The 72,089-nt window shown below is 40.9% G+C and overlaps 2 protein-coding genes across 2 annotated transcripts; one reads left to right on the top strand and one right to left on the bottom strand.

Annotated features, from left to right (window-relative positions):
• Window positions 1-21,941: 21,941 nt before the first annotated feature.
• LOC133440409 (zinc finger protein OZF-like) lies at window positions 21,942-23,573 on the bottom strand. The gene has a single exon (XM_061717668.1). The coding sequence runs from the start codon at window positions 23,571-23,573 to the stop codon at window positions 22,188-22,190; it is 1,386 nt and encodes a 461-aa protein (XP_061573652.1). The 3' UTR covers window positions 21,942-22,187.
• Window positions 23,574-40,065: 16,492 nt separating this feature from the next.
• LOC133440712 (zinc finger protein OZF-like) lies at window positions 40,066-50,070 on the top strand. Its single transcript, XM_061718032.1, has 4 exons — window positions 40,066-40,125; window positions 43,155-43,217; window positions 43,407-43,464; window positions 48,785-50,070. The coding sequence occupies exons 1-4, from the start codon at window positions 40,066-40,068 to the stop codon at window positions 49,900-49,902; spliced, it is 1,299 nt and encodes a 432-aa protein (XP_061574016.1). The 3' UTR covers window positions 49,903-50,070.
• The last annotated feature ends 22,019 nt before the right edge of the window (window positions 50,071-72,089 follow it).

Here is a 72,089-nt window from a genome sequence, read left to right as displayed (position 1 = left end):
GATATATTCCATATTATTCTGGTATTGCTTTACTATGGAGATAACGGAGCATATTTTAATAGTGTTGCACTTGGTCAGTGATTTGGCTGTTTTGGTCGTCCAATGTGACGTTACTGCAGGGCTCTACAGAGCGAGAATTTCACTTGCCCCTAAAAATGGAAATGTGCAAACTGGAAGAAATAATTTACGAGCACAGTGTGCGAGTTAAGATTAAAACCTACAGTAATGTTTTTTGCACCCCGCTGCTATTCATTCAGAAAATAGTATTTCATACTCAGATTAGGGCTGTTCGATTTTGCCCAAAAATAAAATCTCGATTTTTTTTCTCTCAAAATCCGATTACAATTATTTTGTGAATTGACAAAAGGCAAAGAAATGATTTCAAATATGCTGTTTTTTTATTGAACATTTGCCCCATTGGGCTTTACGTGTAAACTTTGCTCTTATTAAACCAAAAATGAATGAATAAAGTGCAAAACTCTGTAAAATAAGTTGAAAAAAAGTTTTAAAAAATATAATAAAATAGAAAGTTTTATCTCTGAAAAAAAAAAATCAGCAAATCAGCACTTGCAAACATACAGTAAGTTATATTTCCAATTAAATAAAACAAGACATTTTCTAATTAAACTAAACTGGGTCTTTGCATGCTAAATAATAATCAACCCATGAAGGAGGTAGAGGTGTGTAATGTCAGTCATTACATTTGCTTTACAAAGTTTTTTGCAAGGAACACGAGCCGGTCTACCGCATCTGGCTTGAGGGATGCCCGGTGGCATGTTACAACGCCCCCTCCTACACAGAGGTGGACAGAGTACTCGACCCCAGTACTTGAGTAAAAGTACAAATACTACTGGTCAAAATTTACTCCGTTACAAGTAAAAGTAGCTCAGTCAAGATATTACTCGAGTAAGAGTAGAAAAGTACTTGCTTTTAAAAGGTACTTAGGTATCCAAAAGTAAATGCTTTTAAATTTACTTTAAGTAAAAGTAAGAGTAAGAGTACATTTCTTATTTTCCACATCAGTAAATTACTATATTTTTTCTAAATTAATTTAAGGATCTTTTAACTCTTGTTTCTGAGAATTCGATGTTGAGTTGTTGAAAGCAGAGAGGTAGTTCTGCTTCGGCAGACACAATAAACATTTGAAAATAAATGTCTGTGGTTTGTCTGTTCCCCTCGTTTTTTACTCGGTCGAACTCAAACATTGAGTTAAGATACGGCCAAGGATTTTGTGAAAGTCCCTGCTCCGAGTCCGGCTCATTATCAGACTCAGACGACTCAGCGGATTGTCTTTGTTCTCCTGACGCAGGCGTAGCCGTTGTTGCGGCTCTGTCTTGACTTGTTGCGGCTCTGTCTTGACAAACGCAGGCTACTTTGGCGGTATCGTTTTGAGGAGGCTTGACGTATTTCCGCTTTACGTACATCCCAGTGGAGAGCGTGCACTGTGATAGGTCTCCTCCTTTGACAAAAACAGCTTGTGTCCAATTGGATTTTAGGGAAGAAGAAAAAAAAGCAGACCTGAAAGTAACGAGTACTTTTCAGCCTTCCTAGAAATGTACTCGAGTAAAAGTAAAAATATTTGTCTTGGAAATGTATTCAAAGAAATCTAATACTCAAGTAAAGTACAAATCCTCTGGATATGTACTTAAGTACAGTACTCAAGTAAATTTACTCCGTTACTGTCCACCACTGCTCCTACACTAAAGAGCCTCTCCGATGGGGCACTTGTCGCAGGTATTGAGAGGTATTTCCATCAATCATTAATATGTGTGCAGACAAGGTAAAAAAATAAAATAAAAAAAAAAAAAAATAAAAATTTAAAAATCGATTTTACGATTTTCACATTTTAACATTGTTCTAATTACATAATCGCGATTACGATTTAAAATCGATTAATCGAACAGCCCTAACTCAGATAATGTACAATGTTTATTAAAAGTATCAATATATACCTGTTCCAAATCTTCAATTGTGGAGGAAGACTTTGTAACACCAGAATCTTCTGGAGGCATTTCCTCAGTAGAAACCTGCAAAATGGAAAAATATAGATATTTTCATAAATGTCTTGATGGCACGATGTTCCCTGTGTAACATTATGCAAAAGGTTTCACGGCTGTGTTTCTGAGTGTTTTGAGGGAAAGAAATCCACTCAAAATGTTTCTTAACTAGTCAACAAGGTAAATTATTACAGTCTATCAACTTTGAAACCTAGAATCTTCCAAAAATAATGTTCGTGTGTGGTTATGTGGCGTTTAAGATCTGATGATTTAGGAAAGGATTTTCCGCAGGTGTTGCACAGGTACAGCCTTTCACCAGTGTGGATCTTCATGTGATCCATTAAATTACTACTTTTACTGAACTCTTTCCTGCAAGTGCTGCAAGAAAATACCTTCTTCCCCGTGTGGGTCCTGGTCAGCTTTGATTTACAGTTGCTGTCTGACGGGACAGCAGCATCTTCGTGGTCACCGTGTCGTCTCATTGGCTCCGGATGTGCAGTTTTACTGGAGTCTGAGCGTAAACTTTCAGTCCCTTCCTCATCTTTGTTTTGAGCTTCAGGAGAAGTGTGCAACAGCAGCTGGACACAGTTTGGTCCTGGTTCACCATTTTCAACTTTCACATCAGCGACATTGACCAATGAGACATCCATCTCTACGTCCTCGTGCTTCATCTCCTGACCGCTGGAGTCTTCCTCCAGTTCTGTAGTCTGTGGATGCCCTGGTTCCTCCTGGTCCGGGCTGCAGCTCCTCTCCAGGTTATCCAGGTGCTGGTCACTGAAAACCCCGTCCTCCTCCACCTTACAAACATTTTCTTGAGGGAGTTCTGGAATTACAAAAAGGGACAAAAAGATAGGATTTTAACAAGTAAAAAGTGCTTCCCAGTGTTGATTGTTTGGTTGTATTTGTGAGGTTTAAAGTTTGTCCTGAACCTTCGGTCTTCCCCTTCATCTATGTAGTATATTTGAACACAAGTGCATTAGTCTGTGTGACCATTAGGCGGCCATATTTTCACCAAATCTCTAGAAACTGGAATAATCAAATCAAATCAAATCAAACTTTATTTGTATAGCACTTCTCATACACATAATGCAACACAAAGTGCTTAACATAAAACAAATAAACATAACACTTATTAATGCCCCCCCCCCCCCTCCCCCATCCCCGCAGACACAAGCACACTACAATTCACCTAGGTTATACACACAGACACACACACAGACACACGGTGCAGACATGGCTAGGCACAGAGGATCCAGGTGACGAAACGGTAACAGGGAGCCGTCCAGGCCAGGAGGTCTCATAGCCCGCAGCTACAAGGGGGGGGGGGCCCACAGAGACCATCCCGGCCCGGACAGATAAGAGGAGTCCACACCACAGCGGTGAAGCCGTGGTGCAGAGCTCCACAACCATCCAGGCCAGAACGACCCCCAGGACGACTCCCTGCAGGCCAGAGTCACTCCCAGCATGGAGGCTCCCCATGAGGAAACACTGGAGATAAAAGCTACAAGAAAGCAGGATAAAATACACTGAGTTTAAAAAAGTGTAACATAACGTAAAATCCTAAAAGTATGTCTAAAAAGCAAGACAATAAAAACTAAAAGAATAAGACAGTAGAATGTATAAAATAGACCATAAATAACGACTAAAATATTTAGATAAAACATGAAATTAAACAGAAATAAAATATGATAAAAAAGGATAAACTAAATATAAAACAGAGCAGTAATACCCAATGACCTCAAAGTTACCAAAGTAGTCCCTGTTTACAAATCTGGAGACCATAGTGTATTTAGAAACTACCAGCCCATTTCTGTTCTCCCATGTTTCTCAAAGATCCTGGAGAAATGGGTCTATAACAGAATGATGAAACATTTGCAGGACTGTAATATACTTTATAAACACCAATATGGATTTAGGAAAAATCCTTCTACAGAAATGGCTTTACTTCAATTGGTTGAGAAAATTCACACTGCAATCAATAATAATAAATACGCTTTGGGAATCTTTCTTGATTTATCCAAAGCTTTTTTTTTTATATATTCTTCTTCAAAAATTATTACACTATGAATTTGCTCTAAAAAAATCTACACGGAGCCAGTGTGATCTGCATCTACTAAATAAAGGATTAAGTGTAAAGTGTGAAATAACAGTCTGGTCCAGAGTGTGAATGGAGCATGAAAGGCAGCACCAAGTAAACAGAACAACAAGTTAGTTCGGGATGTTTCCGAATCCCACATCAGCAGCTGCTTGAGCTGGGGAGTTTCCCATTTAGTTGGTTTGCTTCATCACCACGGCTTTTAACTGGAAACAAAGGGATCTTGTAGGAGTCATACTCATGTGTTCATTCATTCAACTTTCCAGGGTTACGTACCGACTCTGTGGAGTCTGATTTCAGGTTTCCAGGCGAGGTCCAACAGTCTGCGCTGACGGTCGAGCTCTTCTTCATACTCCAAGATGCTTTTTTCAAACACTGACAATATTTCTACAGCAGCTGCTGTTAGTCGCTGACCGATAAACTCTCTCAGATGATTCACCTTAGACATTGTTGAAGAGGAAAAAGAAAGGAAACAACAGAACCGTCCTCTCCTTCTTCTTCTCTAGGTTTAATGGCGGATCACAACCAACGTTATTAGGTTCTACCGCCACCTGCTGTACCGGAGTGTGTAACATCAGGATCATTATTACACCAGGTTACAGTCTAACTTAAAGGGGGGAAAAAAGGAAATACCTAAATAAAATAAGATAACCACATTTAAATCTTATTATCTATCCCTGCATCTTTAAGAAAGACAAGGATTTCCTTATAACAATCCCTCATCACCTCACTCCTCCCTAATAACCTACTAAACTCCATTCCCGTCCCAGCTTGTACATCCTGTCTCTTAAAGCGTTCCTTTCTACCTCATACTTGCCACATTTAAGAATCACATGCTCTACATTCTCTGTGACATCACACTCATCACATTTATCACACACGGACTTTGACATTAAATACAGAGTTGATTTTAAACTAGTATGACCTAATCTTAATCTAGAAATGATGACTTCCTCTCTCCTACACTTTCCTTTGAAAACCTTCACGTTAATTGACTTCTGTATGTTATAAAAATGTCTCCCTTTTACACCGTTGTCCCACACCTTCTGCCATGAATCCCTCACTGCCTTTCTAATTCATGATTTTGCTTCACCTTTACCAAAAGGAATTTCCATAATTACCTCACTACTCAATTTCAATGCTCTTTTAGCAATATTGTCTGCTTTCTCATTGCCATCAACACCCATGTGGGCAGGAACCCAACAAAACTGCACAGTAATTCCAGTTCTGCATAACCTCCACAATACCATTAATATTTCCAACACTAGATCTTCTCTTATTGTTTTATTTGAAGTCAAACTCTGAAGGGCTGCAGTGGAGTCTGAACAAATGACATAGTTCCTTCTCGCAGTCACAGTAAGTATTTCATTTACCAACGAAAGTAATTAGAACAAAATGCATACAACATTCTTTTCATCACTGGTTTACTACGACTTCTGTCATTTAGCAGACGCTTTTATCCAAAGTGATTTACATCTGAGAAAACAACACAAGCAAGAAGGTTTAGAAAGAGTTTTATTTTTTCCGACACAATGAGAGCTGACACAATTTATATGATAAGCTTCTGATTGTTAATATCAATATATAAAAGAAAAATATTTTTTAATTCATGTGTTCTTTATTATTTGTCATAAAACATTTATGTTGTTAAGAAACTTTTATTGCAATGGGCTTTAAAATAATACACATGGTAAGTATTTGAGACATTAAAACATTTAAATATCAAACTATCAAACTGATTTTGGTGTGAAATATATAGATATACAAGACACATTTAAAGCTGCAGTTTCCAACATTTAACCACTAGAGGGAATAAAGATCCCAAACTAACCCCCAAACTCAGAATGACGGTTCATTCCTGCATGAATCACCCACAGGTTTTCTGCAGGGGTTTGAAGCCTCTTTTTCCTCGTATTGTGGCAGGTTGGAATTATATAAAGCAAGAAGTTTAATGCGTAATTAGGGGCGTGGCCTTTTGATTGGCATTAATTTGTCCAACCTGTAAATAAATACTTTTTCCAAGATCTTAGAAAATGTTGGGAGTAAAGAATCAGGCCTGTAATTAGTGAATTGGTGTCTGTCTCCAGTTCTGTACAGTGGGATGACTTTTGCAGTTTTCATTTATTTTTTGGAAATGTCCCAGTTCTGAGTGACTGATTACAGCTGTATGTCAGTTAACAATCCATCAATAACCTTTTTGACTATTGTCATATCACCACAGTCAGTTGACACCTTGTTTTTACATTTACTTACAATATCTATGATTTCTCTCTCCTCCACAGCTGTGAGAAACATTGAATCTGGATTTCTACTTATTAATGTTTCCTTCCATCCATCAGCTGATCCAGGATCACACATTTTTCTGCCAGCTTTGGTCCAACACTCACAAAATACCTGTTAAAATGATTAACCACCTCATTCATATCATTAATGACTTCATCGTTATTGGTTAAATATTGTGGATAATTAGTCTGTCTTGAACTTTTACGTTATTTTTAGTCCTTATTCATGAAGGAATTCATGTCCCTCTCCATGAAGGCAAGTGGTCTCGGCTCTGAAACAGCAAAGTCCTCCCTCCATTATCATATTATTATTTTTATTAATATTGTAATTATTATTACAAAAGTGCATCTCCACTTGTTGAGTTTGCACTTTGAAAGAGATGGAAAATGGACTGGTACCAAAAACCAGGCTTGTTGCACAAGGTTTTGAGGAAGTGCAAGTTTCTGCTACAGAAGGAATCTCCAACCTGTGCTTCAGTCTCTGAGGCTCCTTGTGGCAGGAAGTTATCAAAAACAATGGACACTGCATTTGATGGACATACAATCTGCCTTCTTTCATGGACTAGAAATGTGGAGAGACATTTTCATTAAACCTTCTCCAGAGACCAACAGAGCAGATCATCTTTTTTTAACCCACATCAACTCCATGGTTCCTGACACAGTGGATTCCTATCAGTTTTCCTACCGTGCCAACAGATCAGTGGATGAAGCGATGGCTTCGGCTTCACATCACCTTCCAACACCTGGACAGGATGAACACCTATGCACGGCTTCTGTCCCTGGATGTGTAATTTGATGAAACCAAGAGTGAAATAACAAACTGGATAAATATGACGTGATTGAGGAAGTTGAGGATAAAGGACAAAAGTGCATCTCCACTTTTCAACTTCATTTGATTACATTTCTCTTTCAACATTGTTTTCTGAGCTAAATGCTGGTTGTACTGATCACGCTGTACCAATAATCTGCGTCACTAACAACTTTCCTCTTATTGATGCACTAAAGTTTTTTTTTAGTTGTGTTTTTATTATTATTACGATAGATTGTTCACTCTTGGGTTTATGTTGAGCTTTTATAACTCACCACCAGGGGGCACTGCTGCTCTTTCTTCATATGGAGAGTGTAATATTCCACAATTATAAACAATAAAATGATTCATCCATCTAAAATGAAAACTTAATTACATTTTCATGATTGTTTCTGACTAAATATGAGTTGAGGTAAAAAGACATTTACTTCTAAACGGATGTCTGATATAAAAGGGTTAAATCCAAAGTCTGTCCTCTTCCTGGAATCTGATCCCGATGATCCTCCCTCTTCTTCCTGCAGATCTGCAGCTTCAACACGGATCTCAACATCAGCTTTATAATAAATCATGCTTCTGTGGGTCAGACAGGAGTGGACAGCTGCCCCCGGAGGACGACAACATGAGCTTCATTTGTCACGAGTCACCAGACTTCTCCTCCGGGTGATTTTTCATGTGACTCAGCAAATAAATTCTGCGGCTAAAACCTTTGTTGCACGTCTTGCACAAATATTGCTTCTTGCCCGTGTGCGTGGTTATGTGCTGTTTAAGAGCTGATAATTGAATAAAAGTTTTGCTGCAGGTGTTGCACAGGTACGGCCTTTCACCGGTGTGGATCCTCGAGTGAACCACCAGGGTAGAACGTTCTCTGTAACTTTTTCCACATGTTTTGCAAATGTAGGGCTTCTCGCCCGTGTGCGTGTATATGTGGCTTTTAAGATGTGTTGATTTAGTAAAGGTTTTGCTGCAAGTGTTGCACAGGTACGGCCTTTCGCCGGTGTGGGTCCTCAAGTGAACCACCAGGTGGCAACGTAGCCTGTAACTTTTTCCACATGTTTTGCAGATGTAGGGCTTCTCGCCCGTGTGCGTGGTTATGTGGCGTTTAAGATCTGATAATTTAGTAAAGGTTTTGTTGCAGGTGTTGCACATGTTCAGCTTATTGCCAGTGTGGGTCCTTGAGTGAGCCACCAAGCTGGAACGTTCTGTGTAACTGTTTCCACATGTTTTGCAAATGTAAGGCTTCTCGCCCGTGTGCGTGGTTATGTGCCGTTTAAGATTTGATAATGTAGTAAAGGTTTTGTCACAGGTGTTGCACAGGTACGGCCTTTCGCCAGTGTGGATCTTCATGTGATCCATTAAAATACTACTTTTACTGAACTCTTTCCTGCAAGTGCTGCAAGAAAACGCCTTCTTCCCCGTGTGGGTCCTGGTCAGCTTTGATTTACAGTTGCTGTCTGACGGGACAGCAGCATCTTCGTGGTCACCGTGTTGTCTCATTGGCTCCGGATCTGCAGTTTTACTGGAGTCTGATCGTAAACTTTCAGTCCCTTCCTCATCTTTGTTTTGAGCTTCAGGAGAAGTGTGCAACAGCAGCTGGCCACAGTTTGGTCCTGGTTCACCATTTTCAACTTTCACATCTGCGACATTGACCAATGAGACATCCACCTCTACGTCCTCGTGCTTCATCTCCTGACCGCTGGAGTCTTCCTCCAGTTCTGTAGTCTGTGGATGCCCTGGTTCCTCCTGGTCCGGGCTGCAGCTCCTCTCCAGGTTATCCAGGTGCTGGTCACTGAAAACCCCGTCCTCCTCCACCTTACAAACATTTTCTTGTGGGAGTTCTGGAATTACAAAAAGGGACAAAAAGATAGGATTTTAAAAAGTCAAAAGTGCTTCCCAGTGTCACAGGTACAAGGGGGTTGCAAAAGTATTCACCCCCCTTGGCTTTTTATCTATTTTGTTACATTTCAACCTGTAATTGAAATATTTTTTGAATCTGAATTGTATGTGATGGATCTGCACAAAATAGTCTAGGTTGGTGAAGTAAAATGAGAGAAATATCTATAAAACAATATATTTAAAAAAATAAAACACTTAACATTAGCATGGAAGAGGAAATGGGTTAACAAGTGTGAGAAACAAATAAAATAGGGAAAAATGGTATATTATACTTACTTAAGATATGTTTAGATATTTATGTGGATATTTATGTAGTATATATTATATGTTGAGAGGGATAGTTATAATTATGTAATATATGTTATATATTTATTAGGTATGTAGCATATATATATTTATAGGGATATTTATGTAGTTATATAGTGTATATTTATATAGATTTATAAAATATTTGTATTTTCTATATATTGATATAATATTCATGTAATATTTATATTTTCTATATACTTGTATGGATAATGATGTGGTAATAGGCATGTTTTACATAGTATTTATAAAGACTATATTTATATGGATATTGTGTAGATATAATAATAGCAATAATGTAAATTCATAGAGTTATAAAGGGGTAGGAACTAGGAAAAAGTGTAAACTTCTTCCTACTCCTTTTTTCCAACATATGTGAATATGAAGATTTAACTGTTTACTTTTTATATACATGTTCGAAATAAAAAATAATTCATTCATTAATTCATTCATTAACTCATTCATTCATTCATAAAGTGTGAAATATGAGTCTGGTCCAGAGTCTGAATGGAGCATGAAAGGCAGCACCAAGTAAACAGAACAACAAGTTAGTTCGGGATGTTTCCGAATCCCACATCAGCAGCTGCTTGAGCTGGGGAGTTTCCCATTTAGTTGGTTTGCTTCATCACCACGGCTTTTAACTGGAAACAAAGGGATCTTGTAGGAGTCATACTCATGTGTTCATTCATTCAACTTTCCAGGGTTACGTACCGACTCTGTGGAGTCTGATTTCAGGTTTCCAGGCGAGGTCCAACAGTCTGCGCTGACGGTCGAGCTCTTCTTCATACTCCAAGATGCTTTTTTCAAACACTGACAATATTTCTACAGCAGCTGCTGTTAGTCGCTGACCGATAAACTCTCTCAGATGATTCACCTTAGACATTGTTGAAGAGGAAAAAGAAAGGAAACAACAGAACCGTCCTCCTCAAAGGAATCACTGCTCTTCTTCTTCTTCTTCTTCTTCTTCTTCAATGGTGTTTATTGGCGGTTGGCAAACCAACTTGAAGGTGCATTACCGCCACCTACAGGACTGGAGTGTGGAACAGTAGACTAGCAGAAAAATAAAAATAATAAAAAATAAATAAGAAAATAAAAATGAAAATAAAAATAAAAATAAAAATAAAAATAAAAATAAAAATAAAAATAAAAATAAAAATAAAAATAAAAATAAAAATAAAAATAAAAATAAAAATAAAAATAAAATAAAATAAATAAATAAAATAAAACAAAAACTAAATAAGGAGATCAAATCCTCTCCAGTAGCCCTGTATCTTTCAGATATGCCATCAAATGCTTGAGCATAACTCCTGACTCTGCTCCCAGCAAGTTCCCCACATTTAAAGCCATCCTGGCTTCCTCTGCTGCTGCTGCTAATGTCCTTCTTTCACCTCATATCCTCCACAATCCAACAACACATGCTGAACACATTCAGCCTGCCCACATTGGTCACATCTGCCATCAGGGTGTTTTCCTATTTTGTGCAGTGTATTGTTCAGTCCTGTGTGTCCTATCCTGAGTCGTGTAATGACTGCCTCTTCCCTCCTGTTCCTGCCCCTCCTTCTTCCCAACCCAACTGTTTTCTGTATATTGTAAAGGTTTCTTCCCGTGTCTTGGATGTCCCAGTATTCTTGCCACACTTTCCCCACATGTTTCTTGATTATTGATTTACCCTCTGCCCTACATAATGGAATTTCTGTATCTACATTGTGTGATTTGAGTGTTTGTTTGGCCAGAATATCCACTCCTTCATTCCCTTCTATCCCTACATGGGCAGGAACCCAAATGAAGCAAACTGTCAACCCCCTCTTGTGCATTCTGTGAAGTAGATTATGTATTTTATATATGATATCTTGCCTACATGACTTCATGGTTTTAATACTTGTAAGAGCTGCCCAACTGTCTGATGCTATTGCTGTATTGTTATGGTTGTTTTCTTCTATCCATTCCAAGCCTAAAATGATAGCTGCAAGTTCAACTGTATATACTGATAAATGGTCTGTGGTTCTTTTCTTGATATGTGTTTTGTGTGGAATGAAAACTGCAGCTCCTGTTCTTCCAGTATCAGGGTCCTTTGACCCATCAGTGAAAATTAATATTTAGTCTGAAAAGTGTTGTTCCAGATAACTTTCAGCTACCCTTCCCTCGGAAATCTGCCTGTTCCTTTTCTTCAATTGTTGCTGTATGTCAAAGTTTACTGACGGTTCTATGAATACCCAGGGATGAGTACATGAATATGGGACTGTCGGACTGAGTGTATATGACCTAAACCTGCTTGTACTGCTTTTATGTTTCCTACCCCCAAAACTCATAATCAGAGGTGTCAAAAGTATTGCTCATTCATTCATTACTCAGGTAGAAGTATAAATACTAGAGTTTAAAAAGTATAAAAGTGCCGGTTTCAAAACTACTTAAAGTATAAAAGTAAAAGTAATGTAAGGGGGAAAAAAGCCATTAAGGACAAAAGCCATTGAAAATGAATGCATCTTAGTATAATGTAAATATATTAAAGAACCATATATGTGTACTATTGAGCATTAACATGTGTTTCAGAGAGCAGCAGATATGATGACTAGTTGCCTATAAGTATTGTAATGGTGCAAAAAGTCAAACTTCAGAGGAATGTTATTATTTATCCTAACCTTTATTGGAATGTACATCCAAGTTTAGTTGCAGGAATCTGAGGGAACGGATGTAAGAACAAAACTGGACAAGAACATCTGAAACAACCACAACCAAATTCACTCTATCCGGATGGAGCAATTTAACTGGATAGTTTTTATTAAAGGCCGAAATGAAATAGAGTAACAAGGCTGTTTTTAAAATGTAAGGAGTAAAAGTAAAAAGTCGTCTGAAAAATAATTACTCCAGTGAAGTATAGATGACCCAAATTTCTACTTAAGTAAGGTAACAAAGTATTTGTACTTTGTTACTTGACACCTCTGCTCATAATATTTGATTTATTATGTTCCCAACAGTCCTCCAGGATGGCTTTAGCAGGATGGGAATCACTCATGGATGTATTATAGAAACTGGATCGGAGACTGAAAATGGCCGCCCATTCATTTCAATGCATTCTGCTCAGTCAGCGCCATGGATGTATTATATAACTGGATACCGGATCGAAAATGGCCGCCCATTCATTTCAATGGAGTTTGCTCACCCAGCGCATCCGCCGAAAAAATTTCTGACTTCCTGGTTTACTTCCTGGTACACGGGCCCATAGAGCATGCGCAGTTGAGTCACCTCCCATGATGCTCTTGGGCCTCCCATCATGCCCCGGGGCAATGAGAACGAGCGCTGCGCGCTCTGGACAAGCGCTGCGCGCTCATGAGTCCTTCAGACCGGTAATGATAGATGTACACAATGAAATTAGGGATTTATAGGGCAAATCAACCGATGCTGTTCTCAAAGTCATGGTTATAGACTATACATGGTTCATTTGTGTGTTTTTTTTAATTAAAGATAAAACGAGTCATTTTTATTTAAGATGAGACACCCCAGGTTAATAGGCTAAAATAGGATAAAAATGTAAATAGCAGGTATCACCATGAAACTTCCCAAGTTTATTACTTACATTAAGACAAATATTTTTTGTATTACAAGTTTTGTCAAGTATTATGTTTAAATGTGGTTAATTTACTGCGTTACACACGCCGTAGGCTCCGCGGCTCCGCGCACCCTACGGCGTAGGAGCCGCGGAGCCGCGGACTGCCCACTGCCCACTGCCCTGCGGGCACTGCCCGGCTTCGCAGTGCCCGCGGAGCTGCGGAGGTGCAGCTTCCCCGGGAGCACTGTCATAAAATAAGCTGAGGATTAAGGGTTAAGATTATGTTAAACACATGACATCTAAAACTCCACGGCACCGTCGCAACAACTACGACACATCTCTCTCCCTGCACGTTTGCTCAAACCTGATGGAGGTCAGTTTTATTGTGAGGTGGGGATCTCACGCCACAAGCTCATTTTGTTAATATTGACCCTCATTTAGTCCCGTGCAGGGCGCTGCCTCCAAATGAAAGAGCAACAGAAGAATACATATTTGAAGTGCGTTAGGTGTGTGTGTGCAGGAGGATCTCAGTGGAAACACCCACACCTGCGCCTCCGCGGAGCCGCAGATGATCTACAGGATCATTAGAATGCTTATGAATGTGGTCGAAAACGCAGATCTTCGGTTATGTGTGGATGCAAATTTTTTTATAAACGGAGGGGGGGAAATATTCGTTTTTAAAAATACCCGGCTACGTGTGGACAGGGTCTTAGACTTGTGTTATTCCTGCCTGATATCTTATTTTCACAAACCACCGTTGGCTACAACGGAAATGTTTAAGTACAAGAATGACAAACCATTATTATTCTTGCTATTAAACATTTCTGTTTGGTGCAAATTGGCAATGCAATGTGTTTCTGAGTGATTATTCCGCCGAACGGCTTAGTTTCAGCCATCCTCGTTCCCGAGACACACGACCGCGCTTTGCGAGTGCACGGCACAGCCGTGACGTCACGCCCAGAAAGAGACTTTTCTTTGACTTTTCTGGCCGTTATAAAACATTTTTGACGGATATAAAGTCCATGACTTAAAAATATAGAATACAAAGATTAGTAATTGGTGGTGATTACAGCTGGAGGTGTCCTGTGAACAGTTTTAGAGGCTTCTCTTTTACTATTGCGGTCTATGGGAAAAAAGCTTTCTGGGCCCCATGGGATTTTTTGTTGCAGTACCGCGGCTGGCCACTGGAAAAAATCGGCGTGCCTGCTGAGCGCGAGACTGGGGGCCTGGTCAGCGCATAAGCCGAAAAAATCTCTGACTTCCGGGTTTACTTCCGCATACAGCGGCCCATAGAGCATGCGCAGTTGAGTCACCTCCCATGATGCTCTGGGGCCTCCCATCATGCCCCGGGGCAATGACGCGAGTATTAATATAATATGTATTAATATAATATCTTAATTAATGTATATTATTACATGTATAGCATTACATATATTATTAATGTATTAATATAATATAATTACATAATATATATTAATATAAAACATCCGTGGAACGCACGGACACAGCTGTGACGTCAGCCGTGACGTCACGCCCAGAAAGAGACTTTTCTTTTACTTTTCTGGCCGTTATAAAACATTTTTGACGGATATAAAGTCCATGACTTAAAAATATAGAATACAAAGATTAGTAATTGCCGGGGATTACAGCTGGAGGTGTCCTGTGAACAGTTTTAGAGGCTTCTCTTTTACTATTGCGGTCTATGGGAAAAAAGCTTTCTGGGCCGCATGGGATTTTTGGTTGCAGTACCGCGGTTGGCCACTGGAAAAAATCGGCGCGCCTTCTGAGTGCCAGACCCGGGGGCTGGAACATGGATGTATTATATAACTGGATACCGGATCGAAAATGGCCGCCCATTCATTTCAATGGAGTTTGCTCACCCAGCGCATCCGCCGAAAAAATTTCTGACTTCCTGGTTTACTTCCTGGTACACGGGCCCATAGAGCATGCGCAGTTGAGTCACCTCCCATGATGCTCTGGGGCCTCCCATCATGCCCCGGGGCAATGTGAACGAGCGCTGCGCGCTCTGGACAAGCGCTGCGCGCTCATGAGTCCTTCAGACCGGTAATGATAGATGTACACAATGAAATTAGGGATTTATAGGGCAAATCAACCGATGCTGTTCTCAAAGTCATGGTTATAGACTATACATGGTTCATTTGTGTGTTTTTTTTAATTAAAGATAAAACGAGTCATTTTTATTTAAGATGAGACACCCCAGGTTAATAGGCTAAAATAGGGTAAAAATGTAAATAGCAGGTATCACCATGAAACTTCCCAAGTTTATTACTTACATGACATCTAAAACTCCACGGCACCGTCGCAACAACTACGACACATCTCTCTCCCTGCACGTTTGCTCAAACCTGATGGAGGTCAGTTTTATTGTGAGGTGGGGATCTCACGCCACAAGCTCATTTTGTTAATATTGATCCTCATTTAGTCCCGTGCAGGGCGCTGCCTCCAAATGAAAGAGCAACAGAAGAATACATATTTGAAGTGCGTTAGGTGTGTGTGTGCAGGAGGATCTCAGTGGAAACACCCACACCTGCGCCTCCGCGGAGCCGCAGATGATCTACAGCCGTGATTCCCAACCCCCGGTCCCCGGACCGGTACCGGTCCGTAGAGCCGTTACTACCGGGCCGTGGAATGGCTTGTGTTCCGATCATAATTAGGGCTGCAACGACGTTGTCGACAAAAAGCGATAATCAAAATTGTCGGCAATTGTCACCAGACGGTTTTTTCCCAATGGAGTGAGGCATCTTTCTTCACTTCACCTCATACAATCTCTGCCCAGAGCCGCGTGTCAGCGCAGCTTTTTTTTTTTTTTTTTTCTTTTTTGCGTCTCCCCGCACCAGACGACTGCGCTCACTGATCAATACTGCAGATGCTGATCAATGATGAGCAGGGGTCCGTTTCACAAAGCAGGTTTAGTGAAAACTCTGAGTCTGTTAACCCTGAAATGAGGGAAACTGAGTTTTCTCGTTTCACAAAGGGAGGTAACTCAAACCAGAGAAAGAGAGGAAACTCTAGCCTGTTTCACAAAGAGAGGTAACTTAAGCTCTCGGTCAGTTACTGCAGTAACAGACTCTCTGAACCTAACCTGGACCAGGTTTATATCAATGAACCTCGAGTTTCTCTGCGTCTCCGCCTCTTTCAGAGCCGCACACACATTTGATTTCCTCATTCATTCAGTCAGCAGGCGAGTTTTGGCGAAGTTCTGCCGTCTGTCATTAAAAACAGAGTCAGTATTTTAGAAGTCCATTGTCACGAACACGGCATGTCCTTTTGATGAAGACACAATTGATGAAGGTGCAGAATTAATGCGCAGAGAATTAAATATTCGTCGGGATATGGTTATCAGACCACGTAATACATGTATATTATACATAGTCTCATTACAGGCAAAGCAATATGTGTTAATCCTTTATTTGTTATAATTTTGATGATTGAATTGTTTAATGATTTCATAATATATTCAAATTTTTTGAGATTTTTTATTTGGGGTTTCATAAACTGTGAGCCATAATCACCAAAATGATAACAAAGGCTTGAAATATCTCACTTTGCATGTAGTGGGAAATAATATTTGTTTCACCTTAAGTTGAATTTACTACGAATGAAGTTTTGCAATATATTCAAATTTTCCGACCTCCACCTGTATATTATTACATGAATAAATAAGAGCATAATACAGGGGTCTCCAACTCCGGTCCTGGAAAGACCTATCCAGCATGTTTTAGGTGTCTCCCTGCATGAATGACAGCAGCAAAGTTGAATAAAATATCTATTTTTCATTGAAGTACCCATCTTTCTCGTGTTTATTATCATTTGCCACATAATTAAAGCAACCTCATACTAAATTTAAGAAAACAATTTTTGCATTTTTTTGTCATATAATTTCATCCAAAACTTGTCGAAATGTGTTTCTTTGAATGGCAGCCCTGTCATGGCTTGGCGGACAATAAGTTCTGGTACCCGACCGGACTGAACAGTGCCATGCACAGGTGCTGTATGCAGGTTAGGTACAGTCTGCTGCAGAGATGAGCGGACCTCAGCAAACCTCCATGAGCCGTTTCTTTACTAGTTGTTCGAGTAAAAGAAATAGTGATGAACAAGTGGAAAATCCTACCAAAAAGAAAAGCAAAAGCTTTAATCGCAAGTACGACATTATGTATATAAAATACGGATTTGTTGCAACGGGCGATTTGGAGGCGCCAAACACACTTTGTATTTTATGTGGAGAAACGCTCGCCAACGAAGCAATGAACCCATCCAAGCTTCAAAGACACTTAAATACAAAACATCCTTCTCTCAAAGACAAACCAGTGGAAGGAAAAAACGTGAGTTAGATTTGCAGAAGCAAGTTTTAAAGGCCACAACATCAGCTAACGTCGCTGATGATAGCCTGCATTTTAAAATGCATTGTTTTTTTCTAAAATGTTTATTAAAATTGACATAAATTGTCAACCGGTCCCTGAGCTTTTTGTTTATACTTCTGCTGGTCCTTGGCACAAAAAAGGTTGGGAACCCCTGATCTACAGGATCATTAGAATGCTTATGAATGTGGTCGAAAACGCAGATCTTCGGTTATGTGTGGATGCAAATGTTTTTATAAACGGAGGGGGGGAAATATTCGTTTTTAAAAATACCCGGCTACGTGTGGACAGGGTCTTAGACTTGTGTTATTCCTGCCTGATATCTTATTTTCACAAACCATACACCGTTGGCTACAACGGAAATGTTTAAGTACAAGAATGACAAACCATTATTATTCTTGCTATTAAACATTTCTGTTTGGTGCAAATTGGCAATGCAATGTGTTTCTGAGTGATTATTCCGCCGAACGGCTTAGTTTCAGCCATCCTCGTTCCCGAGACACACACGACCGCGCTTTGCGAGTCCACGGCACAGCCGTGACGTCACGCCCAGAAAGAGACTTTTCTTTGACTTTTCTGGCCGTTATAAAACATTTTTGACGGATATAAAGTCCATGACTTAAAAATATAGAATACAAAGATTAGTAATTGGTGGTGATTACAGCTGGAGGTGTCCTGTGAACAGTTTTAGAGGCTTCTCTTTTACTATTGCGGTCTATGGGAAAAAAGCTTTCTGGGCCCCATGGGATTTTTTGTTGCAGTACCGCGGCTGGCCACTGGAAAAAATCGGCGTGCCTGCTGAGCGCGAGACTGGGGGCCTGGGCTGGAATCACCAGCCCCCGGGTCTGGCACTGTTCACAGGACACCTCCAGCTGTAATCCCCGGCAATTACTAATCTTTGTATTCTATATTTTTAAGTCATGGACTTTATATCCGTCAAAAATGTTTTATAACGGCCAGAAAAGTAAAAGAAAAGTCTCTTTCTGGGCGTGACGTCACGGCTGACGTCACAGCCGTGTCCGTGCATTCCACGGATGTTTTATATTAATATATATTATATAATTATATTGTATATATATTGTGAGCATGGTTTGTGTGTTTATATGTGGCCCTGTGATGGACTGGTGACCTGTCCAGGGTGTAACCCCTGCCTCTCACCTAAATTGAGCTGGGATAGGCTCCAGCAGACCCCCGTGACCCCGCAAGGGATAAAGCGGGTAAGATAATGAATGAATGAATAATTATATTATATTAATACATTAATAATATATGTAATGCTATAGATGTAATAATATACATTAATTAATATATTATATTAATACATATTATATTAATATTCGCGTCATTGCCCCGGGGCATGATGGGAGGCCCCAGAGCATCATGGGAGGTGACTCAACTGCGCATGCTCTATGGGCCGCTGTATGCGGAAGTAAACCCGGAAGTCAGAGATTTTTCCGGCGGATGCGCTGGCTGAGCAGAATGCATTGAAATGAATGGGCGGCCATTTTTGACGTCCGATCCAGTTATTATTATAGATCCATGGGAATCACTGCTCACGTGTTCCGTTCGCTCAAAACTTCCGACCTTCCGCCGGGTGTTACAATCTGGAGTTCCGGTAGAAATCACGGTTCTACGGATAGTTCCTTCTCGCAGTTACAGTAAGGATTTAATCTACCAACGAAAATAATTAGAACAAAATGCATACAACATTCTTTTCATCACTGGTTTACTACGACTTCAGTCATTTAGCAGACGCTTTTATCCTTACTAAACGACCTGTTAACACTCAGGCTCTCTACAAGAAGGGCCAAAGCCGACTCCACCTGCTGCGCAGACTGAGGTCCTGGAGTGAGGGACGGCCTCCTGAGGACCTTCTATGACTCTGTGGTGGCGTCGGCCATCTTTTATGGTGTGTCTGCTGGAGCAGCAGCATCACTGCAGCAGAGAGGAAGAGACTGGACAAGGTGGTGAGGAAAGCCGGCTCTGTCCTGGGCTGCAGTCTGGACCCGGTGGAGGTGGTGGGGGAGACGAGGATGGTGCTAAGCTGTCCTCCATCATGGACAATGTCTCCCACCCCCTTCATGAGACTGTCAGAACCCTGGAGAGCTCCATCAGAACCCTGGAGAGCTCCATCAGAACCCTGGAGAACTCCATCATAACCATGGAGAGCTCCATCAGAACCCTGGAGAGCTCCATCAGAACCCTGGAGAGCTCCATCAGAACCATGAAGAGCTCCATCAGAACCTTGGAGAGCTCCATCAGAACCCCGGAGAGCTCCATCAGAACCCTGGAGGTTCCATCAGAACCCTGGAGATATCCATCAGAACCATAGAGAGCTCCATCAGAACCCTGGAAAGCTCCATCAGAACCCCGGAGAGATCCATCAGAACCCTGGAGAGCTCCATCAGAATCCTGGAGAGCTCCATCAGAACCCTGGAGGTTCCATCAGAACCCTGGAGATATCCATCAGAACCATAGAGAACTCCATCAGAACCCCGGAGAGATCCATCAGAACCCTGGAGAGCTCCATCAGAATCCTGGAGAGCTCCATCAGAACCCTGGAGAGCTCCATCAGAACCCTGGAGAGCTCCATCAGAACCCTGGAGAGCCCCATCAGAACCCTGGAGAGCTCCTACATCAGGGGTGGGCAATTCCGGTCCTGGAGGGCCGGTGTCCTGCAGGTTTTAGATGTTTCCCTGCTTCATTGCACCGTGATACAAGTGACTGTGTCATTAACAGAATTGTGCAGCCCTGGATGACAAGCTGATGACAATGATTAATTAGAATCAGGTGTGTTAAAGCAGGGAAACATCTAAAACATGCAGGACACCAGCCCTCGAGGACCGTAATTGCCCACCCCTGTCCTACATTGTTTTCTGAGCTAAATGCTGGTTGTACTGATCACGCTGTACCAATAATCCGCGTCACTGCCAACTTTCCTCTTGTTGCTGAACTACACTGCAAAAACTCAAAATCTTAACAAGAATATTTGTCTTATTTCTAGTTAAAATGTCTCATTTTTAGTCAGAAAATCTCATTACACTTAAAACAAGAGTCATTACCAGAAAAATAACTTATTTGACAATTTTCACCTGTTTCAAGTACATTTTCACTTGAAATAAGTAGAAAAATCTGCCAGTGGGACAAGATTTATCTTCCCATTACAAGCAAAAAAATCTTGTTCCACTGGCAGTTTTTTTGTACTTATTTTATACTTATTTTAAGTGAAAATCTACTTGAAATAGGTGAAATTTGTTGTTTTTTCCAATGATGAGTCTTGTTTTAAGTGTAATGAGATTTTTTTTTTTTTACCAAACATGAGACATTTTAACTGGAAATAAAACAAATATTCTTGTTAAGATTTTGAGTTTTTGCAGTGTAAAGTCTTTTTTGTTTTTATTATTACGATAGATTGTTCACTCTTGGGTTTATGTTGAGCTTTTATAACTCACCACCAGGGGGCACTGCTGCTCTTTCCACATATGGAGATATTTATAATATTTCCACATATTCCAGAATTATAAACAATAAAATGATTCATCCATCTAAAACGAAAACTTAATTACATTTTCATGATTATTTCTGACTAAATATGAGTTGAGGTAAAAAGACATTTACTCCTAAACGGATGTCTGATATAAAAGGGTTAAATCCAAAGTGTGTCCTCTTCCTGGAATCTGATCCCGATGATCCTCCCTCTTCTTCCTGCTCTCCAACCTGCAGATCTGCAGCTTCAACACGGATCTCAACATCAGCTTTATAATAAATCATGTATCAGACGAGTTGTAAATCTAGTACAACTTGATTTTATACATGTGATTCAATAATATTGTTAATTTCATATTATGTAAATTATATGAAAAACATACATAAATATCTTGTAACTTTAGCTTATATACTTACAATAACACAGCATGGATCATTTGAATTGCATTGTTTTTACTTAGTTTGTCCCATGAATTATCATGATAATCTGATGTACGCGCAGCTCAGATTTAAAATGCTTAAACCTTTTTACAGTTTTCAGCGAACTATAATATCACAATATATCGTAAAATTTGGATACCGCAATATCGTATTGTATCGTGACTCAAGTATCGTGATGTGTATCCCACATCACACTCATTTCCTCATTCATTTGCAAAATAAATGTTCTTGTTTTCTAAATCAATAAAAAACATTTTAAAAAGGGAAATAAAAGCAAACCGTATCTGACTGCACTGACTTCTGAAATCTTCAAGGTTTTTTTTTTAATGCTGCAGACATCAAAGTTTATAAAATGGTGACAGGTGGTTGGCTGTTCTGATTCTGACGTGTTGATGGTTGCGTTTTTCTTTTGTCCCCGTTTCTCTGAAGTTTCTTCATGTTTTCAGAGGAACGTTGTAAAAACTGAACACATAAATATATCAAACTTGGACTAACCTCAGATCGGAGTAGATGGAGAGAGTTTAACAACAGATTAACTTTACAAAGATGGTAGTGAAGAAGAAACAGACAGGAAGAAGGACGTGTGAGAGGCTTTGTAGATGAACGAAATAAACCATCACGTTTAAAGAAACTTCAGCACATACTAACAGCTCTTTATTTGCACCGTGGAGACGACAAGTTACCAACAGCAACAAATAATACGATTTTAAGAAGGAACAGGGATTCAAACAAACTCAATGCAGAACTTTAAAAAAAGTACACAACCACATCGTTCCCTCTGCGTCAAGTTGACGGAGAAACATAAATCCGGGTTGAACCTGCAACCCTTGTGGGGAGGGGATTAGTCTCATCAGCCACAGGAGGTGGTGGTTGGACTTCTGCGGGTTCTTCTTCTGTGGGCCAGACAGGAGTGGACAGCTGCCCCCGGAGGACGACAACATGAGCTTCATTTGTCACGAGTCACCAGACTTCTCCTCCGGGTGATTTTTCATGTGACTCAGCAAATCAATTCTGCGGCCAAAACCTTTGTTGCACGTCTTGCACAAATATAGCTTCTCGCCCGTGTGGGTCCTCGAGTGAAACACCAAGCTGTAATGTTGCTTGTAACTCTTTCCACATGTTTTGCAGATGTAGGGCTTCTCGCCCGTGTGCGTGGTTATGTGGCGTTTAAGATCCGATAAATTAGTGAAGGTTTTGCTGCAGGTGCTGCACACGTGCGGCCTTTCGCCGGTGTGGGTCCTCGAGTGAACCACCAGGTTGCAACGTTGCTTGTAACTGTTTCCACATGTTTTGCAGATGTAGGGCTTCTCGCCCGTGTGCGTGGTTATGTGGCTTTTAAGATTTGATGATCTAGTAAAGGTTTTTCCGCAGATGTTGCACAGGTACGGCCTTTCGCCGGTGTGGATCCTCGAGTGAACCACCAGGTGGCAACGTTCTGTGTAACTTTTACCACATGTTTTGCACATGTAGGGCTTCTCGCCCGTGTGCGTGGTTATGTGGCTTTTAAGAGCTGATAACTGAGTAAAGGTTTTTCCGCAGGTGTTGCACAGGTACGGCTTCTCGCCCGTGTGGATCCTCGAGTGAACCAGCAGGTGGGAACGTAGCCTGTAACTTTTTCCACATGTTTTGCAGATGTAGGGCTTCTCGCCGGTGTGCGTGGTTATGTGGCGTTTAAGATCCGATGAAATAGTAAAGGTTTTGCTGCAGGTGCTGCACACGTGCGGCCTTTCGCCGGTGTGGGTCCTTGAGTGAACCACCAGGTGGCAACGTTGCTTGTAACTCTTTCCACATGTTTTGCAGATGTAGGGCTTCTCGTCCATGTGGGTCTTCGAGTGAATCACCAGATGGGAATGTAGCCTGTAACTTTTTCCACATGTTTTGCAGATGTAGGGCTTCTCGCCCGTGTGCGTGGTTATATGCCGTTTAAGATATGATAAATAAGTAAAGGTTTTGTCGCAGGTGTTGCACAGGTACAGCCTTTCGCCAGTGTGGATCTTCATGTGATCCATTAAATTACTACTATTACTGAACTCTTTCCTGCAAGTGCTGCAAGAAAATACCTTCTTCCCCGTGTGGGTCCTGATCAGCTTTGATTTACAGTTGCTGTCTGACGGGACAGCAGCATCTTCGTGGTCACCGTGTCGTCTCATTGGCTCCGGATCTGCAGTTTTACTGGAGTCTGAGCGTAAACTTTCAGTCCCTTCCTCATCTTTGTTTTGAGCTTCAGGAGAAGTGTGCAACAGCAGCTGGCCACAGTTTGGTCCTGGTTCCCCATTTTCAACTTTCACATCAGCAACATTGACCAATGAGACATCCACCTCTACGTCCTCGTGCTTCATCTCCTGACCACTGGAGTCTTCCTCCAGTTCTGTAGTCTGTGGATGCCCTGGTTCCTCCTGGTCCGGGCTGCAGCTCCTCTCCAGGTTATCCAGGTGCTGGTCACTGGAAACCCCGTCCTCCTCCACCTTACAAACATTTTCTTGTGGGAGTTCTGGAATTACAAAAAGACAGGATTTTAACAAGTCAAAAGTGTTTCCCACTGTTGATTGTTTGGTTGTATTTGTGAGGTTTAAAGTTTGTCCTGAACCTTCTGTCTTCCCCTTCAGCTATGTAGTATATTTGAAAACAAGTGCATTACTCTGTGTGACCATTAAGTGGCACTGTGACTGTAGGAAATCTAGCAGAAAATTGGAGAGTCTGGATCCAGAGATCTGAACTGTTTCTTGTCGCCAGCGGAATCGACGAAAAGTCTAATTCAGTGAAAAGAGCCACGTTCCTACATGTGGCCGGGGACGAAGCAATTAAAGGTATATAAAACTTTTGACTTTGATGAAGACGTAGATGACTATGATACATTGAAAGAACATTTCTGCCAACATTGTGAGCCAAGGAAAAATGTGCCGTATTTGAGGCACCTGTTCTTTATTCAAGTGCAAGGAATATCAGAGACTGTTGATGCATATGTGACTGATTTAAAAAAGAAAGTGAAAGACTTCGAGTTTGAGCACCTCACAACACTTATTGATGTAAATGTTCGCACATCCAAGTGGAGAACAAGGTGGATTGAGGAAAACCTACAGTATGACCCTCGCAGAACTGGTCAGTGCCAATAAGGCAGAATGAAACATCTTTATGTAATCTGAATTAGATGACATATATGACACACACTGCAATCAATCTCACTCTAATAAAGTAAGGTAGCTGTCTTCAATTTGATAAAGACACCATAGTTCAACTGAAACAATAGTAGGTACAGTAGCCTATGCTGTACCAGGATAATTTTCCATAGGTGTTAATAGAGTGGTTAATCGTACCACAGAACACAGAACACAGCACATACACCTACTACCTTTCACCAGACAGTGCTAATTCATTTAATATCTCACCTCTGCATTTATAGCCAAGCCACTTGAGGGAGGACACAGGTCCCACACACTGGAGACACTTGTCCAAGGGGGAGACAGTTGCACACACCAGGCTATGTTTCTGACACTGTTGGAATGTTTTTATTGTAACATTTATTGTTACCAGACAGTTTGAGCAGCAAGACATTTCAGAATCATATGTATTTATCTTAAAAGTATTAAAAAAACAAACTAATGTCCATCAAATGTCTACATTACATTCAACTTACCCTCTCACTGTTGACAACTGTCTCCATTTCAGTTGGACTGCAGAACTGATTCTCCGTGTCCATCTAAGATAGAGAACAAGAGCAGACGTGTTCAAAATTAACACCGTGGTCTGCCTGTGTTCATTTGTTCATTTCCATTAAGTGACAGGATGAAAATAAGTGTGGAAATACAGCTTTAGAAGGTCAAAAATGTCTTGCACAGGCTCCAGACTAACTTGTCCACTGGTGCGACAACTGGGAAAGTTGGTTGCACCAGCACATGATTTGGTTGCACCTTTTTTATGGAATATTGTATCAGTCAGAAAGGAGTGCTTGAAAACAGGGTTTTGTATCTGTAACCATAGTTTTGTAAAGCTGTGCATTTATGTTTGTACCTGTAACTATAGTTTTGTAAAGCTGTGCATTTAAGTACAAGCATTTATCTGTAAGCTTAGTTTCGTAGACTTCTACATGTGTGCAAACTGCGTTTTACAAGTCTGTGCATTCAGACACTTGCAAGTAGGGCTGTTCGATTAATCGATTTTAAATCGTAATCGCGATTATGTAATTAGAACGATGTTAAAACGTGAAAATCGTAAAATCGATTTTTCACTTTTTTTTTTTTTTTTTTTTTTCTTTTAACCTTGTCTGCACACATAATAATGATTGATACCATATTAATGATTGATGGAAATACCTCTCAATACCTGCGACAAGTACCCCATCTGAGAGGCTCTTTAGTGTAGGAGGGGGCGTTGTAACATGCCACCGGGCATCCCTCAAGCCAGATGCGGTAGACCGGCTCGTGTTTCTTGCAAAAAACTTGCAAATGTGAATAGCAAATGTAATGACTGACATTACACACCTCTACCTCCTTCATGGGTTGATTATTATTTAGCATGCAAAGACCCAGTTTAGTTTAATTAGAAAATGTCTTGTTTTATTTAATTGGAAATATAACTTACTGTATGTTTGCAAGTGCTGATTTGCTGATTTTTTATTTCAGAGATAAAACTTTATATTTTATTATATTTTTTAAAACTTTTTTTCAACTTATTTTACAGAGTTTTGCACTTTATTCATTCATTTTTGTTTTAATAAGAGCAAAGTTTGCACTTAAAACCCAATGGGGCAAATGTTCAATAAAAAAACAGCATATTTGAAATCATTTCTTTGCCTTTTGTCAATTCACAAAATAATCGTAATCGTAATCGAAAATTGGATTTTGAGAGAAAAAAAAAAATCGAGATTTTATTTTTGGGCAAAATCGAACAGCCCTACTTGCAAGCTCACTTTCATACAGCTAAATATTTAATAGCTACTACTATGTACAAGTTTACAAAACTACGGTTACAGATACAAACAGATATGATTTACAGAAACAAAACCCTGTTTTCAAGTACACCTTTTTGAATGAGAGATATATATATATATATATATATATTCCATATTATGTTGGTATTGCTTTACTATGGAGATAACGGAGCATATTTTAATAGTGTTGCACTTGGTCAGTGATTTGGCTGTTTTGGTCGTCCAATGTGACGTTACTGCAGGGCTCTACAGAGCGAGTATTTCACTTGCCCCGAAAAATGGAAATGTGCCAACTGGAAGAAATAATTACGAGCACAGTGTGTGAGTTAAGATTAAAACCTACTGTAATCTTTTTTGCACCCCGCTGCTATTCATTCAGAAAATAGTATTTCATAGTCAGATAATGTACAATGTTTATTAAAGGTATCAATATATACCTGTTCCAAATCTTCAATTGTGGAGGAAGACTTTGTAACACCAGAATCTTCTGGAGGCATTTCCTCAGTAGAAACCTGCAAAACGGAAAAATATAGATATTTTCATAAATGTCTTGATGGCAGGTTGTTCTCTGTGTAACATTATGTAAAAGGTTTCATGGCTGTGTTTCTGAGTGTTTGAGGGAAAGAAATCCACTCAAAATGTTTCTTAATTAGTCAACAAGGAAAATTATTACAGAAACCTAGAATCTTCCAACAATAATGTTTGTGTGCGTGGTTATGTGCTGTTTAAGATCTGATGATTCAGTAAAGGTTTTTCCGCAGGTTTTGCACAGGTACGGCCTTTCGCTAGTGTGGATCTTCATGTGATCCATTAAATTACAACTTTTACTGAACTCTTTCCTGCAAGTGCTGCAAGAAAATACCTTCTTCCCCGTGTGGGTCCTGGTCAGCTTTGGTTTACAGTTGCTGTCTGACGGGACAGCAGCATCTTCGTGGTCACCGTGTCGTCTCATTGGCTCCGGATCTGCAGTTTTACTGGAGTCTGAGCGTAAACTTTCAGTCCCTTCCTCATCTTTGTTTTGAGCTTCAGGAGAAGTGTGCAACAGCAGCTGGCCACAGTTTGGTCCTGGTTCACCATTTTCAACTTTCACATCAGCGACATTGACCAATGAGACATCCACCTCTACGTCCTCGTGCTTCATCTCCTGACCGCTGGAGTCTTCCTCCAGTTCTGTAGTCTGTGGATGCCCTGGTTCCTCCTGGTCCGGGCTGCAGCTCCTCTCCAGGTTATCCAGGTGCTGGTCACTGAAAACCCCGTCCTCCTCCACCTTACAAACATTTTCTTGTGGGAGTTCTGGAATTACAAAAAGGGACAAAAAGATAGGATTTTAACAAGTCAAAAGTGCTTCCCAGTGTTGATTGTTTGGTTGTATTTGTGAGGTTTAAAGTTTGTCCTGAACCTTTGGTCTTCCCCTTCATCTATGTAGTATATTTGAAAACAAGTGCATTACTCTGTGTGACCATTAGGCGGCCATATTTTCACCAAATCTCTAGAAACTGGAATAATACCCAATGACCTCAAAATTACCAAAGTAGTCCCTGTTTACAAATCTGGAGACCATAGTGTATTTAGAAACTACCGGCCCATTTCTGTTCTCCCATGTTTCTCAAAGATCCTGGAGAAATGGGTCTATAACAGAATGATGAAACATTTGCAGGACTGTAATATACTGTAAAAACACCAATATGGATTTAGGAAAAATCATTCTACAGAAATGGCTTTACTTCAATTGGTTGATAAAATTCACACTGCAATCAATAATAATGAATACACTTTGGGAATCTTTCTTGATTTATCCAAAGCTTTTGACACAGTTAATTTTGATATTCTTCTTCCATTGTGGATTTGCTCTAAAAAAAAGAGGAAAATCTACACGGAGGCAGTGTGATCTGCATCTTTTCTACAGAATAAAGGATTAAGTGTAAAGTGTGAAATATGAGTCTGGTCCAGAGTCTGAATGGAGCATGAAAGGCAGCACCAAGTAAACAGAACAACAAGTTAGTTCGGGATGTTTCCGAATCCCACATCAGCAGCTGCTTGAGCTGGGGAGTTTCCCATTGAGTTGGTTTGCTTCATCACCACGGCTTTTAACTGGAAACAAAGGGATCTTGTAGGAGTCATACTCATGTGTTCATTCATTCAACTTTCCAGGGTTACGTACCGACTCTGTGGAGTCTGATTTCAGGTTTCCAGGCGAGGTCCAACAGTCTGCGCTGACGGTCGAGCTCTTCTTCATACTCCAAGATGCTTTTTTCAAACACTGACAATATTTCTACAGCAGCTGCTGTTAGTCGCTGACCGATAAACTCTCTCAGATGATTCACCTTAGACATTGTTGAAGAGGAAAAAGAAAGGAAACAACAGAACCGTCCTCTCCTTCTTCTTCTCTAGGTTTAATGGCGGATCACAACCAACGTTATTAGGTTCTACCGCCACCTGCTGTACCGGAGTGTGTAACATCAGGATCATTATTACACCAGCTTACAGTCTAATTTAAAAGGGGGAAAAAAGGAAATACCTAAATAAAATAAGATAATCACATTTAAATCTTATTATCTATCCCTGCATCTTTAAGAAAGACAAGGATTTCCTTATAACAATCCCTCATCACCTCACTCCTCCCTAATAACCTACTAAACTCCATTCCCGTCCCAGCTCGTACATCCTGTCTCTTAAAGCGTTCCTTTCTACCTCATACTTGCCACATTTAAGAATCACATGCTCTACATTCTCTGTGACATCACACTCATCACATTTATCACACACGGACTTTGACATTAAATACAGAGTTGATTTTAAACTAGTATGACCTAATCTTAATCTAGAAATGATGACTTCCTCTCTCCTACACTTTCCTTTGAAAACCTTCACGTTAATTGACTTGTGTATGTTATAAAAATGTCTCCCTTTTACACCGTTGTCCCACACCTTCTGCCATGAATCCCTCACTGCCTTTCTAATTCATGATTTTGCTTCACCTTTACCAAAAGGAATTTCCATAATTACCTCACTACTCAATTTCAATGCTCTTTTAGCAATATTGTCTGCTTTCTCATTGCCATCAACACCCATGTGGGCAGGAACCCAACAAAACTGCACAGTAATTCCAGTTCTGCATAACCTCCACAATACCATTAATATTTCCAACACTAGATCTTCTCTTATTGTTTTATTTGAAGTCAAACTCTGAAGGGCTGCAGTGGAGTCTGAACAAATGACATAGTTCCTTCTCGCAGTTACAGTAAGTATTTCATTTACCAACGAAAGTATTTAGAACAAAATGCATACAACATTCTTTTCATCACTGGTTTACTACGACGTCTGTCATTTAGCAGACGCTTTTATCCAAAGTGATTTACATCTGAGAAAACAACACAAGCAAGAAGGTTTAGAAAGAGTTTTATTTTTTCAGACACAACGAGAGCTGACGCAATTTATATGATAAGCTTCTGATTGTTAATATCAATAAATAAAAGAAACATATTTTTTTAATTCATGTGTAGCAACTTTATTATTTGTCATGAAACATTTATGTTGTTAAACTTTTATTGCAATGGGCTTCAAAATAATACACATGGTAAGTCTTTGAGACATTAAAACATTTAAATATCCAACTTAGTTTAGTTCAGCGCTTCCAGTCGGTGGATTTATTATTGACGTGCACATGCAGGACTCATGAGTCACCGCTTGGCATTAAAATAAAAAAGTAAGTTAAGTCAGAGGGAAGGTAAACTTCGGATGGTTCGACCAGAGGGAACACAGGGAAGGAAATGAGGATCAATTAACATGATTTTGGTGTGAAATATATAGATATACAAGACACATTTAAAGCTGCAGTTTCCAACATTTAACCACTAGAGGGAATAAAGATCCCAAACTAACCCCCAACTCAGAATGACGGTTCATTCATGCATGAATCACCCACAGGTTTTCTGCAGGGGTTTGAAGCCTCTTTTTCCTCGTATTGTGGCAGGTTGGAATTATATAAAGCAAGAAGTTTAATGCGTAATTAGGGGCGTGGCCTTTTGATTGGCATAAATTTGTACAACCTGTAAATAAATACTTTTTCTACGATCTTAGAAAATGTTGGGAGTAAAGAATCAGGCCTGTAATTAGTGAATTGGTGTCTGTCTCCAGTTCTGTACAGTGGGATGACTTTTACAGTTTTCTTTTTTTTTTGGAAATGTTCCAGTTCTGAGCGACTGATTACAGCTGTATGTCAGTTAACAATCCACCAATAACCTTTTTGACTATTGTCATATCACCACAGTCAGTTGACACCTTGTTTTTACATTTACTTACAATATCTATGATTTCTCTCTCCTCCACAGCTGTGAGAAACATTGAATCTGGATTTCTACTTATTAATGTTTCCTTCCATCCATCAGCTGATCCAGGATCACACATTTTTCTGCCAGCGTTGGTCCAACACTCACAAAATACCTGTTAAAATGATTAACCGCCTCATTCATATCATTAATGACTTCATCGTTATTGGTTAAACATTGTGGATAATTAATCTGTCTTGAACTTTTCCTACTGGCATCGTTCAATATATTCCAAATACCTTTAACGTTATTTTTAGTCCTTATTCATGAAGGAATTCATGTCCCTCTCCATGAAGGCAAGTGGTCTCGGCTCTGAAACAGCAAAGTCCTCCCTCCATTATCATATTATTATTTTTATTATTGTAGTAATTATTATGACAAAAGTGCATCTCCACTCGTTGAGTTTGCACTTTTTTAATTCAAGATCTTTTTATTAAAATTTTCACAAAGTAAAAAAGGTGAAATGCTGCATGTCAATTACAAACATTTTGATTAGGCATGGGCATGTTAATCATAGCATACACCAGTGTACAGAATATAAAAAACAATTAAACAGTATGAAAAAATATAAAATAGTAACAAAAACAAACTACAGACCAAACCAATCCCTCCCCTGTCACTGCCAGATTACTAATCACAATATGAGGTCACTCTATCATCAAAATCCTGCACTAGGAATATAAAAGAAATATGAAGTATAGTTCACAGGGTCTGGAATGCTTCTAGAAAAGGTCCCCACACTTTCTGGAACTTATTTGATTGCTGAAGCGAGTATCTAATTTTCTCCAGTTTTAAGCAGGACATGATGTCTTCCAGCCATTGCGCACGAGTAGGAGGGAAGGGATCCTTCCACCTGAACAGAATTGCCCGACGAGCCAAAAGGGAGGCAAAAGACAAAGTGTGCCCCTGTGCAGTGGTTAACTTCCTTCCTCCCTCCATGACCCCAAACAGGGCAGTCAGTGGGTTTGGTTCTAATCTGATTTTAAGCACCAGAGAGAGAGTATGAAATACTTCCATCCAGTACTTGTTTAGACATGGGCAGGACCAGTACATGTGGATGAGAGAGGCTTCTGCTACTTTACATCTTACACAGTATGGACTAATATCTGGGTACATGGAGGATAACTTTGCTTTGGAAATATGAGCCCTGTGTACCACTTTAAACTGAATTAAGCAGTGACGTGCGCACAGGGAGGTTGTATTAACCAGTTTGAGTATGGACTCCCAGGTATCCTCTGATAAGGGAAGCCCTAAGTCCTGCTCCCATGCTGCTTTGAGTTTATCTGTAGGGGCACTCTTAAGATCCAGCAACATGCCATAGAAAGACGAAATGAGCCCCTTTTTGAATGGGTCTGTGGCAAGAACTTTGTCAACTGTGGTCAAGCCTATCGATGCACCAGGGCTGGGTGTCTGGGAAAGAACAAAATGTCTAGCCTGAAGATACCTAAAGAAATGTGATTTTGGAAGGCTGAATTTACTACTTAACTGCTCAAAAGATGCCACGGTGCCGTCTATGAACATATCTCTAAAACGAATCATACCCCTCCTGTGCCATTCCTGGAAGGTGGGGTCCTCAAGGGATGGTTTGAAAGAGTGATTTGATGCAATGGGGCTAAGAAGAGAGAAGCTGTGAAAACCAAAAAACTTCCTAAATTGGGCCCAAATTCTAAGAGAATGTTTAACCACTGGGTTTTTGATTGATTTAAGTGAAGGAAGTGGAAGTGAGGAGCCGAGTAGGGCAGGAATTGACAGGTCATCAGTTGGATGTAACTCCATCGCCACCCAGTCAGGGCGGTCAGCGCCGTCGCAGTAGAAGGACCAGGATGCAAGGCAGCGCAGGTTAGCAGCCCAATAATAATAACGAAAGTTTGGGAGGGCCAGACCACCTGCAGACTTAATTTTTTGAAGGTGAGTTTTGTTCAAACGTGGCCGTTTACCCCGCCATAGGTATGTAGATATAACTGAGTCAAGGGACTGAAAAAAAGAACCAGGAATAAAGAGTGGTAAGGTCTGGAAAAGGTACAAAAATTTAGGTAAAATGGTCATTTTAACTGAATTGATGCGACCCACAAGAGACATTGACAGGGGTGACCATTGTGTAAGGGTTTGTTTGGTCTCATTTAACAATGAGATAAGATTCTCTTGGAGCAGGTCTTTGTGTTTCCTTGTCACAGATATGCCTAAATAGGAGAATTTGTCATTTGCGATTTTAAAGGGAAAATTGGAAAGGTCTAAAGCATGCGATTCGAGATTGGTAGGGAAAAGCTCACTTTTGCTGAGATTCAGTTTATAGCCTGAGAGTTTCCCAAACTGACTGAGAAGTGACAGCGCAGGGGGTAATGAGGCCAGAGGGTGAGAGATGAAAAGCAAGAGGTCATCGGCATAAAGCGAGACCTTATGTTCCCTGCCACCTCTCCAGATACCGGACACATCCTCACAAGATCGGAGCGCTGTGGCAAGCGGTTCGATAGCCATGTCAAAAAGCATGGGACTAAGGGGGCACCCCTGACGGGTTCCACGATGCAGATTAAATGGTTTTGACCGTTGAGAGTTAGTACGAATTGAGGCTGTTGGGTGTAAATAGAGAAGTTTAATCCACAGAGCAAAGTTCGGACCAAAACCAAACCTGTCCAGCACAGCAAAGAGATAATCCCATTGGACGCGATCAAATGCCTTCTCCGCATCCAGAGAGACAACGCATTCAGGGATAGCCTCAGAGGCAGAGTAGATAATATTGAACAGTCGCCTTGTGTTGAAGTAAGACTGCCTACCTTTAATGAAGCCAGTTTGGTCTTCAGATATAATTGTGGGGAGGGCATTCTCCAGCCTATGGGCTAGGACTTTAGCTAGGATTTTAGCATCTGTGTTTAAGAGGGAGATGGGCCTGTAGGAGGCGCATTCAGTAGGATCCTTCCCTTTTTTAGCTATGAGGGTGATGCAGGCCTCCGAAAAAGAAGGAGGGAGGGAACCGTGGCTGAAGGATTCTGAAAGAACTGTAGATAGCAGTGGGGAAAGCAGAGTAGAAAATTTCTTTAGAAATTCCGCCGGGAAGCCATCAGGGCCAGGACATTTACCCGACTGCAGTGAAGAAATGGCTCGAGTAATTTCCATCAGGGATATCGGTTCTTCTAATGTCTTCCTTAGATCTGGTGAAAGACTGGGAATACTAAGACTATTTAAAAAGTCTGCAATCTCATCTCGATCAGTCTGAGATTCCGAGGTGTATAGCTGGGTATAAAAGTCCCTGAATGCTTCATTTATGAGTAAGTGGTCTGTAGTTACATGGCCATTTGGTAATCGAATCTTAGAAATATTTTGTTTAGCCTTAGAGCCTTTAAGTTGGTTGGCTAATAATTTGTCAGATTTGTCTCCATAAACATAAAACCTGGTTTTACTTTTCAGAAGTGACTGTTCAATTGGGTGAGTGGTAAGCAGGTCAAATTTAGTTTTAAGTTCTAGCCGCTTTTTGTAAAGATCTGGGGATTTAGTCCGAGAATATTCTTCATCGACCTCTTTGATTTGGCGGGCAAGGTCTGATCGCTCCCTATAAGATTTTTGCCTCACCCTAGCAGTGTAGGATATAATCTGTCCCCGGAGATAAGCCTTGAGGGAGTCCCAGACAGTTAGACTAGACATTCCTGGAGTCATATTCGTGGATAGGAAAAAGGCTATTTCCGTTTCCATAGATTTAACAAAATTTGTGTCCGACAGCAGAGTTGAATTGAATCGCCACTGTCTGTCTCTCTGAGGTAGGTCAGGAAGGGACATGGTTAGAACCACAGGAGCGTGGTCGGAAATGACAATGCTCTGATAAGCACAGGAATGAACCAGGGGAATCAGTTGATTATCAATAAAAAAATAATCAATCCTCGAGTATGTGTGGTGCACTTGTGAGAAAAAGGAGTATTCTCTGTCACATGGATGTAAAGAACGCCACACATCACAAACACCGTAGTCAGAAAGGAACGCCTGAATAAGACGGGCTGACTTACTTGCTGTGCCGGGGTTGGTAGAGGATCGGTCTAGGACTGGGTCGAGCCAGCAATTAAAATCACCACCCAGTATGAGAGAATATGTATTAAGGTCAGGGAGCAGTGAAAACAGTCGTTCAAAAAAGACTGCATCATCTGAATTAGGGGCATAAACGTTCACAAGTACGACCAATGTATTGAATAATTTCCCAGAAACGATCACGTAGCGACCAAACTTGTCAGAAATCACATTGTGCTGCTCAAATGAAACATCCTGACTGATCAGAACTGAAACTCCTCGGGCCTTAGCTTGAAAGGAGGAGTGAAATCTCTGCCCTGACCACCTCGGGAACAGGCGGCTATTATCAGAACTACGAATATGAGTTTCTTGTAGAAAGGCTATTTCTGTTTTAAGGTGTTTTAGATGTGAGAAGATCCTCTTCCTTTTAACAGGGTGATTCAGACCCTTAACATTCCAGCTCACCAACTTCAAGTATCTACTCATAATATCTAAGAAGAAAAATTAGGTGTGCACAATGACCTAAGCAAAAAAAAAGAGAACGGAAAGGAGGTTGAATGTGACCCACATTGAGTAATGAGTTGAAAAGAGTTAATGCAAAGTTTCTGGCAGTGACATATCCCCCCGACCCACCCCCCCCAACTAAGACAGCTGCTATAGAAAAATAAAAAAAAAGCAGCAAGCTCTTCAAAACAAACAAAGTGCAATAACGCATCTTCCAATCCTACACACTAATAGCTTTTGCTCCCGTATCATGGGTGTATACCTATTAGCACCTTAAAACGTGTAGATATAAATAAAAAAAAGGAATACCCTCTCAAATCTTGACCTGGAAGTCCCGATATGAGCCCAGAAATATTTGTACAAAAATATAAAATATAAAACGTCCGACTTAAGCAGCGTAAAAGTAAGGTTAACAGCTTACAATTATTACAAAACTTATAGGTAAATCGGAAAAGCTTTTTCTTTTTTTTTTTTTTCTCTCCCTCTTCACCACTTATTTTCCCCCTTCCCTCAAATAGCCAAAAAGAACTGCAAATTAATAATATTTGCAAAAGGGCAGTCAAACTAACAACAGAGAAAATACTGGTTGTCGCGGGGTTACTCACCCTCCCCTCAGGAATAATGTGGCTCACGTAAAAAAAAAAAAAAAAAGAGAGAGAAAAAAAAGTCAGTCCGTGAGCGTCAGTGAGCCGCACCGGGCTGCAGGCGGAGCCGTGACAGCCTCCAACGGTCCCGTTATGGCGGGTTTGAAGTTTTGCTGCGACTCGTGATGAATTTGCGCGCCTCATCCACGGAGCCGATCCACTTCCTGGCCCCCCCGGACAGCGTGAGCCGGAGCCGGGCGGGGAAGAGCAGAGCCGGCCTCAGACCCAGCTGGTAGAGCTCCGACATGACTCCGCTGTATTCCGCTCGTTGGCTGGCAACTTCGGGGCTGTAATCCTCCACTATCCGGATGGGGTGGCCGCGATATTCCACCTTTCCTCTACGGCGCGCTTCCCTCACGAGGAGATCTTTCGTCTGGTACCGGTGAAGGCGGAGGATGACCGGACGCGGTCTCTGTCCCGGGGCCGGCTTGGCGGCGAGCGAGCGGTGCGCTCTGTCTATCTCTGGCGGTGACGGCAGCGTATCGTTCCCGAACACCTCACACAGCAGCTTGGAGAAGAAAGCCGCCGGAGAACCGCTCTCGGTCGACTCCGGTAAGCCCAGGATACGGATGTTCTGCCTTCTGCTTCGGCTTTCCAAATCCACCACCTTAGCCTTCAGCCGAGCATTATCATCCCGTAGAGTCGAGCAGATGCCTTCAAGGTCCGTAACTCGCTGGCTGAGGTCTTCTGTGGCGAGTTCAAGGGACGAAACCCGTTGGCCATGGTCCTCGACCGCGAGCCGCGTTTGGTCGAGTTTGGAGTCGAGCTGACTGAAAGTATTTTTGAACTCGGCGGCCAGGGCAGCGCGGTGTTCCTCCAGCAACGTGGTAATGGCCGCCAGGGTTAAGACAGCGCCAGCCTCGTCCTTTTTTCCCGACTTGCCGCTCTTCGAAGCCATCTCGGAGGTAAGTGGGCTCGTTCGAGACAAAAAAAAAGAAAAACAGCAACAGGGAATCCCTTTTAAAGGAAAAAGTTTGAAAGTTTGAGGGCTTGGTGGTTTAAAAAGTTTGGCATTTACGGGAGCACTCACGAAACACGTCTACTCCATCTGCTCACCAACCGGAAGCCGAGTTTGCACTTTGAAAGAGATGGAAAATGGACTGGTACCAAAAGCCAGGCTTGTCGCACAAGGTTTTGAGGAAGTGCAAGTTTCTGCTACAGAAGGAATCTCCAACCTGTGCTTCAGTCTCTGAGGCTCCTTGTGGCAGGAAGTTATCAAAAACAATGGACACTGCATTTGATGGACATAAAATCTGCCTTCTTTCATGGACTAGAAATGTGGAGAGACATTTTCATTAAACCTTCTCCAGAGACCAACAGAGCAGATCATCTTTTTTTAACCCACATCAACTCCATGGTTCCTGACACAGTGGATTCCTATCAGTTTTCCTACCTCGGATTCAGGAGGAACACTGCGGTTTTCGTCCCGGTCGTGGAAAACTGACAAAAATGACAAATTAAAATAAAGTGTAAACGTTTCACTTGAAGACAAACAATGCATATATAAACTAAAAATGTTTAAAATAAATAAGTGTGCTTTAATTCACTAGTGTTTTCATTTAGGCTCTATTATAGGAATTACAAACACAGGAATGTCCACAGCATTTCAGTCTCAACAAAGGTAGAACTAGCAGATTCTGAGCTCATAATTGTAGTTTGTAAGTGGTTGACAGGTAGTTATTTTAGATTTATCATAAATCTGTTTTTAAATGTAATAATACTGGACCTCGGTTGGACTGGTGGGACAGCGGCGGAAAATTTCACTTATTTTAAAATCCAAAACTTGACAGGTATGATACAGAATCACCATCAAAATGCAGAGAAAGATTTAGGACATATTTAAGAGAAAAAGGGAGAGCGACTCCGAAGTTAGAGATGAAGAAAAGAGGGAGGAAGCAGCAGCAGAACCAAAAAGACGGGCAGGCTATTGACAGAATTAAGGGCCAACTAACTAAATAATGTTAAACTTTACTGTCTCAGAACACACACACATAACATTTCACTGGAAATTATATTAAAATATTTTTTTTAATGTATTTAGATGAGATAATGCATATTGACACATAAAGCAGTGTAAATACAGGCTATTATCTAGCTCTGTGCAGCTCTCATCTAGAACATTACATGTCTGTGTGAGAACAGCCTTTTTACAGTTAGTCTTACTCTGAATTAGGTAAACTAGTTTTACTTTTTTTATAAACTATAAGCATACTATAATTTTAAAATTGTAAAATTGAATTTGTGTCTGAGGTTTGGCCCGTGGGGGTGCGATTAGTTCCTACAAGAACTTTATCCTACTGTAAATAAAGAAACACAGCTGTTTCCAGTATTTGTTACCTGAACTCATCACCAGGTGGAGGAGCAGAAACCCCGACATCAGCTGGAGAACAAACATATTTATTACACTGCTGGTAAAAACCCGACCATCTGTTTCTGAGTTTTTACTTTCAGTTTTGCAGATGAAAACACACGAAGACCCACGAAGACCCACGCAACAGCAGCGGAACTGATGAGCAGAGTCTGGTTCCTGACGGACGGACAGAGGAGGAGGACGGACGGTTCTGTTGTTTCCTTTCTTTTTCCTCTTCAACAATGTCTAAGGTGAATCATCTGAGAGAGTTTATCGGTCAGCGACTAACAGCAGCTGCTGTAGAAATATTGTCAGTGTTTGAAAAAAGCATCTTGGAGTATGAAGAAGAGCTCGACCGTCAGCGCAGACTGTTGGACCTCGCCTGGAAACCTGAAATCAGACTCCACAGAGTCGGTACGTAACCCTGGCAAGTTGAATGAATGAACACATGAGTATGACTCCTACAAGATCCCTTTGTTTCCAGTTAAAAGCCGTGGTGATGAAGCAAACCAACTAAATGGGAAACTCCCCAGCTCAAGCAGCTGCTGATGTGGGATTCGGAAACATCCCGAACTAACTTGTTGTTCTGTTTACTTGGTGCTGCCTTTCATGCTCCATTCACACTCTGGACCACACTGATATTTCACACTTTACACGTAATCCTTTATTCTGTAGAAAAGATGCAGATCACAGTGGCTCCGTGTAGATTTTCTCTTTTTTTTAGAGCAAATCCACATTGGAAGAAGAATTACAAAAACTGTGTCAAAAGCTTTGGATAAATCAAGAAAGATTCCCAAAGTGTATTCATTATTATTGATTGCAGTGTGAATTTTATCAACCAATTGAAGTAAAGCCATTTCTGTAGAATGATTTTTCCTAAATCCATATTGGTGTTTATACAGTATATTACAGTCCTGCAAATGTTTCATCATTCTGTTATAGACCCATTTCTCCAGGATCTTTGAGAAACATGGGAGAACAGAAATGGGCCGGTAGTTACTAAATACACTATGGTCTCCAGATTTGTAAACAGGGACTACTTTGGCAATTTTGAGGTCATTGGGTATTATTCCAGTTTCTAGAGATTTGGTGAAACTATGGCCGCCTAATGGTCACACAGAGTAATGCACTTGTTTTCAAATATACTACATAGATGAAGGGGAAGACCGAAGGTTCGGGACAAACTTTAAACCTCACAAATACAACCAAACAATCAACACTGGGAAGCACTTTTGACTTGTTAAAATCCTATCTTTTTGTCCCTTTTTGTAATTCCAGAACTCCCACAAGAAAATGTTTGTAAGGTGGAGGAGGACAGGGTTTTCAGTGACCAGCACCTGGATAACCTGGAGAGGAGCTGCAGCCCGGACCAGGAGGAACCAGGGCATCCACAGACTCCAGAACTGGAGGAAGACTCCAGCGGTCAGGAGATGAAGCACGAGGACGTAGAGGTGGAAGTCTCATTGGTCAATGTCGCTGATGTGAAAGTTGAAAATGATGAACCAGGACCAAACTGTGTCCAGCTGCTGTTGCACACTTCTCCTGAAGCTCAAAACAAAGATGAGGAAGGGACTGAAAGTTTACGCTCAGACTCCAGTAAAACTGCAGATCCGGAGCCAATGAGACGACACGGTGACCACGAAGATGCTGCTGTCCCGTCAGACAGCAACTGTAAATCAAAGCTGACCAGGACCCACACGAGGAAGAAGGTATTTTCTTGCAGCACTTGCAGGAAAGAGTTCAGTAAATGTAGTAATTAAATGGATCACGTGAAGATCCACACTGGTGAAAGGCCGTACCTGTGCAACACCTGCGGAAAAATCTTTACTGAATCATCAGATCTTAAACGGCACATAACCACACACACAAACATTATTTTTGGAAGATTCTAGGTTTCAAAGTCAATAGACTGTAATAATTTACCTTGTTGACTAGTTAAGAAACATTTTGAGTGGATTTCTTTCCCTCAAAACACTCAGAAACACAGCCATGAAACCTTTTACATAATGTTACACAGGGAACAACCTGCCATCAAGACATTTATGAAAATATCTATATTTTTCCATTTTGCAGGTTTCTACTGAGGAAATGCCTCCAGAAGATTCTGGTGTTACAAAGTCTTCCTCCACAATTGAAGATTTGGAACAGGTATATATTGATACTTTTAATAAACATTGTACATTATCTGACTATGAAATACTATTTTCTGAATGAATAGCAGCGGGGTGCTAAAAAGATTACGGTAGGTTTTAATCTTAACCCGCACACTGTGCTCGTAAATTATTTCTTCCAGTTCGCACATTTCCATTTTTAGGAGCAAGTGAAATACTCGCTCTGTAGAGCCCTGCAGTAACGTCACATTGGACTACCAAAACAGCCAAATCACTGACCAAGTGCAACACTATTAAAAGGAACCCTGCATATTAAGACATGTAGGTCTTAAAAGATAAATGTTGGTATCAATTATAACAATGTGATATAAAAAACCTTGTTGATGTCTTCGTTTTTATAAAATTTGAAAATATAATTTAACATGTAGGTCGCCATTGTTGTTTACATTCTGGGTAGCGACGTCAGACGGTGGCACCTGCTAACCCCCGTACACTGTTCTGACACCCAGAAACAGATGAAAACACAGCTAAACAGGTGACGGCGCACCAGAAACACAGATCAAAACACAGCTGAACATTAAGGTGACGGCGCACCTACAAAAAAGTAAAAAAAAAAAAAGTGCCGCACCATACAGCATGAACTATAAAAACACCATAAAACTCAGATAGACTAACCGACCACACGTTTCAACTAGCAGATAGCCGATGCTACAATAAAAACCCCAGCCAGATCTGGCGTCATTAAATTAAATAAAGATGTTCTTGCCTATTTGAAGCGAAGTCTGCGCCTCCCGTTTCGTCAAAGTCCCGGGCCAGTCCCCTCAGCCTCTGGTCTGTCATCACCCAGCACCGAGGCCGGTTTTAGGGGGGAGAGGGGTGGGCTATGCCCACCCAAACGTGCGTCCTCCTGCCCACCGGCGTCTTCATCCCGGCGGCGAGAGCGGAGAGCGAATGGCGGTGCGCTGCAGGCTGTAGAGCCCCGTCTACGGCGTAGGCTACGCAGGCTACGGCGTACCCTACGCCGTCTACGGCGTAGGGTACGCCGTCTACACAGGAGCCTAATGCACTGGTAAGATGCGCACAACATTGATCATTTTTGCAGATCTCCCGTGCATCACAGAACACAGATCCAGTTTGCCTGAACCGAGACGTCTTATGGGCTCCCTCGTCAGCCTCCACGGCCGGGAGAAAGCTGCTCATCTATGTTTTAGATACCTGTCCCAGTTAAACTAACGCGGCTTATCTTCCCAGAGCCACTGCTCTACGTCATCGCCCCCAGAATGCATTGCGCAGGTAAAACATGGCGCCTTCCGCAGGTCAACATATGTGATAAACATTGTAGATTTTTAAAGCAATTAGATTATTTTATGTGTTTCTAACAACATATTTTAGTATAAGAGAACAATTGTGGCTAATTAGGGACTACATGTCTTAATAGCCAGGGTTCCTTTTAAAATATGCTCTGTTATCTCCATAGGAAAGCGATACCAAAATAATATGTGTCTGAATGCACAGACTTGTAAAACGGAGTTTGCACACATGTAGAAGTTTACGAAACTAAGCTTACAGATAAATGCTTGTACTTAAATGTATAAGTTTGCAAAACTATAGTTACAGGTACAAACATAAATGCACAGCTTTACAAAACTATGGTTACAGATACAAAACCCTGTTTTCAAGCACTCCTTTCTGAATGATACAATATTCCATAAAAAAGGTGCAACCAAATCATGTGCTAGTGCAACCAACTTTCCCAGTCGGTCGCACCAGTGGACAAGTTAGTCTGGAGCCTGTGCAAGATATTTTTGACAGACCTTCTAAAGCTGTATTTCCACACTTATTTTTATCCTGTCACTTAAAGCGATACTATGTAACTTTTCCACCTTAATATCATATTTCCAGAGTCATTGTGATGGTACATCAACTTCCAACAGGTTTAATGACACCTCTGTCATGGTCTGAGGGGTCTGTATCGCCTTCACTGGCACTAAGTAACTTTGAGGAGCATGGTAGGAACCCTGCCACACTAAAAAACTACAAATCTTTACGGCTTTGACTGCTTTACGGCATACGTCACTTCGCCCTCCTTCCCGATTGGCAGTCGAGACGAAAATGGGCGGGGCGTGGAGCTCAGAGCTCCGCAGAAGCTGGTAACCCGTTGCTGTGTTGTCGCTGCAGCAGCTCCACACAACAGACGTGGGGAAAAGATCCTAATGGTTTAACTTTTCACCGCTTTCCTGCTCGGAGGCAGAACCACGGAGGCCAAGTATCTGAGATAACAGAGTAAAAGAGTGAAAGAGTCGTCGGCTCGCTTGGATCGCGGCTGTAACGACCAAACACCTTCCACACAGTAAACCACAAACACTCACACAGACCGGGTCGGATCAAAACCTGGGTTTTATTCCCAACTTCTCCAGCTAAACGTTGTTGCTGGCCAGCTCTCTGCGGTGCAATTAACCCCAATCTTCAGATAAAACTAGTTTGTTGAGGAAAAAATATTAACTCTTATTTGTAGCTGCAGAGGAAAAAAAAAATCTCACGAGGAAAACAAAAATGTTGCTCACGCCTCGGAGCCTCTTCAACATAATATAGCAGTCAAAAGAAAAGAGAAGTAAGTGTGCAGAACTGCGGCAGTAAATCCTTCTAAAGAGTGGCGCTCCGACGAGGAGCTCCATTCTTTAGTAGGGATTTCATATGGATCCAGACCGTTAATAATCATTATTTTCTCCATATACCGCTCCCTGGCTTCCTTGTTTAAGGTATCCCGGTAAATTCCAGTTCTTTTCCAGCAGTTTAACATCTTTTTTTTGCGTTCCGTCTGTTCACTTGGTGAAACAGAAAAGTCCGTCCCGTCTTCATTTACTATCAAAACAAATGCACGTGACGGGACAGGATCTTTCCGGCAGTACGCGCTGGTGCTCATGGGAAATGTAGTGTTCTTTCTGGTAAAGCAGACTCAACAAAAGCTGAAAGTTCCGAGGTGCTGCTTTAATGGAAATGAACAAATGAACACAGGCAGACCACGGTGTTAATTTTGAACACGTCTGCTCTTGTTCTCTATCTTAGATGGACACGGAGAATCAGTTCTGCAGTCCAACTGAAATGGAGACAGTTGTCAACAGTGAGAGGGTAAGTTGAATGTAATGTAGACATTTGATGGAAATTCGTTTTTTTTTTAATACTTTTAAGATAAATACATATGATTCTGAAATGTCTTGCTGCTCAAACTGTCTGGTAACAATAAATGTTACAATAAAACAATTCCAACAGTGTCAGAAACATAGCCTGGTGTGTGCAACTGTCTCCCCCTTGGACAAGTGTCTCCAGTGTGTGGGACCTGTGTCCTCCCTCAAGTGGCTTGGCTATCAATGCAGAGGTGAGATATTAAATGAATTGGCACTGTCTGGTGAAAGGTAGTAGGTGTATGTGCTGTGTTCTGTGGTACGATTAACCCCTCTATTAACACCTATGGAGAATGATCCTGGTAAAGCATAGGCTACTGTACCTACTGTTGTTTCAGTTTAACTATGGTGTCATTATCAAATTGAAGACAGCTACCTTACTTTATTAGAGTGAGATTGATTGCAGTGCGTGTCATATATGTCATCTAATTCAGATTACATAAAGATGTTTCATTCTGCCTTATTGGCACTGACCAGTTCTGCGAGGGTCATACTGTAGGTTTTCCTCAATCCACCTTGTTCTCCACTTGGATGTGCGAACATTTACATCAATAAGTGTCAGTGAGTCGGTGAGGTGCTCAAACTCAGTCTTTCACTTTGTTTTTAAAACAGTCACATATGCAGGGGTGATAGCGCTCCGGCGTCACGCCGGATTTCCGGCATACCGAGGTAAAATCAGGTTTGCCGTTCGCGTAGTGCTGGGCGGTATGCCGGTTCATACCGAATACGGGTGTTTATTTTTTTTTTATGATATGAATTTTTCATATACCATAATACCGGTGAGTAGCGTACACAACGTTGGGAGCGCCGCGCGGCGGAACGTAGCGCCGCTGGACACTGTTTGTGAGGGGACTGTTTAGCGAGTGAGCAGTGAGCAGAGCCGGCAGGGAAAAGTCAACAGTGCTGCGTGTCCGCGTGTAACCTAAATCTACCATGGCCTCAGTGTTAGCGCTCGGCCAAGTGAGGCTTTATAAATATATGGGCTTTATATTGTATTAAATATATGAGCGCGGAGTTGGCGAGGAGCTGCGCGCGGCGAGGAGTACGAGCCGGGCTCTGTGAAGCCTAATTTATGGTTCCGCGTTAAATCGACGCAGAACTTTCGCCGTAGGGTGCGCCGTATGGTGCGCCGTATTTCGCGTAACCCACGGCGTAGGGCCTGCGTTGGTGTAACGCGGAACCATAAATCAGCTTTAAACCACACCTGCAGCCCGTCAGCTCATCAGGAGGTTAAAACAGCGGGGATACTAGTTGTTCATTGCTGGTTCGTTTTGTTATCTCTGACAGTTTTATTGGTTTGTTTGTTAGCTTGCTGGTGTTTTTTTTCTCTCTGGGATTTTTGAGTTATTTATGCAGAAGTTCTGATTTCCCTGTGAGCAGTACTCGAGTTGAGGGGGGATGAGGGGTGATGTGATGGCACCCCCCCCCCCCCCCCCCCCCGAAATAAAAACGGTCCAAATCATCCCCCCTGTAAAACTGCCATCCCTCCTTTCCATCCCTTATGTCATTTCATCAATGAATGTGGTTTTACTGCTATTTCAACATTTCAACAAAGACGTGACGCTTACTTTTTTTGTCCGATGGAACTTTTTACCTAATAATAAACATAAAAATGAATAAAAAATATAACATGTATGTCTGATACGTTCCTTCTACATGTGCCCACTCTTATTTTATTTAAGCATGTTGGTTATTGGTCATTTTCTGCCATCTGAAGTGTGAAAACATCATGTGGGGTGACCGTCCGGCCTTGACTTCTGTTTGGACAACTGGTTTTAAATCACATTAAAACAATTTAAAAATAATGCTTGCCCTATTGGGCATACTTTCAAACTTGTTTTAGATTTATTGACAAAGTTATGGAACATTTGTACACACATTTCAATCATAATACACAAACTAATCTTGTCCGAATATGTTCATTGTCTGAATTATCATCTGGGGTGACCATGAAAAAAATACAATTGAGGGACTTTTATATTGACAATCATCTCAAAGAGGATGTTGCATCAGTCAGTTACTCCATGAGGGTCCCAGAGAGACAACCTGCAGGTCAGTAGTCTCTCTCTCCTTTACAAATAAATCCTCTTTCTAACTGCTGCAGTGTATACGTCACATTTTGATATCACGTGGGGTGACCACCCTAAAACTGTAAATAATTAGTTTTATTTGCAAATCTATATTTTGAAGGTAAATTTGTTAGTGATATGTGGTGAGAAGTAGCTAGCTTAGATCATATAGCTAACTGTTAGCCTGTTATATTTGATTAAACTTGAAAGCATCATGTGGGGTGACCACCTGTCATGTGGGGTAACCAACAAATGGCAATTCTGTATCAAATTCAAAATTGAATGTCTATCAGTTTTGGTTCAAATATAAATTATTGGTATAGCATGCATAAGTGGATACACCTTGTACACATTTTAAATCAGTTTTATGAATTTTAGAGTAAGTAAGAGGGTGACACTGCCATTATAGATAGAATGTATTTAAAAATGGTTTTCAAAAAATGAAAGGAAACATGTGTCTATCTTTCTTGAACAGTTAATTTAATTACTGATACTTATTAAAATATAAATTTTGTTATGGAAATCTATTAAATTTGAGATAAATTACGGTCGCCCCAAATGATGACTTTTTTAAGGTCGTTGCCCTATGTAGGTTTAAAAACACTAAATGTGTAAAATGTAGATGTAGGTTTAAAAACACTAAAATACCTTTTGAAGTTTTCACATACATGTATGTGTACACTACATTTCAAATGTTTGGAAAATGGCCAAAAATATCTTTATTTTAAGTATTTTAAAAATGGGCTACTCGAAGGCCTTATACGTCATTGACCCACAAGCAAAAAAATCTTGTTCCACTGGCAGATTTTTCTACTTATTTCAAGTGAAAATCTACTTGACTGATACTAACAGACTGATTTATTGCTTGTGGAGTTGAAAAATGCATGAGAACAGGACCTTGAAAAAAATCACATATTAAATCACAATCGTAATATTGAGGAAAAAAATCGCAATTAGATTATTTTCAAAAATCGTTCAGCCCTACATTAGAATCATAAGTGCCGCCACCTCATTGTAAACGGCATCATTTTGTGAGGCCATGCAAACCTGTATTTATACTAGTGTGGACATTAATGTTTTTCTACAATATTTCCTCCTCATGACAGTAAAATAGGCCATTCTAAGCCAATTTACTGCAGCAATTCCTTTCCAAATCATTAGAAAATGTGGTTAACACCCAGTTGTGCATGAAAAAAAAAAAACGTGATATACCGTGAAACCGATATAATTTTGAAAAATACCGTGATATAAATTTTTGGTCATACCGCCCAGCACTACGTTCGCGTAGATCCGAGAGACGCTTTCACTCAAAACCACACCAGTAGCCATACTTAAGCCAATCGGTAATAGTGTAGGGGGTGGTCCTGGGTTTTGGCCAATCGGATTGATTCTAGCCTCGCGTCACCAGGCTCCAGGCTGTTAACCGAAATACCAAAATCACCAAAATAAGGCATATCTACAAAAATATGGAAAATCTACAAAAGTCATCAGAATATTCAATTTAATGAACTATTTATCAAAATGTTGTCCCAGGGAATCACACCCCTGGCCTATGTTGTTCAATTGTCTCATTCTGTTTTCTATGGGCTGCATGTGGTGAGCTTGAACAACAGGACCATGGGTCAATTTACACCAGACTTACACTTTATGGGCCTGATTTACTAAAGGTTTGCATGCGTAAAAACGTGTGCAAACTTGACAGCACCCACAAACCAATGCGCAAGCTGATCTACTAACAGCGTGCAAAGAGGACTGCGCCTCTCAAATGCACAAAATAGCACACGATATTCATTTAGTACTTTTGCCCTGATGAATAATCAATATGGGGCGTAACCGCCAGAAAGCGCTAAATACTGGGAGGGGAAAATGTAAATAGGTCCATTTACCACACGCAATGAGATTTACCAAGCCTGAAAGTTTTTGCGGGGATTGTGATGCGTCTGTATTTAATACGTTCGAAAGGAAGGTGCTAATCTGCCCAGCATCTCCACATGCAAAAGGAGAAATATTTTATTTGAATGTTAAATCGAGTATTATTCAGCAAAAGGTTGCCACAGGAGGCACATTCATTTTTTTATTTGTGATAATAAATAAATCACGTGTTTTCATGGAGAAAAAAGTGTTTCTTATTGTGCGCCTATACTTGTTCTGCAGTTGTCATACCCTGGTGTTGTGCCGTATTCAGCACCCCTGCCGTGAAAAAAAACCCCTCGTCTGACAAAAATTATATTCTCATTCTGTGTCAAGTTCTGTTTAGCGTCCAGTTTTGTGTTAATGATTCATGTTTAAATGCGCTCATGGATTCCACAATAGTCATACTTTCCCACAATCCCAGTCACAGATAACAAAAATCGGGTAAATGGTTATTGATGTCATTAATTAATAGCCTGCTTACTGTTGTCTTCCATAATATTTGTCAATATTATAAACTCCTTAGTATGTGTTTGTGTGAGTGTGTATATATAAATATATTGAAGTGTCAGTGTGTAGTTTTTTTTCTTGGTCTACTTATCATTGAATATACGAGGGGGTGCTTTTCACGGCAGGGGTGCTGAATACGGCACAACACTTCTTCTTCCACTAATATCTCTAACTCCAACTCGTCAAATTTTATTTTGCGCTTGCGACTTTATCCTGCTTTCCATCCAGACTCTCCATGGTGCAAAGTTTGCGCTCGCAAACCGTAAGACACGCAACACCTCATTTAAATACTGAGGTTTGCACCTGTTATCAATTGCGCACGCAATCTTAGTTGATCACCCACAAAACACACAACAACAGCATGTGCAAACTTTTTCAGTGCACACGCAATTTAGTACTCTTTATTTAGGATCTTAGTAAATCGGGCCCTAAGAGGACAAAAAATGACAATTGTGTTGATCGGGGCATATATCTTGGCTTAGGGGCTCGCTTACCTCCCAGGGAAAAAAAGTTCAGGCTCAGGATTTTTTTTTACTATCACCCCTACATATACAACAGTCTCTGATTTTCCTTGCACTTGAATAAAGAACAGGTGCCTCAAATACGTCACATTTTTCCTTGGCTCACAATGTTGGCAGAAATGTTCTTTCAATGTATCTGTCATCTACGTCTTCATCAAAGTCAAAAGTGTTGTATACCTTTAATTGCTTCATCCCCGGCCACATGTAGGAACGTGGCTCTTTTCACTGAATCAGACTTTTCGTCGATTCCACTGGCGACAAGAAACAGTTCAGATCTCTGGATCCAGACTCCAATTTTTCTGCTAGATTTCCTACAGTCACAGTGCCGCCTAATGGTCACACAGAGTAATGCATTTGTTTTCAAATATACTACATAGCTGAAGGGGAAGACAGAAGGTTCAGGACAAACTTTAAACCTCACAAATACAACCAAACAATCAACACTGGGAAACACTTTTGACTTGTTAAAAATCCTATCTTTTTGTCCCTTTTTGTAATTCCAGCCCTCCCACAAGAAAATGTTTGTAAGGTGGAGGAGGATGGGGTTTTCAGTGACCAGCACCTGGATAACCTGGAGAGGAGCTGCAGCCCGGACCAGGAGGAACCAGGGCATCCACAGACTACAGAACTGGAGGAAGACTCCAGCAGTCAGGAGATGAAGCACGAGGACGTAGAGGTGGATGTTCCATTGGTCAATGTCGCTGATGTGAAAGTTGAAAATGATGAACCAGGACCAAACTGTGGCCAGCTGCTGTTGCACACTTCTCCTGAAGCTCAAAACAAAGATGAGGAAGGGACTGAAAGTTTACGCTCAGACTCCAGTAAAACTGCAGATCCGGAGCCAATGAGACGACACGGTGACCACGAAGATGCTGCTTTCCCGTCAGACAGCAACTGTAAATCAAAGCTGATCAGGACCCACACGAGGAAGAAGGTGTTTTCTTGCAGAACTTGCAGGAAAGAGTTTAGTAAACGTAGTATTTTAATGGATCACAAGAAGATCCACACTGGCGAAAGGCCGTACCTGTGCAACACCTGCAACAACGCCTTTACTTATTTATCACATCTTAAACGCCACATAACCACACACACAGGCGAGAAGCCCTACATCTGCAAAACATGTGGAAAAGGTTTCACGCAACGTTCCAACCTGGTGATTCACTCGAGGACCCACACTGGCGAAAGGCCGTACCCGTGCAACACCTGCAGCAAAACCTTTACTAAATTATCAGATCTTAAACGCCACATAACCACGCACACGAGCGAGAAGCCCTACATCTGCAAAACATGTGGAAAGAATTACAGGCAAGTTTCCCACCTGGTGGTTCACTCGAGGAGCCACACGGGCGAGAAGCCCTACATCTGCAAAACATGTGGAAAGAGTTACACGCAAAATTGCAACCTGGTGATTCACTCGAGGATCCACACCGGTGAAAGGCCGTACCTGTGCAACACCTGCAGCAGAACCTTTACGAGATTATCAGATCTTAAAAGCCACATAACCACGCACACGGGCGAGAAGCCATATTTGTGCAAGACGTGCAACAAAGGTTTTAGCCGCAGAATTGGTTTGCTGAATCACATGAAAAATCACCCGGAGGAGAAGTCTGGTGACTCGTGACAAATGAAGCTCATGTTGTCGTCCTCCGGGGGCAGCTGTCCACTCCTGTCTGACCCACAGAAGAAGAACCCGCAGAAGTCCAACCACCACCTCCTGTGGCTGATGAGCCTAATCCCCTCCCCACAAGGGTTGCAGGTTCAACCCGGATTTATGCTTCTCCGTCAACTTGACGCAGAGGGAACGATGTGGTTGTGTACTTTTTTTAAAGTTCTGCATTGAGTTTGTTTGAATCCCTGTTCCTTCTTAAAATTGTATTATTTGTTGCTGTTTGTAACTTGCCGTCTCCACGGTGTAAATAAAGAGCTGTTAGTATGTGCTGAAGTTTCTTTAAACGTGACAGTTTATTTCGGTCGTCTACAAAGCCTCTCTCACACGTTCTTTTTCCCGTCTGTTTCTTCTTCACTCACATTCTCTTTGTAAAGTTAATCTGCAGCTCCATGTTGTTAAACTCTCTCCATCTACTCCGTTCAGAGTTTAGTCCAAGTTTGATATATTTACATGTTCAGTTTTTACAACATTCCTCTGAAAAACATGAAGAAACTTCAGAGAAACAAGGACAAAAGAAGAAACGCAACCATCAACACGTCAGAAACAGAACAGCCAACCATCTATCACCATTTTATAAACTTTGATGTCTGCAGCATTAAACAAAAAATCTTGAAGATTTCAGAAGTCAGTGCAGTCAGATACGATTTGCTTTTATTTCCCCTTTAAAATGTTTTTATTGATTTAGAAAACAAGAACATTTGGTTTAAAGATGAATGAGGAAATGAGTGTGATGTGGGAAACGCATCACGACACTTGAGTCCCGATACAATACGATATTGCAGTATTCAAATTTTGCGATATATTGTGATGTTATACATAGTTCGCTGAAAACTGTAAAAGGCTTTAAGCATTTTAAATCTGAGCTGCACGTACATCAGATTATCGCTATAATTCATGGGACAAACTAAGTAAAAACAATGTAATTCAAATGATCCATGCTGTGTTATTGTAACTATATAAGCTAAAGTTACAACATATTTGTGTACGTTTTTCATATTTAAATAATATGAAATTAACAATATTATTTAATCACATGTATAAAATCAAGTTGTACTAGATTTACAACTCGTCTGACACATGGTTTATTCTAAAGCTGATGTTGAGATCCGTCTTGAAGCTGCAGATCTGCAGGTTGGAGAGCAGAGGGGTATTCCAGGAAGCGGGTTTAGTGAAAAGTCTGAGTTTGTTAAGCCTGAGATGAGGGAAATCCGGAGTTTTCAGTTCCAGAAAGCGATTTAACTCAAACTCTGAGTCAGTTACTATGGCAACTGAGCCTCTGAACCTAACCTGCTCGCTAGCAGGTTTACTTCAATAAAGCCTGAGTTTCTCTCCGTCTCCTCCCTCAGTGGCGTCAATTCAGCCAATGGGCCTTTACACAATACACATCCGTTTTCTGCACCACGGACAGCAAGCGGCAGAGTTAGAGAGCAGAAAAAGCGTTGGGAAAGATAATACCTAGTGAAATCCATCATGTTGTTCTGATATGCATTTGTAGTTATTTTATATGTATTAAGTAATAGAATAAATCAATACAAATAGACACAGAGTAATTCCATAAATGTATAAAAAAAATTTAAAACACATTTACATTTTCCCCTGAAGCCGGGTGTGGCGGCTGCCCCTGATCTAAATGACAATAAAATTTCATTCAATACCATTCCACCACTGGTTTCATCTGTAATATTATAAGACAGTGTGCTTAAATGTTAAATGAATACTGCATTCAAACTTACACATTGACTGCAGCAACTTTCTCCCACGCCAATTCTCTCCTTTGCTCCTGCAGCTCTGTTTTTTTTTTTTCGAAATATGCTCTCATACTCGCCATACGCATGTATTAACACTTCTAGCTCCAGTGGCGTGAAGTATGTGGATCTTCAGATGCAAACTAATGTTTCCTCAAAGGGATTTTGTAAATTGAAATGTTAAATAAAGTTAAAAAAAAAAGAAAACGTATGTGGATCTTTTGTTGTTGCCGGTTGCCATGGTGAATCGTTGAATCAGGGCTCTACTGATGATGGCTTTTTAACTCGAGCTTAACAAACTCAGAGTTGATTGAACTAACTCATATCCGCTGTTCTGGAACCGAAAACTCAGAGTTTCCTATCTCAGGTTAAGTCAACTCGGAGTTCAGGTTTAAACTCGGACTTTGTTGAACCTGCTTCCTGGAATACCCCTCAGGTGTTGGAAGGTGAAGTGAAGCCGAAGCCATCGCTTCATCCACTGATCTGTTGGCACGGTAGGAAAACTGATAGGAATCCACTGTGTCAGGAACCATGGAGTTGATGTGGGTTAAAAAAAGATGATCTGCTCTGTTGGTCTCTGGAGAAGGTTTCATGAAAATGTCTCCACATTTCTAGTCCATGAAAGAAGCAGATTTTATGTCCATCAAATGCAGTGTCCATTGTTTTTGATAACTTCCTGCCACAAGGAGCCTCAGAGACTGAAGCACAGGTTGGAGATTCCTTCTGTAGCAGAAACTTGCAGTTGCTCAAAACCTCGTGCAACAAGCCTGGCTTTTGGTACCAGTCCATTTTCCATCTCTTTCAAAGTGCAAACTCAACGAGTGGAGATGCACTTTTGTAATAATAATTATAATTAAAGCTGCAAGCAGCGATGAACGGGCCCTCGCACTCACGGCCACCGCCCCCCATAAGCATATCAGAAAAGACACCACCCACGACTTCCTATGTCAAACCATTCAAAAGTTATAGCAGAAAATCGGGACAACCAATCAGAAGAAGGGGTGGGGCTAATTAAGGCCAACGAAGCTTAAGAACTCCATAAAGAATCTGATGACACCACCCAGGACTTTCTATGTCAAACCATTCCAAAGTTATAGCAGAAAATCGGGACAACCAATCAGAAGAAGGGGCGGGGCTAATTAAGGCCAATGAAGCTTAAGAACTCAGTACAAAGTCCCATGACACCACCCACAACTTCCTATGTCAAACCATTCAAAAGTTATGGCAGAGAAAAGTATTCTAGGGGGCGCTGTTGAGCCGTTAGGCCACGCCCATTAATGCGAACCATTAAATATCAAAGGTATCGCCAGGCCTGGCTTGCATGCAAAATTTGGTGACTTTTGGAGAACTATCAAATATGGACCAATCACATGAAGGGGGGGCGCGCCTTTTGGCGTCTAGCGTCGCCACGGTAACACTTTTGAAAGAGAAAAGTAATGCGTGGTGTCGCAGGATGTAGACGCACATTTTGATGTATAACACACTTGGGTGCACGTTACGGTTCGGGCTGAATTAACTGCCGAAGGAATGGCATAAATTTCGCCAAAATGACACAATTTATTCAAAATGGCCGACATCCTGTTCGGTTTCGGCCATGGCTCCAAGAGACTTTTCTTTAAGTTGTGCCATGATACAGGTGTGTACCGATTGTCTTGCATCTACATCAAACCGTATTGTGGGGCTTGAGGTACAAAGTTTTCCGGGGGGCGCTGTTGAGCCATTTTGCCACGCCCATTAATGCAAACCATGAAATATCAAATTTATCGCCAGGCCTGGCTTGCATGCCAAATTTTGTGCCTTTTGGGGAACTATCAAATATGGACCAATCAGATGAACGGGGGGTGCGCTTGTTGGCGTCTAGCGTCGCCACGGTAACACTTTTCAAAGAGAAAAGTAATGCGTGTAGTCGCAGGATGGAGACGCACATTTTGATGTATAACACATCTGGGTTCACGATACGGTTCGGGCTGAATTAACTCTCGAAGGAATGGCATATATTGCTCCAAAATTACGCAATTAATTCAGAATGTTCAAAATGGCCGACTTCCTGTTCGGTTTCGGCCATGGCGCCAAGAGACTTTTCTTTTAGTTGCGACATGATACAGGAGTGTACCGATTTTCGTTCATGTACGTCAAACCGTATTATGGGGCTTGAGGCACAAAGTTTTTTCTGTCGAACCAATCAGATGAAGGGTGGGCGTGCTTTTTGCCGTCTAGCGCCGCCACGGTAACGCTTTTGAAAGAGAAAAGTAATGCGTGTTGTCGCAGGATGGAGACGCACATTTTGATGTATAACACACTTGGGGGCACGTTACGGTTCGGGCTGAATTAACTGCCGAAGGAATGGCATAAATTGCGCCAAAGTGACGAGATTAATTCAAAATGGCCGACTTCCTGTTCGGTTTCGGCCATGTCGCCAAGAGACTTTTCTTTAAGTTGTCCCATGATACAGGTGTGTACCGATTTCCGTGCATGTACGTCAAACCGTATCGTGGGGCTTGAGGCACAAAGTTTTCAAGGGGGCGCTGTTGAGCCATTTTACCACGCCCATTAATGCAAACCATTAAATATCAAATTTTTCGCCAGGCCTGACTTGGGTGCAAAATTTGGTGACTTTTTGGGCATGTTAAGGGGGGCAAAAAGGCCATCACTTTGTCAGAAGAAAAATAATAATAATAAAAATTCCTGCAAATACAATAGGGCCTTCGCACTGCAAGTGCTCGGGCCCTAATAATAAGGGCACGGTGGCGCAGCTGGTAGTGCAGCCGTCTCACAGCAAGAAGGTCCTGGGTTCGATTCCCGCCGGGGACGCTGTGGGCGCTGAAGTGCGTGTTAGTTCCCCCATGACTTCAGCACCCACACCATGGGTGGGGTTGGTGAAAGGGCCTTTCTGTGTGTTTGCATGTTCTCCCTGTGTTCCCTTGGGTAGCTAATGGGAGCTACCCTCACAAAAACATGCACACAGTCCTGGGCTATACATGCCCCCTTTGGCCAACCGGGGCGCCAGATGGGGTGGGGAGGATCCAGCCGGAATAACGTGATCCTTCCACGCGCTACGTCCGGCCGGAGAAACCCCACCCTGTCTGGTGAAAAGCTGAAGAGCTCAGTGCAGGGCCCTCCCGGGGTTGGTAGAGGATGGCAATGCCCAGGACTGTCACTTAGGTAGGAGCACGTGGTGGTAAAAATGGGAAAAAACCGGGATAAAAATATTTAAAAAAATAATAATAATAATTATAATAATAATATGATAATGGAGGGAGGACTTTGCTGTTTCAGACCACTTGCCTTCATGGAGAGGGACATGAATTCCTTCATGAACAAGGACTAAAAATAACGTAAAAGTTCAAGACAGACTAATTATCCACAATATTTAACCAATAACGATGAAGTCATTAATGATATGAATGAGGTGGTTAATCATTTTAACAGGTATTTTGTGAGTGTTGGACCAAAGTTGGCAGAAAAATGTGTGATCCTGGATCAGCTGATGGAAGGAAACATTAATAAGTAGAAATCCAGATTCAATGTTTCTCACAGCTGTGGAGGAGAGAGAAATCATAGATATTGTAAGTAAATGTAAAAACAAGGTGTCAACTGACTGTGGTGATATGACAATAGTCAAAAAGGTTATTGATGGATTGTTAACTGACATACAGCTGTAATCAGTCGCTCAGAACTGGGACATTTCCAAAAAAAAAAGAAAACTGCAAAAGTCATCCCACTGTACAGAACTGGAGACAGACACCAATTCACTAATTACAGGCCTGATTCTTTACTCCCAACATTTTCTAAGATCGTAGAAAAAGTATTTATTTACAGGTTGGAAAAATGAATGCCAATCAAAAGGCCACGCCACTAATTACGCATTAAACTTCTTGCTTTATATAATTCCAACCTGCCACAATACGAGGAAAAAGAGGCTTCAAACCCCTGCAGAAAACCTGTGGGTGATTCATGCATGAATGAACCGTCATTCTGAGTTTGGGGGTTAGTTTGGGATCTTTATTCCCTCTAGTGGTTAAATGTTGGAAACTGCAGCTTTAAATGTGTCTTGAATATCTATATATTTCACACCAAAATCAGTTTGATAGTTTGATAGTTTGATCAGTTTGATATTTAAATGTTTTGATGTCTCAAAGACTTACCATGTGTATTATTTTGAGGCCCATTGCAATAAAAGTATCTTAACAACATAAATGTTTTATAAAAAATAATAAAGAACACATGAATTAAAAAATATTTTTATTTTATATATTGACATTAACAATCAGAAGCTTATCATATAAATTGTGTCAGCTCTCATTGTGTCGGAAAAAATAAAACTCTTTCTAAACCTTCTTGCTTGTGTTGTTTTCTCAGATGTAAATCACTTTGGATAAAAGCGTCTGCTAAATGACAGAAGTCGTAGTAAACCAGTGATGAAAAATGTTGTATGCATTTTGTTCTAATTACTTTCGTTGGTGAATGAAATACTGACTGTAACTGCGAGAAGGAACTATGTCATTTGTTCAGACTCCACTGCAGCCCTTCAGAGTTTGACTTCAAATAAAACAACAAGAGAAGATCTAGTGTTGGAAATATTAATGGTGTTGTGGAGGTTATGCAGAACTGGAATTACTGTGCAGTTTTGTTGGGTTCCTGCCCACATGGGTGTTGATGGCAATGAGAAAGCAGACAATATTGCTAAAAGAGCATTGAAATTGAGTAGTGAGGTAATTATGGAAATTCCTTTTGGTAAAGGTGAAGCAAAATCATGAATTAGAAAGGCAGTGAGGGATTCATGGCAGAAGGTGTGGGACAACGGTGTAAAAGGGAGACATTTTTATAACATACAGAAGTCAATTAACGTGAAGGTTTTCAAAGGAAAGTGTAGGAGAGAGGAAGACATCATTTCTAGATTAAGATTAGGTCATACTAGTTTAAAATCAACTCTGTATTTAATGTCAAAGTCTGTGTGTGATAAATGTGATGAGTGTGATGTCACAGAGAATGTAGAGCATGTGATTCTTAAATGTGGCAAGTATGAGGTAGAAAGGAACGCTTTAAGAGACAGGATGTACGAGCTGGGACGGGAATGGAGTTTAGTAGGTTATTAGGGAGGAGTGAGGTGATGAGGGATTGTTATAAGGAAATCCTTGTCTTTCTTAAAGATGCAGGGATAGATAATAAGATGTAAATGTGATTATCTTATTTTATTTAGGTATTTCCTTTTTTCCCCCTTTAAGTTAGACTGTAACCTGGTGTAATAATGATTCTGATGTTACACACTCCGGTACAGCAGGTGGCGGTAGAACCTAATAACGTTGGTTGTGATCCGCCATTAAACCTAGAGAAGAAGAAGGAGAGGACGGTTCTGTTGTTTCCTTTCTTTTTCCTCTTCAACAATGTCTAAGGTGAATCATCTGAGAGAGTTTATCGGTCAGCGACTAACAGCAGCTGCTGTAGAAATATTGTCAGTGTTTGAAAAAAGCATCTTGGAGTATGAAGAAGAGCTCGACCGTCAGCGCAGACTGTTGGACCTCGCCTGGAAACCTGAAATCAGACTCCACAGAGTCGGTACGTAACCCTGGAAAGTTGAATGAATGAACACATGAGTATGACTCCTACAAGATCCCTTTGTTCCCAGTTAAAAGCCGTGGTGATGAAGCAAACCAACTAAATGGGAAACTCCCCAGCTCAAGCAGCTGCTGATGTGGGATTCGGAAACATCCCGAACTAACTTGTTGTTCTGTTTACTTGGTGCTGCCTTTCATGCTCCATTCAGACTCTGGACCAGACTCATATTTCAGACTTATGAATGAATGAATGAATGAATTCATGAATTAATTAATTCTTATTTGGAACATGTATATAAAAAATAAAAAATAAACAGTTATATCTTCATATTCATAAATATACACTATATAACTACATAAATATCCCTATAAATATATATATTTTTTTCATTTCATTTATTCCATTCATGGTATATATTCTTAATAATGTTGTACAAAATTACATGAAGTACACATTATCACCATGAAAGATAAGGAGCAGGAAGAAGAAAACTTAATATATGCTGCATACCTAATAAATATATAACATATATTACATAATTATAACTATCGCTCTCAACATATAATATATACTACATAAATATCCACATAAATATCTAAACATATCTTAAGCAAGTATAATATACCATTTTTCCAAATTTTATTTGTTTCTCACACTCGTTACCCCATTTCCTTTTCCATGTACCTGTTTATAAATAATTTTTTGTATCTCTTTTTAAACAGATTTATGTTAGTACCTTTTCATTTCCAGCTCCAAACTGTTCCACAGAGTCTCCACAGTTCCATATGCACATGCTGCACATTGTTGTTCCTACTTTATGTTTTCTAAAATTTAGTTTTCCCCTTAGATTATAGCCCCTTTCTCTCTCAGTGAACATTCCTCTGATATTTTTTGGTAGTAGATTATTCCTTGCTTTGAACATTATTTGTGCTGTTTTATTATTATTATCATTATTATCATTATTTGTGAGACAGAGATGCATATGTTAACGTGATATTCCTTCCGCCTTGGTGAGTAGAACTGTACCTCTAAGAGAGAGAGCCCGTAATAGCCACTGGTTTAACTTTTTTTGAGTTCTTTGGATAATAGGATTAAAATTCAGTGAAGTTCTTTTTTGTTGGTCCTTAGTTATTGTAATACCCAAGTAAACAACTTCATTTTTCAGTGGGATACTACAAATTGATGTTTTACCAGAATCCTTAAAGCAGCACTATGTAATTTTTCCAACTTAATGTAATATTTACAGAGTCATTGTGATGGAACATCAACTTCCAACAGGTTTAATGACACCTCTGTCATGGTCTGAGGGGTCTGTATCGCCTTCACTGGCACTATGTAACTTTGAGGAGCATGGTAGGAACCCTGCCACACTAAAAAACTACAATTTTTTACGGCTTTGACTGCTTTACGGCATACGTCACTTCCCCCTCCTTCCCGATTCGCAGTCGAGACGAAAATGGGCGGGGCGTGGAGCGCAGCTCCGCAGAAGCTGGTAACCCGTTGCTGTGTTGTAGCTGCAGCAGCTCCACACATACTGTAACAGACGTGGGGAAAAGATCGCTAATGGTTTAACTTTTCACCGCTTTCCTGCTTGGAGGCAGAACCACGGAGGCCAAGTATCTGATATAACAGAGTAAAAGAGTCGTCGCTCGCTTGGATCGCGGCTGTAACGACCAAACATAACCTTCCACACAGTAAACCACAAACACTCACACAGACCGGGTCGGATCGAAACACGGGTTTTATTCCCCACTTCGCCAGCTAAACGCAGTTGCTGGCCAGTTCTCTGCGGTGCAATTAATCCCAATCTTCAGATAAAACTAGTTTGTTGAGGAAAAAAATGAACTCTTATTAGCTGCAGAGGAAAAAAATAATCTCACGAGGAAAACAAAAATATTGCTCACGCCTCGGAGCCTCTTCAGCATAATATAGCAGTCAAAAGAAAAGAGAAGTAAGAGTATTACAAAACATGTACTGTATGTTGTACTATTATATAAATTTATTGAAACACATGGCGAGTCAAACATTTACCAAAGCAGCTGCCAAACACTCCTAAACAAGGTAGCCGGAGACGTGGGTTCTGCAGAACTGCGGCAGTAAGTCCTTTCTAAAGAGTGGAGCTCCGACGAGGAGCTCCATTCTTTAGTAGGGATTTCATATGGATCCAAACCGTTAATAACCATTATTTTCTCCATATACTGCTCCCTGGCTTCCTTGTTTAAGGTATCCCGGTAAATTCCAGTTCCTTTCCAGCAGTTTAACATCTTTTTTTTGCGTTCCATCTGTTCACTTGGTGAAACAGAAAAGTCTGTCCCGTCTTCATTCGCTATCAAAACAAATGCACGCGACGGGACAGGATCTTTCCGGCAGTACGCGCTGGTGCTCATGGGAAACGTAGTGTTCTTTCTGGTAAAGCACTACCGCTTTTGTCCAAAAGATGCCGCCAAACTCAACAAAAGCTGAAAGTTACGTTGTGCTGCTTTAAAGGTATAGGCCCAATCCCAATACTCCCCCTACTTTTCTTCACTCGCCCTTCTTTTCTTTACTACCCCTAAAAAAGAAGGGACAGATTTTAGGGCCCTTGAAATCTTCCCAGGGGCCTGTCCCAATACTCCCACTACCCCTCGTTTTCATCCCTATCCTAATCAGGAAGCTGAGAGCCAAAAGCTGTTAATATGCCACTTTATTTAAGTTTTAATATTTTTTCAGGCGTAAAAGTAACTGTTAAGATCCCCAACCTGGGCTCAGTTTATCCAAATAATGCCTGTTAAGAAATTTGATCTGATGTTTTCGGCGATGATGAGACCGGGGAGCAGCAGCAGCAGCAGCAGCAGCCGGAGTACAGACCTGATCGCGCTGCACCGTCCCGGGGGAGAAACCTGCAGCTCTGTTGAGAATTACCGCTGGCTGAAATAAATCATTTAGGAAGATAAATGTTGGTTTAATTCATCTATCAGTTAATAATAATAATAATAATAATAATAATAATACATTTTATTTATATAGCGCTTTTCAGGGCACTCAAAGATGTAGCTATGCCTGTTAAAGGTATTGTGACATCATTTTTAACATGCTTTTAACACTATTAAAAGTCTTTGCCAACATCCCTCAAATGTGTCTAAAAGAGTGTAACAAGAAAAACTTCACTCTAGTACTCTTTTCCTGGCTTTTTATTACAGTGTTTTTTTTGCGCCGTGAAAAATGCTTCCTTTCCCCCCTTTCCTGTCAATCATTGCTCCGCTCCTCCTCCAAACCTCCTCCTCCTCCAGCCATACGCTCACAGCGGCGTCGGAGAGAGCCGGGAGCGACAGGCGAAGCATGCACGGAAAAGCAGGAGGGCGAACCACAGCAAACAATCATAAAAATAAAGGCATGCAAGCAGCACTGTCCCCTTGTCTTAAGTCCAGTCAGTGGCCGCGGGTCTTCTTAGCAGTTTTCCTCCGGTGATTAGAACAAAAGAGGCTCTAAACCGCTCCGTGTTAAGCCTCATTTATGGTTCCGCGTTAAATCGACGCAGAGCCTACGCCGTAGGGTTCAGCGTACGGTGCGTGTCGCCGCGTAACCCTACGCCGTAGGCTCTGCGTCGATTTAACGCGGAACCATAAATCAGCCTTTATGGTGCGCTGGAGAGGAGAGGAGACAGGGAGCTGGGTGGAGGGGGCGGTGATTTAGCGGATCGTTACGTAACGATCCGCCACCAAACCACATGCGCCGTTTTTGCATAGTTATGCGGAAAATCCCAGAAAGCACACAATACACTGAATGTTAAAAGTTTGTTGTTTTTTGGGTGTAATTGATGTCAAGACACCCAACAAAACACAAAAAATCAAGAAAAATGTGTTTTTCATGTCACAATCCCTTTAAGAAATTTGCTCCGAAAATTTTGAGATTTCTGCCTGCCGGCTCCGGAGCTGATATATGGGGTCCGTGTTAAATCGACGCAGAGCCTACGGCGTAGGGTACGTAACCTACGCCGTAGGCTCTGCGTTGGTGTAACGCGGAACCATAAATCAGCCTTTATTCTGGCGTGATCCTCGGCAAACGGGCAAACGAGTGATTATGTACATTCACTGAGTGAATATTATGAAAGTAATGTATATATTTCTCTTTCTTCTAGAAATGTAATCAAAACGCATTTTTACGCAGAAACTAACTCAAAATATTGATTTTATTCACTAAAAAATAAGAAATGTCCGCCATGTTTTTTTTGGATTCAGTCCACAAATGACGACGAAAAGCATTCTGGGAAATTTTTTGGTCCCTAGATCAGTGAGTGAGGATCGCAAATCCCTTGATCCATAGGGGCAATTCATAGCCACTCGCCCCTCGTTTTCTCCACTCCCCCTAGGTGAAAAGCCGTAGCCTACGCCGTAGGGTACGCGGCGACGCGCACCCTTCTGCGTTGGTGTAACGCGGAACCATAAATCAGCCTTCAGTGTGTGCTGTGTGCTGTTCTTAACTTCTGTGTTGTGCTCATTTTGCTGGGACGTCGGGTCACTCCACCGAGACACAACTTTTGCGGTATGCGTTCATTGTTGTGTCTAAAAAATATAAAATAAAAAAATATATATATTTTTTTTAATGCCAAATAAAGCATAAAAATTCTAAAAAAAAAAAAAAAAATTATAAAAAAAATAAAGGATCCCCATAACTTTGATTGGGTGGGCAGGACGCACGTTTGGGGGGGCACAGCCCACCCCTGCCCCCCCCTAAAACCGGCCTCACTTACAGGTGAATGAGACATGGGGTAGTTTTGTTGAAAATGTGCTGTCCAAAATGTCCAGGAAAACTCGACTCCTGCAAATGCGCGTTCCCCAAAGTTTGTGGGGGCGTGGCTTTGGACGGAGCATGGCGGGAGGGGGAGGAGGGGCGGGGCTCAGAGGAGGTGCCACTTTCAAATCTTGCTAGTTCTCCAACATCACGGACTATACCTTTTAATGGATATAGTTTCGCATTTATCAGGTATTTTACCTGACTATTAAACATAACAAATAGTATAGAATGTTTGTCTTAAGGCGTGTGTCAGGGCAAGTGGACTGTCTGCCGTCGGGCCGTCGTTGAGCGTCGTGCGTGTCTGTCGGCCTAGTTTTCCCGGTGTGTCCCGGACATCGCCACAGGTCGGCCGCCCGTTGGAAGCTTTTCAGCCGATTCGACAGTTCGAATCGGCGTTGGCCGTCGGTCAAACAGCTCACTCTGTGATTGGCTATTCAGGTAGCGAATCAGTGCACGAGAAGAGAAATGGAAGTGACGAAAGTAAACAAACATCGAAGGATAAGAGGACACACAGGCTGTATCTGAATTCGGATCCCCAACCTGGGCTCAGTTTATCCAAATAACGCCTGTTAAGAAATTTGATCCGATGTTTCGGGGATCAGAAGAGACGCCGGCGGGACAGACGTGATTGCCAGGTCAACCCGCAGCTCTGTTGAGAATTACCGCTGGCTGAAATAAATCATTTATTGGTTTAATAGATGAAATCTAATAGTTGTAGCTGCCACATTAGTTTGTCTGAATATAAAGTGAAGCTTCATGTTTTTACTAGATAGATAGATAGAACTTTATTCATCTATCTAGAAAAAAAGAAAACATGAAGCTTCACTTTATATTCAGACAAAACTACAAACTACAGAAAAACCAATCTACAACTGTTAGATAATTATATATATATATATATATATATATATATATATATATATATATATATATATATATATACATACATACATACATACATACATACATACATACATACATACATACATACATACATACATACATACAAATATCTTGGATATTATATCTATCTCAATGGAGGCTGGTTCATAGAGTCAGGGGAGGCTGGTCCTCCTCTATTTTTGAGAAGTAAGAGGAAGATTAAAATATTTAAAAAAAACAGTAACTGGTTGAAATAAACCATTACCAAATCTCAGTATCATTTATGAAATATTTTTTTTCTCGTTTTTGGAAGAAAATCCATTTAAAAATGGTTCAACAGTGACATCTGCAGGCCACAGCAGGCAAGAGGAGAAAGAGCAGTCTGTGTGAGGAGAAGGGGGGTCTAAGGGAGGCTGGGGGGCTTCTGTCCTCCGGGGGAGGGTTCTCCTTCCATTCACTCAATGCATTTATTTTTTTTTCATGCTAATCTGTGATTGGCCGAAATCACGACGGGGGCAAGTGTTGAAACAACAGGATTGAATAAAATTATGTTAAGAAATCTTGTAAGCCATTCTTTAACTGCTTAATTTTCGTTGGATATAAGAAAATAGGGATAAGTAATCAACTAATATAAAATAACATGACGCCGTGGGTTGGTTTTCCTGCCGTCCTCCCCAATTTTTTCAGTCACCATCCGCCACTTTTTATATATATATATATATATATATATATATATATATATATGTATGTATATATATCTCCAGTAATCGAGTTGTAAAAAAAAAAATCAGGGGGGATGGTGGATTTTATCATATGGGGACAGATAATTTGTGCTGATTACAAATAATATACTATATTACAAATAATAGCAGTGACCTAAACACCTGCAGAAATACTGCAGGAATGACATAGCAGCAGTTAAATGCAGCCTTCTGTAAGCTTTAAATATCCACTGGGCTTACATCAAATACATCAAAACACAACATTAAAAAACAGTTTTCTGAACTTATCAATATGACTCTGTCTTTCACAGGATAAGTAAAATGGATCACTGCCAAAACTCACAATCTTAACAAGAATATTTGTCTTATTTCTAGTTAAAATGTCTCATTTTAGTAAAAAAAATCTCATTACACTTAAAACAAGACTCATCACTGGAAAAAACATTTTTCACCTGTTTCAAGTAGATTTTCACTTAAAATAAGTAGAAAAATCTGAATATGGAACAAGATTTTATAGCTTGTAATGAGAAGATAAATCTTGTCCCATTGGCAGATTTTTCCTACTTATTTCAAGTGAAAATTTACTTGAAACAGGTGACATTTGTCAAATAAGTTATTTTTCTGGTGTTATTTTTCTCGTGATTACTCTAAATGTTGAAATAGCAGTGAAACCACATTCATTGATGAAATGACATTCCATAATTTTTTTGAGCGTATCCCTCCTGCTATTAATAAGATCAGCCAATGAGCAGACCGCATCATCTGAGCCAAACCCGATTTCTTTATTCGCTTGAATTAGGGATGGTTTCTTTGGAAGTGGAGGCGTAGCCTACTTGGTGTTACAGGCAGGGGTGGGAATTCACCGTCGAAGTTTGTTTGCAGGTTGCAGTCCATCCCGCTGCTGTAACCGTGGCCGCTAGCTGGGAAGCTAGTGTTAGCCTCGTTGTCGGGTCCGTTAGCATTGGATCGTTTTAGTCCGGTCTTTTTGGACATTTTAGATGTATTCGTTCAGTCTTCTGACAGAAGTATGTGTTAACTTTCTCAAAGGTACTATGCCAGCTGTGTTTTCACAGATTGACAGTCAAAATGTGCTTCAAAACAGGTTTGGTGCCGAGAGCTCGATAAGTTGTGACTACTCACTCCGCCATCTTGCCCGGCCCCTCCAGTTAGATCGTTATATATGACGCGGAAGAAGCCATTTCTAGAACAACAACTTTATTCTCCAACTGTCTCGATACCAACGCAGAAACACAAGAGTACAGTCACAGTGCCGTCTAATGGTCACACAGAGTAATGCACTTGTTTTCAAATATACTACATAGATGAAGGGGAAGACCGAAGGTTCAGGACAAACTTTAAACCTCACAAATACAACCAAACAATCAACACTGGGAAGCACTTTTGACTTGTTAAAATCCTATCTTTTTGTCCCTTTTTGTAATTCCAGAACTCCTACAAGAAAATGTTTCTAAGGTGGAGGAGGACAGGGTTTTCATTGACCAGCACCTGGATAACCTAGAGAGGAGCTGCAGCCCAGACCAGGAGGAACCAGGGCATCCACAGACTACAGAACTGGAGGAAGACTCCAGCGGTCAGGAGATGAAGCACGAGGACGTAGAGGTGGATGTCTCATTGGTCAATGTCGCTGTTGTGAAAGTTGAAAATGGTTCAATTCAATTCAATTCAATTTTATTTATATAGCGTCTAATACAACAGAGTTGTCTCTAGACGCTTTACAGAGACCCATACCCAGAACATGCAAAATGGTGAACCAGGACCAAACTGTGGCCAGCTGCTGTTGCACACTTCTACTGAAGCTCAAAACAAAGATGAGGAAGGAACTGAAAGTTTACGCTCAGACTCCAGTAAAACTGCAGATCCGGAGCCAATGAGACGACACGGTGACCACGAAGATGCTGCTGTCCCGTCAGACAGCAACTGTAAATCAAAGCTGACCAGGACCCACACGGGGAAGAAGGCGTTTTCTTGCAGCACTTGCAGGAAAGAGTTTAGTAGAAGTAGTACTTTAGTGGATCACATGAAGATCCACACTGGCGAAAGGCCGTACCTGTGCGACACCTGCGGAAAATCGTTTAGAAAACCATCAACGCTCAAGAACCATAAAATGATCCACACGGGCGAGAAGCCGTACCTGTGCAACACCTGCGGAAAATCGTTTAGAAACTCAGGAATGCTCAAGGACCATAAAATGATCCACATGGACGAGAAGCCCTACATATGCAAAATATGTGGAAAAAGTTACAGGCAACGTACCAGCCTGGTGGTTCACTCGAGGACCCACACCGGCGAAAGGCCGTACCTGTGCAACACCTGCGGAAAAACCTTTACTCTTTTATCGGATCTTAAACGGCACATAACCACGCACACGGGCGAGAAGCCCTACATCTGCAAAACATGTGGGAAAAGTTACAGGCTACGTTCTACCCTGGTGGTTCACTCGAGGACCCACACCGGCGAAAGGCCGTACCTGTGCAACACCTGCAGCAAAACCTATACTAGATTATCAGATCTTAAAAGCCACATAACCACACACACGGGCGAGAAGCGATATTTGTGCAAGATGTGCAACAAAGGTTTTAGCCGCAGAATTTATTTGCTGAGTCACATGAAAAATCACCCGGAGAAGTCTGGTGACTCGTGACAAATGAAGCTCATGTTGTCGTCCTCCGGGGGCAGCTGTCCACTCCTGTCTGACCCACAGAAGAAGAACCCGCAGAAGTCCAACCACCACCTCCTGTGGCTGATGAGCCTAATCCCCTCCCCACAAGGGTTGCAGGTTCAACCTGGATTTATACTTCTCTCTCAACTTGACGCAGAGGGAACCATGTGGTTGTGTACTTTTTTTTTTAAAGTTCTGCATTGAGTTTGTTTGAATCCCTGTTCCTTCTTAAAATCGTATTATTTGTTGCTGTTGGTAATTTGCCGTCTCCACGGTGCAAATAAAGGGCTGTTAGTATTTGCTGAAGTTTCTTTAAACGTTTATTTCGTTCATCTACAAAGCCTCTCTCACACGTCCTTTTTCCCGTCTGTTTCTTTTTCACTCACATTCTCTTTGTAAAGTTAATCTGCAGCTCCATGTTGTTAAACTCTCTCCTTCTACTCCGTTCAGAGGTTATATATTGTGATGTTATACATAGTTTACATAGCATTTTAAGATCTGAGCTGCACGTACATCAGATTATCGTGATAATTCATGGGACAAACTAAGTCAAAACTTGTAATTCAAATGATCCATGTTGTGTTATTGTAACTATAAGTTACAACATATTTGTGTACGTTTTTCATATTATTTAAATAATATGAAATTAACAATATTATTTAATCACATGTATTAAATCAAGTTGTACTAGATTTACAACTCGTCTGACACATGATTTATTATAAAGCTGATGTTGAGATCCGTGTTGAAGCTGCAGATCTGCAGGTTGGAGAGCAAGAAGAAGAGGGAGGATCATCGGGATCAGATTCCAGGAAGAGGACAGACATTGGATTTAACCCTTTTATATCAGACATCCGTTTAGGAGTAAATGTCTTCTTACCTCAACTTATATTTAGTCAGAAATAATCATGAAAATGAAATTAAGTTTTCATTTTAGATGGATGACTTATTTTATTGTTTATAATTCTGGAATAATACACTCTCCATATGTAGAAAGAGCAGCAGTGCCCCCTGGTGGTGAGTTATAAAATCTCTACATAAACCCAAGAGTGAACAATCTATCGTAATAATAATAATAATAATAATAAAAACAAAAAAGACTTTAGATTTTGAGTTTTTGCAGTGTAGTGCAGCAACAAGAGGAAAGTTGTCAGTGACGCAGATTATTGGTACAGGCTGATCAGGGGCCTGTACTACGAAGCAAGTTCAACATACCCAGGATATCTTTTCCTTATCCAGATTCACTAACCCGGACAATTGCAATCACGCTAAGCGGTCACACGACGGTGGTTATCAACTCGGTATATCAACCCAGGTTTCTCCAATCTGGATATGAGCGCGTGCACATAAAAGGGGCGGTGTTTTCAGCGCATGACCGATCGCAAGCATGGAGAAGTCCGCTGTCAGAGCCGTTTATTTCAGTAGCGAAGAGCAAACAATAATTTTACGGAAATATGATGAGTATAGGCATATAATACAGGCAAAAAGCAACACAGTTGCAGCTGCAAAATGCAGGAAAGACAGCTGGCAAAAGATCGCTGACTGTATAAATGCGTAAGTTCATAGGGATATAAACATATATTAGAATATTCTGGGAATCTTAATCTTAAACTGTAAACCATGATCAGCAATATTAAAATAATAAAAGGCTTGCAATATTTCAGTTGATTTGTAATGAATCCAGAATGTATGACATTTTTTTGTTTTTGTGTTTGCATTACAGAAAATCACAATATTCTAATTTTCTGAGACAGTCCTGTATATATTGGTTCTATAACTATTGTTGTTGACCGATAACTTGTGCTGATGCTGTACCAAAGAATTGGGTTTTTTTATTTATTTTATTAAATTTTTTATTTTTTCAGGAGGGGGGGTGTTTAGTATTTTAAAGTGACTTCTCAGAATGTTCGAGGGACGAAATTGAAAATCCCTTTTTTGCTATCCCCTTACAAATGCATCTTCTTTTTGATTTCTTCTTGATTTATTTGTTTAATTGGTATTAGTTTTGGATTGACTGTACATCGGATTTTGGGTGATTTGTTTTATTTATTCATTGATTGATTTATTTTTTATTTTCTCCTCCACCTCTTTTTTCTTTTTTTCTGGATCGTTCATACAGGTACTCATCAGGGAAAGCAAAGGGGTTTTGGCGGTCCCTGAATACGCGTTCTCTTCGGAGGGATCCTCTCACGATCCGCGCACCGAGCTCCACTGGATTCTCTTCGAAAGGGCATGCCATTTTCGAAGAGAGCTGATTGGTCAGTGGGCGGTGCTTTTATACCCGGCGATCTGTATCTCGAACATAACCTGCTCCGGAGCAGGTTAGCTGTTCAGCATAAGTTACCATGGCGATGTAGCCCGGTAAGAAGTGTCCCACCGTCGTAGTCCTGAAAACCCAGGGTTAAACCTGAAGTTACCTCGCTAACCCCAAATCCTGCTTCGTAGTACAGGCCCCTGGTGTCATTAAATTAAATAAATATGTTCTTGCCTATTTGACGCGAAGGCTGCGCCTCCCGTTTGGTCAAAGTCCCGGGCCAGTCCCCTCAGCCTCTGGTCTGTCATCACCCGTCACCGAAGCCGGTTTTAGGGGGGGCAGGGGTGGGCAATGCCCACCCAAACGTGCATATTGCCCACCGGCGTCTCCATCCCGGTGGCGGCGAGAGCGGATGGCGGTGCGCTGCAGGCTCTAAAGCCCCGGCTACGCCGTCTACGGCGTAGGCTACGCCGTCTACGCAGGAGCCTAATGCACTGGTAAGATGCGCACGACATTGATCATTTTTGCAGATCTCTCGTGCATCACAGAACTTTGATCCAGTTTGCCTGAACCGAGACGTCTATGGGCTCCCTCGTCAGCCTCCACGGCCGGGAGAGAGCTGCTTATCTATGTTTTAGATACCTGTCCCAGTTAAACTAACGCGGCTTATCTTCCCAGAGCCACCGCTCTACGTCATCGCTCCTAGAATGCATTGTGCAGGTAGAACATGGCGCCTCCCCATATGTGATAAACATTGTAGATTTTTAAAGCAATTAGATTATTTTATGTGTTTCTAACAACATATTTTAGTATAAGAGAACAATTGTGGCTAATTAGGGACTACAAGTCTTAATAACCAGGGTTCCTTTTAAGAATCACATGCTCTACATTCTCTGTGACATCACACTCATCACATTTATCAGACATGGACTTTACCATTAAATATAGAATAGTTCCTTCTCGCAGTCACAGTAAGTATTTAATTTAGCAACGAAAATAATTAGAACAAAATACATACATTCTTTTCATCACTGGTTTACTACGACTTCTGTCATTTAGCAGACGCTTTTATCCAAAGTGATTTACATCTGAGTAAACAACACAAGCAAGAAGGTTTAGAAAGAGTTTTAGTTTTTCCGACACAATGAGAACTGACGCAATTTATATGATAAGCTTCTGATTGTTAATATCAATAAATAAAAGAATAATATTTTTTAATTCATGTGTACTTTATTATTTGTCATAAAACATTTATGTTGTTAAGAAACTTTTATTGCAATGGGCTTCAAAATAATACACATGGTAAGTCTTTGAGACATTAAAACATTTAAATATCAAACTGATCAAACTATCAAACTGATTTTGGTGTGAAATATATAGATATACAAGACTCATTTACAGCTGCAGTTTCTAACATTTAACCACTAGAGGGAATAAAGATCCCAAACTAACCCCCAAACTCAGAATGACGGTTCATTCCTGCATGAATCATCCACAGGTTTTCTGCAGGCGTTTGAAGCCTCTTTTTCCTCGTATTGTGGCAGGTTGGAATTATATAAAGCTAGAAGTTTAATGCGTAATTAGGGGCGTGGCCTTTTGATTGGCATTAATTGGTCCAACCTGTAAATAAATACTTTTTCTAGGATGTTAGAAAATGTTGGGAGTAAAGAATCAGGCCTGTAATTAGTGAATTGGTGTCTGTCTCCAGTTCTGTACAGTGGGATGACTTTTGCAGTTTTCATTTGTTTTTGGAAATGTCCCAGTTCTGAGTGACTGATTACAGCTGTATGTCAGTTAACAATCCATCAATAACCTTTTTGACTATTGTCATATCACCACAGTCAGTTGACACCTTGTTTTTACATTTACTTACAATATCTATGATTTCTCTCTCCTCCACAGCTGTGAGAAACATTGAATCTGGATTTCTACTTATTAATGTTTCCTTCCATCCATCAGCTGATCCAGCATCACACATTTTTCTGCCAGCTTTGGTCCAACACTCACAAAATACCTGTTAAAATTATTAACCACCTCATTCATATCATTAATGACTTCATCGTTATTGGTTAAATATTGTGGATAATTAGTCTGTCTTGAACTTTTACGTTATTTTTAGTCCTTATTCATGGAGAAACATTTTCATTAAACCTTCTCCAGAGACCAACAGAGCAGATCATCTTTTTTTAACCCACATCAACTCCATGGTTCCTGACACAGTGGATTCCTATCAGTTTTCCTACCGTGCCAACAGATCAGTGGATGAAGCGATGGCTTCGGCTTCACTTCACCTTCCAACACCTGGGGCCTGTACTACGAAGCGGGATTTGGGGTTAGCGAGGTAACTTCAGGTTTAACCCTGGGTTTTCAGGACTACGACGGTGGTTCACTTCTTAGCGGGGCACATCGCCATGGTAACTTATGCTGAACCGCTAACCTGCTCCGGAGCAGGTTATGTTCGAGATACAGATCGCCGGGTATAAAAGCACCGCCCACTGACCAATCAGCTCTCTTGGAAAATGGCATGCCCTTTCGAAGAGAATCCAGTGGAGCTCGGTGCGCGGATCGTGAGAGGATCCCTCCGAAGAGAACGCGTATTCAGGGACCACCAAAACCCCTTTGCTTTCTCTGATGAGTACCTGTATGAACGATCCAAAAAAAAAAGGAAAAAAGAGGTGGAGGAGAAAATAAAAAATAAATCAATCAATGAATAAATAAAACAAATTATCACCCAAAATCCGATGTACAGTCAATCCAAAACTAATACCAATTAAATAAATAAATCAAGAAGAAATCAAAAAGAAGATGCATTTGTAAGGGGATAGCAAAAAAGGATTTTCAATTTCGTCCCTCCCTCGAACATTCTGAGAAGTCACTTTAAAATACTAAACCCCCTCCTGAAAAAATAAAAAATTTAATAAAATAAATAAATAAACCCAATTCTTTGGTACAGCATCAGCACAAGTTATCGGTCAACAACAATACTTATAGAACCAATATATACAGGACTGTCTCAGAAAATTAGAATATTGTGATTTTCTGTAATGCAAACACAAAAACAAAAAAAATGTCATACATTCTGGATTCATTACAAATCAACTGAAATATTGCAAGCCTTTTATTATTTTAATATTGCTGATCATGGTTTACAGTTTAAGATTAAGATTCCCAGAATATTCAAATATATGTTTATATCCCTATGAATTTACGCATTTATACAGCCAGCTGTCTTTCCTGCATTTTGCAGCTGCAACTGTGTTGCTTTTTGCCTGTATTATATGCCTATACTCATCGTATTTCTGTAGAATTATAGTTTGCTCTTCACTGCTGAAGTAAGCGGCTCTGACAGCGGACTTCTCCATGCTTGCGATTGGTCATGCGCTGAAAACACCGCCCCTTTTATGTGCACGCGCTCATATCCAGATTGGAGAAACCTGGGTTGATATACCGAGTTGATAACCACCGTCGTGTGACCGCTTAGCGTGATTGCAATTGTCCCGCTTAGTGAATCTGGATAAGGAAAAGAT

Source organism: Cololabis saira, chromosome 3, assembly GCF_033807715.1.
Source record: "Cololabis saira isolate AMF1-May2022 chromosome 3, fColSai1.1, whole genome shotgun sequence".
Classification (NCBI taxonomy): domain Eukaryota; kingdom Metazoa; phylum Chordata; class Actinopteri; order Beloniformes; family Belonidae; genus Cololabis; species Cololabis saira.
The sequence above is the reverse complement of the archived record's forward strand: the minus strand, read 5'-3'. Positions and strand labels throughout refer to the sequence as shown.

What these genes read in the sequence shown, in the direction of transcription:
- LOC133440712 (XM_061718032.1), top strand. Translation starts at nt 40,066, where the DNA reads ATGCCTCCAGAAGATTCTGGTGTTACAAAGTCTTCCTCCACAATTGAA. An exon ending in CAGTTGTCAACAGTGAGAGG is followed by an intron (nt 43,218 to 43,406) that starts GTAAGTTGAATG and finishes CCCTTGGACAAG; the next exon opens with TGTCTCCAGTGTGTGGGACC. An exon ending in GCTTGGCTATCAATGCAGAG is followed by an intron (nt 43,465 to 48,784) that starts GTGAGATATTAA and finishes TTGTAATTCCAG; the next exon opens with CCCTCCCACAAGAAAATGTT.
- LOC133440409 (XM_061717668.1), bottom strand. Translation starts at nt 23,573, where the DNA reads ATGAAGCACGAGGACGTAGAGGTGGATGTCTCATTGGTCAATGTTGCT.